This window comes from Hetaerina americana, unplaced genomic scaffold, assembly GCF_022747635.1.
Source record: "Hetaerina americana unplaced genomic scaffold, ioHetAmer1.1.p SCAF_5, whole genome shotgun sequence".
Classification (NCBI taxonomy): Eukaryota; Metazoa; Arthropoda; class Insecta; order Odonata; family Calopterygidae; genus Hetaerina; species Hetaerina americana.
The window spans coordinates 88402352-88474440 of record NW_027287095.1 but is presented as its reverse complement, the minus strand read 5'-3'; the positions used below and the strand labels follow the sequence as shown (position 1 = coordinate 88474440).

The following is a 72089-nucleotide window of genomic DNA, read 5'->3' as shown; positions in this document are numbered from 1 at the left end:
AAATATTACGTAGTAATCCTTATTCTACATATGAGAGGTTATTAGGAATATATTTTCCGAAAATCAATAGGCAGCCATAGAAATTGGCCTCGCAGGGTTAACCTGGGTAACATTTTACGCCAGACGCGATGCTTACGGAGTCCAAAACCCTGACCTTTCATTACATTCCTGAGCGATGCAACGCCATTAATGCATCCAACGAGACTTCAAGAAATCCAATGAAAAACTAACTCAAGCTTAAAGATTATATTTTCGCATTGATAAGTAAACCTTTACAAGCATTCCTATAAAATACTCCGGAGGAAACTCGTTTCATTTTTCTGCCGGAACGAAGAAGTTTTTCTTTCAGCCAAACCGGTTTCCAACAGCGCGTGACGGTCGGCTTCCTATCGATGGAATCCCCACGAATAGATTCGCGAAGCACGGGAGGGATTCATTTCTTCGCACTAAACGAACAGAGTGTCCTGCGATAAACAAGATACATTGCGAAACAGTGCTCACATACTTTTGTAGACAAGCACTGGCTCTGAAAGCACGTGGGAGAGGCTTGTCTAAGATCGCTAACGCGCATTCACATCAAATTCACGCACACCAACTTATATTTAATAAGGGTTGGAGCCCATTAAGCCTTCAGGGAACGTATTTCTAAGCGGCGAAGGACGCCCGTACGCCTCTGGAGTGTCAATTTTATAAGACTGGTGCCGACTCGCCATCAGAGGATATCAGGGGAGAGGAGAGTAGCCGAGGATGAGGGCAATGTACTTATTCAAAGGAGATTGCACCTGAAAAATTATTGCGAAGTCATTGACGCCGACGACACAACATCCTTACCCAGCCCAGAGCGCAGTGTGAAGGCACTCGACGGTGGATTAAAAGATAAATCACAAACGGCTCATGACATCAGAATGAATTAATTCTCCAATCACATTTACAATTGGTTCTTTGAATGTGAAGGTGCACAATTGATTGCCCCCCCCCCCCCCAATACGCAATATAAAGGTACAAATCCTGGGAAGGCAGTATTTGTTCATTAGTTTGCAAGATCAAACGTATGGCCCATACCAGAAGTGTTAATTATTGAGAAGATTAGCATTACAAAAGATCCGAAATGTTTAGTCTGGCATTTGAAGATAAGGGTGAGTTGACCACTGATGTCTTTCAAGCCTACCCTTTATCCTATATATATATATATATATACACACACACACGTATATATGTCATTTAAGATTAAGTTCAGTTCTTTTCGAGTGTAAACGTTGGCCAAAGACAATACTTTCGACGAGTATAATGTTTGTTTATAACCCACTTCCTTACACTCAGGCCTTCAATTGTCACGAGGCGAAATCAGACTAACAGGGCTATTACAGTAAAACACGATGATAGTCCCACCTGCCACTTATAGAGAGAGTGAGCTAAAACAATTCTATCAAATACGCAATTTGACCTTAGAGATCGCTTTTGACCTCAAAAGGAATAATTGGGATTCCTCGCCATATCGGAAAATTGTACCACCCTGATAAAAAACATCACACCACATATTACCGGGCTCCCCATATCAGACGTTATTATAAATAACTATGCATTGCACAATCAGCGCAAACGGAGGAAAGTTTAGCACAAGTCCCACAACTTTTCATGGTAATTACGTTCGGTTCGAGACTCCCTACAAGCGACGCTTACCGCACAAGTGGCGGAATGATAATTAATATTCCTAATAGAAAGACTAAACTATTTAACGAGGCGGAACGGATGCAATGAACATGCGCGAACAATTGGTTAGGACCTTTAGTAACATGTGTAGGCGTACTGATAGGTGCCAGATTACGCGGTAATTGCGATTCCGTGACATCCGGTAGACCAAAACTCTTTTCAGTCGGAACCGTTTCCTTGTTTAAAGGAAGCAACAGCACGGTAAAGAAAACATCAGCTGGCAGCTCTTTAAGAGTTTTAATTGATGGTTACTGAATCAATTACGACACTTATTCATGCAGCAGCCTTAAATCATACTTTATACGTGAGGTAATACCACATAGTAAATATAATATTATTGGCAGACGTCTAAACAAAGGCCTCAGCCAAATAGAGCAGCCTCCATGGCTAAACTGGCTTTAAGTAATGAGTGCGATACGCTATTTGAGATGTTTTGCCGCTTCAATGAGCGAGCGATCTCCATGTAGAAGTAAAACAATTTGTGTTTTTTCAGACGTTATGGGGCAGTGAAGGAGCGTTTTAGTCCAGTGGGTAGAGTGATGGGCAACTGACCGGAGGAGGGCCCTGAGTGGATTCCAGTGGGTAGAGTGATGGGCAACTGACCGGAGGAGGGCCCTGAGTGGATTCTGGGTGACACCTATGAGAACCCTCTTGCTTCACCCAAGACGAGGATTTTTGTGGGTACCAGACGTCCTTGGAAAACCGTAAACAACATCAAAACAGGACCTCCTAACCTAATGTGTGAATTACACACCCGCCGTATAGGGTTCAGTATTAAGCTATGGGAGCTTGAATTAAATTTGGTTTTGAATCAAATTTAAATGATTGTGTTTTAATAAATTTTTGGAGAAAAAGTATTTCACCCGAAAACAAACTATACAGGGAACCAACATAACAGACGCAAAATCGGTCAAATACTTGGATTTAACGACAACAAAGAATATATCCTAGGGATCACACATTCGACAAATTTGAGGAATAGCAAATAAAACACTAACATTCATATGAAGGTTACTGGGGAATTATAATGAGAGGGTCAAGGATCTTTGCTATTTCACGTTAGGTAGGTCCCATCTATAGTTAGCTACGAGTATATGTAATCCTCACGAGGTAGGCTAAGTTACATAACTAGATCTAGTGAAACAAAGAGCAGCTGGGTTCGTGAAAAGTTGCTATGAACAAGGTAGCAGTGTCACGACACTATCACTGAGAAGAATTGGAGGCAATAGTTGACCGTAGGTTTGAATACAGGATCAGATCACCAACGTAAGATCAGGGAGATAGGTAGTAGAATGGATGATTAAAAATGGCTTTTTTTTCCTCGTAACCATCAGAGATCAAAATAGACATGACAGCAATATCGTCGCAGATAATGAGAATTGGCACTGTATATATTTTGTCGATATCCTGCATATTATTTTTAATCTAATAGACCCTCCTTCACAACAGTTCTACTGCATGATTTGAATACACCTCCCTTGTTATTGAATATTGTGGCATGTAAAGCTCCTTCTTTGGGGTGATTAAATTTGTCCAAGTGTACGATCATACTAATATTTGAGAAGAGGTGTCATTATTGAGATTGTGTGTGCATGGCTGGTGAACCAACGCCCCCCCCGCCACACACACTTGCGGTGGCTTGCGGGGTATTAGGTAGATGTACGAGGGTTGTCCCAGAAGTACCCGACCCAACGGAGAAACCACAAACATTTTGGAAAAGTGTGTTCATTTTTCAACATAATCTCCTTTCAGCTCTATACACTTTTCCCAGCGACGTTCGATAAGTCCGATACCCTTTTTTTAATAAGAACTGTCTCACTCCTCTAAATAGCCATTGACTGCCGACATCACCTCTTCACGGTTGGAAATCCTTTGACCACCGAGCCATTGTTTTAAGTTTGCGAACAGAAAATAATCCGAGGGGGCTAAATCTGGCGAATAGGGTGCATGAGGTAGCATTCAAACTTTCATTCATGAATTTTGGCCTTAGCAATAATGGATTTGTGAGCTGGTGGATTGTCTTGATGAAACAACACTTTCTTCTGAGCCAAATGCGGCCGCTTTTGCTTGATTTCTCAGTTCAAACGCTGTAATAAGTTCGCGTAATACTCGCAGTTGATATATTTTCCTTTTCCAAGATTGTCAATGAAAATTGCTCCAAGCGCATTCCAAAAAACCGACGCCATGACCTCGCCTGCAGATGAAAGTCTTCGCCTTCTTTGGAGCCAGTTCTCCCTTTAGAATCCATTATTTTGACTGTTCTTTTGTCTCGGATGTGAAGTAATGGACCCATGTCTCGTCCATGGATATGAAACGGCGCAAAAATTCTGCTTTGTTGCCCTGAAACTTTGCTGGACACTCAATTGAAACATTTTGACGACACTGGTTTTGCTCGAGTGGGAGCAAACGCGGCACCCATCCACCACACAGCTTTCAACGAATATGAAAATCATCCCATTTCATGTCCAAATTTTCAGTTCATATGCAATGTACCGCACTTTTTGAAATGCCTACTAAGTCTGCTAGGTCGCGCACTTTCAGTCGACGATCATCCAGTTTCACTTTGTGGATTTTCCCCACCGTTTCTGGAGTCGTCAGCTCATTTGGTCGTCCAATTCGATGCTTGTCTTCACAGCTCGTACTACCCTTTTTTGAACCCCTCCACCCAATATTTTAATGAGGTGAACGAAGGAGCATACTCATTCAGAGTAAAATGCAGTTCAGCTTTTAAATTAGTTTGGCTGAGGCCTTTCAAATAAAAGTATGGTATCACATGATGATGACCAATTTCCTCCATTTTCACAAATTCATCGAAAAAGTTCACTATTGATGGCTGCCAAACAAATACTAAACAACGTGGCGTCTTATAACTTGAAACATATGCTTTATAGATTGCATACTTTCTAATACAGTAATATTTTTCAAACAACTACCGCCATCTCTAGGTCAAGCCGGGTACTTATGAAACCACCCTCGTAAGCCCTACCCTCGCCGATAAAAAAAAGCCTTCGTTTGGATTACTTTGATGGGGTGGGGTGTAAGAAAGTGGCGGAGATGTAAAAAGATCGGTTCGGTGTCGAGAGCCGAGAGTCCACGACATCGTCCGCAGCACTGGGATGTGGGTGGCGACCGAAAGCAACCGCATCCTCCCTCGAAAATGGTGCCTTGCATACACAAACATGTAGTGGTGCCACTCCTCTCGGCGAGAGAAGGGTGGACGGCTGACATCAGTCAACCTTCGGATTGAAACATTGATGATGCTGAGATAAGCAAAGTCACGCACCACACTCGCTGTAGGTTAGGGCGCTTTGGTTGAGAATAACCAGCTAGCCGAGGAGCAGTTGCAGCCATGACGGAGAGGAATGGGGAACACCTAAAGGGAGGATTACTCCAACTTGAACGTGATGCTTGAGGGTGAGGAGGAACAACGAGTCCAAACTTGGTGTCGATACATTGCATTTCATTTTTCAAGGCTTACCTATCAGAGCTCAAAGCACAGGTTCAGTGCATCCCTATGATGCACTCTGTTTTTCAAGGTTTATTTAGAAAGAGGGATTTGAGCGTCGCTTCAGAATACACCCTGTATTTTTTTTTTGGTTTTCAAGGCTAATTTATGAGTGCTTGAATCTCTGGTTCAGAATGTTGCCGCAGAATGTTTTTATTCACGAGGTTTATAAGAGGCTCATTGAGAGGCCGGGTGAATACTGGCGCCAGTATAATACCACCATTGAGTTGCATATTGTTGTGACAGCCGTCAGCCTTGAATCCTCGAGTCAACACTATTTCTCAAAGCAGATTAGATTCATCAAAGTACTCCTGGAGGGCTTGCTGAAATTAACTTGATTAAAGGACGGCGTGGTCAAATGATTAACGTGGTCGCTTCATCATATAAAAAGCAACGGTTAGTTCATTTGATAAGAGTCAAGTTTGAATTGTAGTCCTTGATAAATGCAAAGGTGAATGTTCCGTAATCTCAGCACTATCATACTGACCGAGTTTGGTACGAGTTTTTTTTACGCCAAATGACGTCACGGTGGCAGACAATACTGACTGACGAGGTGAACCGGATGCCAAGATGCTCAGACCAGAGATCATGCTCTCTCTCTCTCTCCCTCGGAGATGACATAACTTTACGTAATTCTGCCTTGCCATAGTACTAACATCAACTCCGTTTACCGATATTTCCGATCATGCATGTACGTACATAATAAAGAGGAAATTTTTCTGTTTTTATTTTTGGTAACAATATCCTTACAGGGAAACCAAAATAGAGAATTTTTGGTTTCCTTCCACTTATAATGAAATTTCATATCAGAAAATACACAATTTCCTAAGAGAGTAATATAAAAGAATGAAATGAAAGTTTAAATATTTCCCATCGTTCGGGGCTAGCACACTTAAAAGCTCATGCACACGTTCACCGTATGACTTGAAGGTTAGAAGTTGATATACGTGTTCCGGGCTACATTTCAGCGGAAATATGAAGCGAGGACAACGCATTGATACTCCCATCAGATATATTATAATTTAAGAAGACGTAGGCGTTCATCATACGAGACGTACGTTGCTATTTCATGGACAAAGAAAAAAATAGCAAATTTAAATATCAGCTGACGAAGAACGGGAATAACACGCCAAGTATAAGAAAAGAAAAAGACGAAGAAGTTAAAGACGCAGCCCACGTGTTAAGCGCTGCCTACCGGTATGGCAGTGGTGCACAGCAAAGTTAATGGCTCTTTCGGATTTCCACAGTAATCGAAGGATGCAGGAATACTACCACAGCCTTAAACTATTAGAACCCAAAAGGTTTCGGCAACACGCACTAGTCTTGCTTTTCCTGAAATGTCACATTACGGTGATGCGCAACGCATAAAAAAGCGTGGAATTCCTCGCAGGGCAATGGTTCAATAGAAAAATTTTCACTTAAAAAGGTAAAAAAATATTCAAAAAGATTTCCAGAATAGTTAATTAAATTGATTTTGTATTGAATAAGTCGTATCTCTTGCTACAAAATATGGGCACCTCTCTTTGTCATCAAAGCGAAAGACTTGAGAAAAGGAAATTTTGAAAGACCCTAATTTATTACTTTGTGGTTGGTTACTTATTAACCGAGGAATTAGAAAATATACATTTTTAATAATTTCTCAAGACGCAACGTCACGAGGTTGAGCCTTGGATACCATTGAATAGCAAGCACCGATTTTTGGCGTTGAGTCTTGTAGCGAGTGACAAAAGCTAAAGTACATCCCAAGTAAAATCTGTCAACGAGAAATATCAGTTGTTAATTATCTAATCGAAGCATCAAAAGTATTTTAAAAAGAAAAAAATGCAAAAACCTGAATAAACATCATAGACAATATCGCGTCGTAGTTTGTCACGCATTCATATTTGGGCCGCTTGATATAAATTATGCTAACGCTCAATAAGAGCCAGCAACATGCGAAAGTATTCAGGAAACCTTAAGTTTTTCAAATGCAAATAAAACTCAATCGCGATATGAAAATTGAGTTGTGAAAAATACACGAAATACCCGAACTAAAATGCCGGAAGGATGAAGTTCCATGCCAACTTCATAAAACCCGGAATCGTTCCTTAGTCCCAATGCAAACATCCTCCCTAAAATCGGTAATCTTAGAAGAATCTCTAGATTTTACTGAGTCGTACATTCCACTATACTCATTTAAGTGGATATTTTGAAGAGTCTATAGGTATTCCTCCGTTATGAAGAGTATTATTATTGGTCATGAAATAGTTCAGTACAATTTTAAGGCAGTGAAATTGGTCCCCGAGGGATGCTTCGACGTCGGCATCTACAGAAGCGCAAGTCCATATGACTTGCAACAGTTGCAACAGTCTCATGTTTTCTTCCATTGGGAAGAGCTCTGGTTAAGCGAAGGGAAATTTTAAATTATATGGCGGAACAAATTAACAGTCCCACACTTTAAACGAGTATTTTAACCCAGTGCCGCCGGTCAATACGTAATCTCATCATGCGGCGTCATAGTCTTGGACTTACGTAGACCGAATGGGACTGTCAGCCAGCCGAGCGGCGATGGCGTTTGTGGAGAGGTGACGATGAGGGCGACGGAGGTTAGAACGAAGGCTGAACGGGAAAACAGCCCACAGGTCTATGACCGAATAGGCGCACCGCCTATAACCGAATCGGCCGAGCTGCGCCGAGAGGGTTTGAAGGGACGGTGGGAAGGGATCTAAGGGCGGCATTTATGGATATTAGATTGTCCCTTTGTAATAAATGGGCTGCAGGATGTTTCAGCTAAGCTTTATGACAAACCAAAACAGCATTTTGAAACATATACTAGGTTTAGCATCCACAACAATTACCGTTTAACGGCCGCAGTAAAGTATTACCTTCTGATTAAAAAACTCAATAAAGGTTGGTCCAGCTCTTCCTATGGTGAATCCAACTAATCCCCTCCAGCTGACGAGAGATAAAGCTGCATACCGATGAGTTTCCATACACTCCGGAAAACTTTCCAAATAAAATCGGCGGCCAAGTCACGGAAACGATCGACGAAAATATGTCATAGGAAGTGCAGTGAGTACCGTCAAAGTAATCCGAATACATAATTATTACATAGGTATCGTCGAGCATTAAAGGAAGAGCAAGAGGACTGTTTGAGGTGGGTTGTTATATTTCACGGGAGGTTAATGCGGAATCGGTGATGATCGGGCGAATACGTTTCTCATAATGGCGCGGAATGAGCTGCAGGTTCATGCGACAGAATTATATAGTCACTATGTCAAAAAAATTCCGACTAACTTTTCATGGAATGTGGTCGAATTCACTTTCACTACTTTTTTTCAATTTATAGGGAAAGCCGGGTATCTTGCGCCCCTCGCCAAAACACAACAAGAAACACACGCGTAAAAAAATCCTGACGTCCGGGAGAGGGATCCAGACTACTAACTTCTGGAAGGCCAGCCACTCCTTCCTTCCGGCCTTGACAGCGAGGGCGATATATGGCCACCAGTGGACTCAGAGAGTTGACATCAAGGGACGACCCCCGGAGGTGGAGGAGAGCGCCGTAGGGGAATGGAAGGAGGGGGGTTGCTTCGGGAGGGAGTCACGCACCTGATCGGCTCGGCCTTCCACTTCCAAGCGCGGACCCCGAGGTCAAGACTGCGGGTTCAATCGCCCGGGTGCGGCGGAACCGGACCGGGCGAGACGGAGGGGAGGTGGGCACCTCGGGGGAGAGGCGAGGAATATGGCGGAGGAGATGCGCGATTGGGGAGAGGAGAGGAAGCGGCGAAAAAAGAAGAGAGGGAAAGAAGGAAGCCTGGGCGTCCGTCCACGCCTCTTCCCGACCGAACAGTTGGCTCCCTCGATAGCTTGGAACCGGCCGCTTTTCGCGGAGATCGTCCCTCCGGAACCTACCCCCACCGTCCATCCATCGCGGAGCACCGGGTCGAGCAGGTGAGTCGATGGGCGGGAGGGAAAGTGAGGGTCATGCGAGGAGCGGAAATCGAACAATCCTCATTTAATAGCATAACTTTCCGAATTTCAACACTGGTCTCGGACATTTTTAATTTCTACGCATTTATTTTTAATGTTGACGAGCACCTTCCAACCGTCCGCCTTATCGTAGTTACATCCGGAGCACGTTTTTTTCTTTTTTCACCATATTCGTCAACAGGGTTCGAGAGTTCTCTGAAATATTAATGCGCAAAACAAATACGACGATGACAAATGGTTTCCTTGGCCGTGAACTTCCCAAATACACCTGTGTTATTTTCTGGGCATCGTATTTCCCTGAGAAACCGCACGCGAAACGAGGCACGTGCCTTGGCACATTACCCCGAATATGCAAATGTAACACGCCCGAGGTCTAATAAGGCTACGCTGGTAAGTTCCACCCTTGTCTATGATTGCACACTTCGGGTTGATTATTTTGCTGAATACCGAAAAGCTGGACTGATTATAGTTCTGCGAGTATTAAGATGTCCGCAATTAAGCCGCCATCGCTGTTGATAACACAACAGAGGATTCTTCTATTAAAATGTATTTTTGCTCTTTCCTACAAATTTGTTTCGCTAAATCTAACACGATAAGTATTTTATTCCATTTTTTTGCGTTAATCCGGTATAATTTTAATAGCTCATTGAAACTATTCGCCAAAAGAGATGCGAGCGAGAAATATGGCAAAGGGTTGGCTTCGGACGAGAAAAAGCGAATGTATTTCATAATAAATGAGAGATCTGGGAGGACTTATTCCTACAGCAGCCATTTATAACCTTAAGACAACTTAAATGGATTAACATTGCATTGCAGTTGCTATCTGGGAGGGGGTTGTGTAATGGCAGCTTATAAATGTGGTGCTTCATACAATCACCGCAGTACCCGCGGATTAGGATATCGACGAACGTGATAACCAACACAATTTCGAAGAGTTGGACGACTTAAATTTCTTATTGGTGTTTAACCCTATCACCTCCTCGATACCTGATGCCCCTCCTGATACAAGGACAGCAAACGAACTTCGCTGTTCATTTTCAATCGAGCAATTCTGTTTAGTATTTATCCGGTATTAAGGATTACCTAAGAGCGATACAGCTTGATGGAAAAATATTTACTTTTTTATTAAAGGAAAGATTCACAACTTCCAAACGAGAAGAAAATATGAAAAAGGAGAAATAAATACAATTTGCTCACGAAACAAAATTAATTATTCATTAATGATTGGGAAATGTTTCATGCGTATTCAAATCGTCGATGAAATCGCGTTTCAAGTTTTCTTTCGTTAACCTTAAGCTCAGATAGGGATCGCTCGTGGATGGAGGGAAATATGTTTGGAAATTAGTGTGAAGTAATTGACTCGCTTGGGGAGAGCAGTTTCGTGGTATTCGAGGCAGCAGGTTTGAAATTTCACGAGTTTGTGACTCCTCGCGGTCTTTATTTTCAGTTTCCCTTGTCTTCAATTCCCAAAATATCATAATCCTTGAGGTATACTCTCCACCAACCTTCCCAACGGCATGGAAACCCTCGATTACGATATCCTTACATATGTGTTGATCTTCGTACCATAAACACAGTAATCAACCTGAAGGTCGGTTTGGTACGTGATGGTAGAGTTCACCCAGCACTAAGCCGTATACGGCGGGTGAAATTCACACATCAGGGTAGGGGGGCCAGTGCCTTTCCCTGTGCCGGTTATGGTTTCCCAGGAAGACCTGGTGCCCGAAAAATCACTTTAGCTTAGGTGGAGCTGCTGGTGTCCAGAGACTTGCTCGGGAATCGAACCGATCCTCGCACGTATCGGGTAATTAAAATACGACCATCGTAGTTTTTTTATTTAAGTATAGCATACCTGATAAACTCTTTTCTCATTAATATTATTATTGGAGCAGAATTTCACCGAAGGCATCATTTTTAATTGTCAACCGAACCAACGAAACCACTCTCGAGGCAATTTTCCACTACTCACTTCTTTATTTTTTTTCCAGTCAACAGAGTTTTCCCAAGGCCCTTCCTTAAGAGTTATAACCATTCTTTCCGACCACTCTCAGATTTGCAGCTGCTAAATTACCGTGTATGAATCTTTCAACTGCTAATTTCATAGTCTTCCACAAGTTTCCACAAACTGCAGGATGTTTCCGACCCAAGCTTCAACTCTTCAATACAGTAGAAGAAAGTTTAACTAATTTAAATAAAGTTAAATCTAGAACTAAAATAGCAGCAGCGGATACAAGTATGTATATGCCACATACATGGCTTCTACTTTATACCGAAAGCGATTAATAATTAATCGCCGCAGGAAGAGACAAGGAGACATTGTGGCTCGGGCATTACGTCCGATGCGGAGGGGGGAGGTGGTGGTGATCAAAGAAGGCTATACCAAGCCATCGTTGGGGGGGGGAGAATTTGCAAGGGAATTAACAACAACACTGGATAATAATTTCCGAAAGTGCACGATCATCCGTTCTTTTGGCAGACAAACTTCACTTCATCGGCGAATTGATCGCAAATTTTAGGGGTTGGTTGGAAATAATTTATCTCCAACTGTTAGCTGACGCATACTCAACACAACATTAAACATTTGTCTTGCAAATTACAAGTAGTTTTTTGAATCCAACTATTTACCCCATATTATCCACATTAACCCCCGCTTAGAATTTTCCCTCTCATAAACGCCCACGTAAATTGAAAAATGCACAATTTCCAAATTCTCTCAGTTGTTTGCACTTAGTGAGTGCGTTCAGGGGCGGTTACATTCTTCCTGTCAAAATCGTACTCCAATGTCAGTCTCTTTAATCTTTTTCTCTTCGCCTCTCATGTTCAAATTCACGGGATGGAGGACTAATAATACATTTCCCCGCAGCTTCCGACCCTATCCCATTAGAAGTTACAGGGAGAAATGGAGTTAAGGGGGTAATTTCTTCCCTCATGTCTCTGAAACTTGTCGTGACTGTATTTTACATTTCATTTATTAGAATAAGTTAAACCTTAACCTTGTAAAAACGGGAGCAAAATTTCGCATTAAAATATTTCTTAGCAGAAAGTCAATTACGAAGTTCTATATATAACAATTTGAAAATGTATTAGAGGACATACAGTACATAGACTTACGATAAGACGATTTTTAGTTTATCCTATTTTCAATTTAAAGAAATTAAATTTTCCCAGATATTTTCAAATAACCTGTTTCAGGGCTGCAATTTGTGTCAACTTACGGGAACGTTAAATGGCCAGCTAAACAACGACCAGAATTTCATCGTCAGTACGACCACTCATTAGATCAGTCAACTAAGCTATTAGCGAAGGAAGGGGTTTCCGATTTTCGGCAAGTGATTGCCACTACGGCTCGAAAGTCCAAAGCAAAAAGACGATGACCGAATACTCGGTTGACTCAAGCAGATAATTTAGCAGAAGTAGCCGCGGGGCATTGAAACAATTTCAAGAATCGCGGAGGCAAGAATTACAAAGGTATGACCATTCGAAATATGAATGGCATCAAGGAAAATTTTGAAATGAGAGATAAAAAGGAGATGTTAAAGAAGAGGCAAGGACATCAAGATTCGTATCCAGTTCAGGTGTTATCAGACCTCCTATATTCCTTCTTCACGTTGACGACATCAATTCCGTGATTAATATTCAAATACGTTTATTTTTCAACGACCTAAAGGTTTAGTGAGATATCCACCGCTCTGAGAATAAAGTAGCTTAAGCAGATAACCTCAATACTATAAAAGGCTGGTGTGACCCTTGTCATTAGAATTAAGTTTGAAAAAGTGCTTATTGATGAATTTAAGGAAAACAAGTAATTCCCTCCCTAATTCCTTCCGCATCAGGAACAACGAAATAGAAAGCGTAGACTCGATTAGATACCTAGGCATTACCCTCACTCATGACTTATCCCAGGTGAAACAGATGAGTAGGCGGCGAATATGTAGGCAATCTAACAACAAATTAGGATTTATTAGAAAAGTAATGGCTAATGGGGATGAAAATGTTAAAGATAAATGTTATTTTTCGCTGCTTAGGTCTCATTTAGAATATATTGCCAATACATAGGAACCTCATGAAGTTGATTGATATCCGAATGGGATCACGCGCAGTGTAGAGGAGATGGATTTTTTAAACGTTGATTTGATACACGTAGTAGCGTACCAAGATTATTACATGATCTAAGCAAAAATTCCATGAGCGATGGTTAAAACCACTGCATAAATTGGAAAGATGTGTCTTTAGCAATGATACTGAAAATGTGTTATTAGCCTCATCGTACTACCGTAGGAGAGATTACGTCAATAAAATAAGGATTAAGGGTAAATGATATTGATTAAAGATGTCATTTTTCCCACGGACGATTAGGGATCAGAATAAAATCACCCCACCCCGCATGGGGTAAATTTATTTTGTATAAAAAATAGTCTGGTGTGTAATCACCCCCTGCCAAACACCCTAGCGGTGGCTTTCAGGCTAGTGTGTAAATGTAGATATAAATCTTGTGTTTCATTGCCCCTTTCTCCGAGGAACCACGAGTGTTCATCGCTGCCATCTGCCTTCAAATGCTTTTTTCTTAATTTGAAACTGTTGTACTTAAATTTAATGTTAGTTCATATTAGAAAACTAACACCATGCAATATTGTTTTGCGTTTGACCAACTCACGTTATTCTATCATTTAAGACTGTTTAATCAAGGTTTTCGCGTTGAGTTTCATCCCGGTTCTCCGAACGAGTGAGTCCTTGGTAGGGAAGACTGAGGAGGCAAACGGGACTCGATTTGACCTCGAGACAGGCGCTGGGTCAATCACCAATGAGAGCAAAGCAGTAAAAAAAAACTATTTCCAAATGCAATCACTTGGTTGGCCTCGGAAAATTTGAGCACTGTGACGAACGAGACACAGGTGAGACAATTGCCCGCACCACGACACGCCGTTTCGTGACACAGCGTGCTTCGGAAATTACAGTGCATATGATTTCTATACACTAATCACGATTGCAACATAGAGTAACTAGGTTTGAGAAAAGTCATCATTCACAACACAGCAGTGTCACGACAGTATTGGAAGAATTAGGATGCAAGCCAAGAGTTCAAATACAGGTACAATTTATTGTGTAAATTTGAGGCAGGTCACTTACCCGAGGAAGTTTAACAACATATTACAGGCCCCGACTTGCTATGGTAGATCAGATCAAGTACGTTAAATTAAGGAGATATATAGTAGAACAGATACATTTAAAAAGACATTTTTCATCATACCATTAGAGATCATAATATATATGCCAAAGGGCGCGAAGGAGATAATATTTATTTGTATTGTATATACGTATATTCATGTATATAAATATAAATATATATATATATATATATATATATATATTTAAATCCCTCCCATGCACTAAAACCTTGCCGTGTTGGAAGGGTTTGTGCGTTCCAATGACCACCAGAGCTGTGCTGGTGGGAGTAATAATGATTGCTCCAGGTAGGGTCACCCATGCCAGATAGGTCGAAGGTTAGGAGCCAGACGAAATGTAGTCCACGCAGCGTCTGTTCCTCAGTGAGGCGGCTGCAATGGCGTCCGACCCCAGTGGGGCGGCCAGTAAGTGATGGTGCCACGTTAAAAACACCATTGAGGAAGGCAACGGGATACCACCCAATTAATATGATTCCAAATGATTATCATTCCCAAGATTTAAATGATGAATAGAGAGAATGTGAGTCCTGGCAACTACGGGGCTCGGCCCAATCGGCCGTGTGTCGTGCCCGGCACCGGGGAGGCAAGGCTTACGCGGTCGTCATCCCACGAAACCCTTGCAAGGAAAACCGGCAGCAGCAGACAGATAGATAGAGGTCTTTATTTGGGCGAAATTGAGATAAAATGGTCCCAGCAGGACACAAGACGAAGAAGAACAAATTAGTTAGAATAGGAACGTGGAATGTTTGGACAATGATGAGGACAGGGAAATTGGAGAATGTTAAACGAGAAATCGGAAGGGGAAATTTAGATATTTTAGGTTTATGCGAGGTGAGATGGAAGGATAGCGGAGATTACTGGAGTGACCAGTATAGAAAAATATACAGCGGCGGGGACGAGAGCCAGCGAGGGGTTACCATAGTATTAAATGAAGAGGTAGGAAGAAGCTTAGTCAACGTAGAGCAGGTAACGGATAGATTATTACTAGTAGAAATAAAAGCAGAACCGACGAACTTGGTTATTATTCAGGTATACATGCCACCGAGCAACCACAAGGAAGAAGAGGTCGATAGGATATACGATCAGCTAGAGGACATAATCGCGTGTGTTCCTGCAGGGAAACATTTGATAGTGATGGGGGATTGGAATGCAACGGTAGGCGAAGGAAGAGATGGTGATGAGGTCGGGGACTGCGGTTTAGGCACGAGGAATGACCGCGGGGAGAAAGCAGTTGAGTTCTGCAGGAGACGGGGGTTAGTCATCACCAACACTTGGTTTAGACACCACAAAAGATGCAGGTATACATGGAAAATGCCAGGTGACTCAAAAAGGTATCCGTAGAGATTATATTCTGGTTAGGTACAGGTTTAGAAACAGTGTAATAAATTCGCACAGCTTCCCGGGAGCGGATGCGGACTCTGACGACAATTTAGATTTCATGAAATGTAGCGTCCGTTTCAAAAGGATAAGGCAAGGGCGGCGGGTTAGAAAATGGAATGTAGAAGCATTAAATGGATTTAAAAGGATGGAGTACCAACAGACTGTAGAAAAAATCATGGAGGCCGGTAAAAAGCTGAGTACTATCGCAGAAAAATGGGAATGTATCAGGAAAGGGATATCGAAAGCCGCAAGAATTCGCATTTTCGTCTAACGGGAAAAGGAAACCATGGATCACGGATGAGATGATTAAAAAGATGGATGAGAGAATAAAATGGAAGAATGTAAACACAGAGTTAGGCAAAATGAAGTACAAAGAGTCAATGGGGGGGGGGATAAATTGAGACGGGCAACAAACAAAGCAAAAGGAGCATGGTGGAAAACGCAGTGCAAGGAAATGGAAAGTTTGCAGAAGAAGGGTGAAATTGGTGCGCTATACAGCAAGGTTAAATCACTATCGGAAAGTAAGAAGGGAAAATCTGTACTAACAGTTAGATATGAGTCGGGTAAGATAATAGTTGACACAGAAAAGATCCAAGAGAGATGGAAGGGATACATAGATGAACTGCATGGTAAAGAACTCAGGCCAACAAGGATAGACATAGAAAAGGAGCATCGCGTAGAGGAACATAGCTTAGGTCCAGGCATATTCGACGATGAGATAGAAAGGGCATTAAGAGAAATAAAATCAAATAAGGCCGTGGGGGTAGACAACATTCCTGCGGAACTACTAAAAGGTGATAGGAATAGTGTATATGGATTAATACGTAGACGGCGATGAAACGTGGTCACTGAAGCAGTATGATAGAAGTAGATTGGAGGCTTTTGAAATGTGGGTATGGAGAAGAATGGAGAAGGTGAAATGGACCGAAAAGAAAACAAATGAGGAAGTACTAGGTATGGTGGGCGGGGAGAGGGGTTTGTTGGGTTAAATCCTAAGGAGATAGTAAAATAGATGAAGTACGTATTGATTGACAGTGGGATGTTAAGAGCTAAAATTGAGGGGTGAATGTTCGGCAGCTCAGAGATGAAGAGGGACTTGATGTACAGGATATCCAGCATGCTCTATCTGATTTGGTATACCAATCTTTTCAACATTGTCCCTGCATGATTATAATATATTTGTTAGTGAATGTTCTGAGTGCATGTAAATGCCTTCTTTTACGTGAATAACAAAGTTCCAGCGCATGATCGAACTGTTATTTGGGCAGAAGTGTAATGTTTGTGTTTGTACATGCATGGCTGGTGACCTAACATCCCCCACCACAAACCCCTGCTGCGGCTTGCGGGGTATTACACAGATGTACATACAATGACCCTAAATAATTGAATTCGCTTGGTTAATTACAAACATTTTCCAAGACCTATTTACAAAGTTATATAATTCTACGCTAGTTATTCCAATGAAGTAACAGCCGAATCGGCAACATTTGCGATTTAAGAGGCCAATGCGAAAATTCTCTCATAACCGATTCACGACTTTCAATTTCACAGAAGTTTTGGAACGGCCGCTTAAAACTGGAACTCCATACGCCTGATCCCTCAACATGATTGATGAAGTCTATAGGAATTGTTTCGGCTGAAGAAGGAAAAAATTATTGCTGGAAATAAAATGAATGTCCGACGCCTCAGGCCCTCCGGCAGTAACAACTGCAAAACCGGTTCCTGCTGTCGATGCTCATTCAGATAGTTTTGGTTATTCGTACTGGGAATTGTCTCGCACAATTATAGCTTCACGCTCCAGTGGAGACACCACTCAAGGAAATGCCTGAGATTTAACCAATGTAAAAATAAATAAGATTAGTCATTAATTTTTATGACTCTTGGTTAGAACCGAATGTGCAATTATCGTCCTGTGTGCCTACATTCCCAATTAAATTGAAAGTTGCTTAAAAAATTTTTACTTTCCTTGTGCAATGATAACCAAAAACTAAATTCAGTCGTTAGTTTTTCTATTTACGGTTAACTATGTTATTCGTCTAACACATAACCAGGGGACCAGAAAATTTAAATATTAATCATCAAGAGAAATCACCAGTGAGATCGTATTATCATTATCAGAAAAATATACGAGAAATATAAGGTATTAGAGCTAATGTAGCGAATGCTTACCTGAAGACGGAGGCAAACAGGAAGCCATTTTAAGATGTCAGTATAGACCAAAGTAACGCTGAAAATGGTAGGTAACTTCTACAAATATTCAAACGTCAAAGGTAGCAGAAACGGATACCTTCGAAAATGTAAATAAAAGCAATAGTACTTAGCATAAAAATGCTTATATATGAAACTGAATGGACCAATAAAGGTTAACAATAACGTAGGTTAGACTATGGAAAAACCCCACAGCTAAGGCACACGTACCAACATTCGAGAGATGAGAAGGGGTGCGCGTCCCAAGCGAAGGACGAGGTTTTTTCATTCTAGGAACAGGTTAGGGGGAAGAGGAACTTTTATTTATTACGAACCAAGAGACTAGATTAGCTGTGCGAACGTGTTAGACATTAAATAAAAAATATCTCGAGCCTCTTAAACATCTTTAAAACAAAATCACCAAAGAAGTCGATTTGGAGGGTGACCAGAACCGCTTTTCTAACGGGTGAAGGGCATTCACCCCAATCTGGCCAATGATTCCAAAATGAATAGTCCACCCTCATGGCAAAGGGACCTTGTCATCTTATCTGAGGGGGAAAAGCTCAAAACGTTTGCTATTGGAAAACAATCGGAGAGAGCGTTAAATAATAAACATGAATTTTGCACAGGAAATTCCACTAGAATTATAAAAGAAATTGCTACGAAAAGAAGAAGAAAGAAAAGAGTGACGGGTATTCTGGATGATGGGAGCCTCTTTGAGTAAACTCACAGACAGGTAGACAAGGCGAAAAATTTTTAGAGAATTTTAAAAAGGGACAGGATATCTAAGTTTACTTGAAACATCGCGTAAATACCAATTTATATTTGTGTATATATATATATATATATATATATATATATATATGGAAACATGGAAATATATATATATATATATATTGTATATAATATTGTTCTATATAATTTATATATATATATATAAATTGTATATAATATTTTTCTATATATATATATATATATATATATATATATATATATATATTATATACAGGTATATATATATATATACACACACACATACACCTACACACAAACAAACACACACACGTGTGATTTGTTGTCAAAACCCTTCCCGCATAACCGCATTAGAATGCCATTTAATAATATCGTGCTCTTTATAGTATTGCTTGCTCGTCTCCCTCTGTGGAGGGACCCTTCTTGCACGTTATTGGATAATTTTTTACACCATCTTAAGATGCAATGACTTGTCAGTTGATAGCATACATATTTGCATGCGTGTAAGTTGAAAGGGTAGTTGCATTAGTGCTACCGCCACTGTGGGAATAGGTTTGCATGGATGTGTTGATTTTGCATGTGGTTTTTTCTCTTTTACGAGTGGTGACTTAACACCCCCCGCCACACGCCCTTGCAACAGCTTGCGGGGTATTAAGTAAATGCATATGTACACACACACACTACGAGTATTAGCACAAATTAACCATGAATTACGTTAATCATAAATAACCTGCCGACGGCTGAAGGCCAAAAGCGTAGACTAAGATGCAGAAGAAAACGTAAGAAAATAGAAGTTCACAAATGAACGAGCTCGCATGAACACAGTAATATTTCTAAAGATGTGGTCCATAGACCGAACGTTCAATGTCTGACAGCGTTTTTAAAAAATGTTTCTTCCGAGCAGCTAACTAAGTTCAATATTTTGTCTACACGACTGCGAACCTAATCGAAGGGTTAAAAACACGCTCCAAACCAACCTAACAAAACTGCATAAAGTGGTTACAGAAGCAACATCCACAAGAGGACTTAATTCTTTCAAAAGTACGACCTTGCTCTGCATTGACTCTTCGCCGCGGCTCGGGGGAACCAGATTTGCCGCCAACCAAACAGGTTTTTAGAAATCAAGTACGGCTAGACAATCAAGTCGGTGGAACAAAAACATATATATGTACAACTGAGGCAGAAAAAATGTGGGCGTATGGAATTAATGCAAGCGGGCGATGCGACAGCTGTTCGACCAGCTAGAGGTTTTGATTCAATACGCGTCACTTCATTAGCCACCGTGACACCAGAGTTGGTGACAGCATGCGTCACGTCGCCTGCAGTCAGCCTAAAGGATGCTAGGGTCAATAGCCACAGCATTTTCATTCTCCCGTTAAAGTCTCCATTTTCCTCAGCGATAATAACTATTTCCTCAAACAATAACGGTAATAAATTGGATTCAAAACGGGAAAAGCAGTAGTTTCGTTAGGTAACAGTAAAAAAAGTACGAATTCAAGTGAATCCATAACGCTATACAAAATAGAAGAGCCTTCCCCTCAGAATATTACCATCCAGTTAACAACGAAAATCCTCCGAAGAAGTTTCCACCTACGACGATTAAATGATGATTTTAATACTTGCTGACGAGTCTCTTGAAAATATTTCTTAAAGGACAGACTAAATCGATGAGGATGCAGATAAAAAATATGCTTAGTTTAGTTTAATAAATGAGAGTAGAGCTCACCTAATACTATTCCCAATGGCGAGTTAAATTTACGTATCAGGTTGGATGGACCGATTCCTTACCCTATGCCAGCCATCTAGTCGGTTTCCTTGGAAGATCGCAGAGCTCGAGTGAAGCTGAGGTTACTCAAGAGTGGACCGGATTTGAATTCGGACCCTCCAGTGCAATGTACTGCGAAGCCCATTCAAGGACGAGCGAACCACACCCTCGTATACTCCCGCTTAAAAACATATCTGACAAGAGTGCGCATCCTCGACTTCCCCAAACGTCGGCAGACAAATTATTGAGAAATATATGTACATAATGACAACTAATTTAATTCAATGAATTTTCTCTCCTCCACAATTATTTAAGATTCATTTCTCAATCCTACTGGCTGCAAATGAACCGGAACCATAAAAAAAGAATATTTATAATAAGCACAAGAATTGGGTATCAAAGGAGTCAATGTGAATGGCGAAGAGATAAACATACTCCAGTTCGCAGATCACATCGCCGCAGTTGCAGAAACGCGAGAGGAGCTACATACTAAAGCAAGTGGAATGAATCCTTCCTGTTCCTGGGCAGCAGTATATCTACGGATGGAAGAAGTTCGAGCGATATGAAGCGTATCCTCCATCTCTCTTGATTCTTTAGTAGTCCGATTAATTATTTTCCTTAGCTATCTTTGATTATTAGCTTGGGAGTTTCTCTTCTCACTTGCACTTGATATTCACCTTCATGTGCAGGGCGCTAATTTCACCACTGCGTCTTCCATCACGCTTCTTATCTCCTCGTTTGTTTCTTGTCTCAGTTTATTAACTTCAACTCTTTATACTTCCTTCTACAAGGAAGTACCCGGCTCCCTTTCCTCATCCGTGATTTTCCGAGAGAAAATCATTCTCTCGGAACTCACTCTCTCTCATGGCTCCGTAAACACAAGCGACGAAATTTTACTGAGACAATATTGTATTAAAGAAATTATTATTTGTAATTGTATCACATTTCTCTTCACACATCAGAATTCCGGAATATTTCAGCTCCTCAACCCTCACACTTAAAGAGTTAAGGGCTTCTTTCATTCGTTAATAAATGAATGAAAGATTAATTCATCAGCAGAATATGGAATATAAATTGGACAGACAAAGTGAGGAAGGCGGAAGCATATAAAGGAGTAGAAGAGGGAAGGACTACATGGAGAGCACTGGATGGTCTGAAAAGTGATGATAGGCTCGGGTAAATAACAACAGAGATCAAACCGGAATCTGGGTTTAAAAAGCGATTAAATGGCTCATATCATATTTATGCTTGGAAGTAAGCACTACGCACCGCGTAAACTCACGGAAGCCTCTTCTTAGCACGCCTGCTCTCACACGCACTTGCGTCCCTTAACGCACAATCACCTTTCGCTCATTTCATGAGTCGAATCAACGGAAACATCCGATCAGCTGGAGGACAACCTTCATCCCCCTGGACCCTCTCAGTGCCGCCCACAAATTGCATGAAATGATGATGATGCGACCGAGCCATGAAGCGTAACCTCCAAGCCCCAGTACTGACGAGCATAATGAAATATTAGCACACCATGCGGACGACATGAGCGGTAGTATGTCCGACTAGTTCAAACGTTGCCGCTCACATTTATTTAAAAAATATCCGAATTCCATTCATTTTCAGAATTTCGACGAGTAAAACAGTTACCAAGTTTTCATTATTTACAATGAGCCTCGTGAAAACAATCGTATCAACTATACGCAGAGAGGTCAACATTTTAAAGTTCCCGACTCGTTATTCCGCTGGCAATAACACACCCAGCCGATATCATGATGGCATCGAAAAACTGGCTTCGCCCTATTTCCACGCATTGAACATTAGCCCATTAACCTATCGTATCTATATTATGCCTGACATAACAACCTTTCCCTTTCTCGTTTTTTTTTGTGAACAGGATGGCGTCAAGATATGGCATCGCTGGATATATTATCCTTACCGTGTTGCTTCTGTTTCTCAACGCGCCCGGAGAAGCATTTATTCCGCGAATGTTGGAAAAGGGAATCAACTATTATTTCCCACACCCGAGGTACGCGGAAGGAATCCCATATGACACCAAGAAGTTCAGAGAGGAATACGATTTCATTATCGTCGGTGGCGGTACAGCCGGCTGCGTCCTAGCCAACAGGCTAACGGAAATTCCCGGTTGGCAGGTAATTACCAGTCTTTATTACTATTTATTGATTTTATTATCGATAATCAAATATAATTCCACCTGTAAACCACTGAAATTATTTTTTTCAAATCCTGAATCAACTATATTTTTATCTTATTTGACATACATGCGAAAACAAGTTTAAAATTTGAGTGAAACACCACAAGACCCGTTTTGGCATTCAGATCAGCCAAAAATAAATCCTTTGGCGATCGACCTATTGTGGAAGCAAAGCAGAGTGTTTTAAAAGTGAGAAAAATGGCAATCAAATACGCAGCATATAAGATAATACCAAATTATGTGAATTAATGATGCTAGTTATTCGTATAACATGGGAGGCGATTAAGCCTTAAGGTTGCTGCACTAGATATAATAATGCTTCATTTTTTTCTCTAAAAAAAGAGAACTTGGGTATTATTACGAAAGCACACGACGGGCCCATCCTGATTTAATCCATGCCCCTAATTTTTTAAGTAAATATTGAAATAAACTAGAACGAATTCTGAGAAGCAAATTTGCACTTTTCCACTGATTTATTTGTAACTTACACAGCTTTTCAGTTCATCGAACCATCATCTTCAGGCACAAGACTCAAGAGTCTTGTATCTGAAGACGGTTCGTTGAACTGAAACGCTGTGTAAGTTACAAATAAATCTGTGGAAAAGTGCAAATTTGTTTCTCAGAATGACGAACTTCCACTACATCTCGCCTGAAACTGTTGAATATATTATAACACATTCCTTCAATCAACATTTTATTTTTAAATGTCAACAATTTCAATTTTTACATTTTCACAGCACATTTTATCATTAATTAACATTGACCATACTTGATTTAGCCACCAATTCTTTTGGCCAAAGAGTTGATGTGATTCACGGAATAATACAGAGTAAAATATTATCAAGTATTCTTGACAAAACATGAATTCCTACGACCACTTGTAAACCCTCTGTTAACATGATGCTTAAAACAGGTTCAATGAACCATGCACTCATGTCTGAGAGACTTTCAATCGTAAAAGTACAACCCATCACGGAGATAACGATAATACCAAACGAACACGTATTTTTGAGAAAGGTCATGCCCAACTAAATCTTCCCCAGGTCCTTCTCCTCGAGTCCGGTGGCGATGAGCTCTTCCTCGCCGACATCCCCATCTTCGTGAGCTACTTCCAACTCTCGCATATCAACTGGGGTTTCCGAACCGAATACCAGAGGGGCATGTGCGGCGCCAACGAGGACGGCCGGTGCAACTGGCCCCGAGGGAAAGTCCTCGGCGGCAGCAGTGCCATCAACTACATGATCTACACCCGCGGGCACCCCGATGACTACGACCGCTGGGAGGAGCAGGGTAACCGTGGCTGGGGCTTCCGCGACGTGCTGAAGTACTTCAAGAAGTCCGAAAACGCTCACATCTCGGGCATCTCGAGGAACAGAAACGGCAAGCAGTCCCCGTTCCATTCCTCTGGAGGCTACATGGACGTGGAAAACATTCCATACAGGACTCCGCTCGCGGATGCCTACGTGAAAGCCGCGGAGGAGATCGGAATAAAATACAACCCCGACTACAATGGAGCCTACATGGACGGGATGAGCTACTTACAAGTCACCACGAGGAACGGATCGAGAGTCAGCTCTTCGAAGGGTTTCCTGAGACCGATCAGAGGCAGGTCCAATCTCCACGTCGCTAAGCATAGTCACGTGACGAAGATAAACATAGATCCCAAGACGAAAGAGGCAACCGGCGTGGAATTCCTCAGAGACGGCAAACGCTATCACGTCAGGGCCAGTAAAGAAGTAATTCTTTCGGCCGGGGCCCTGAACTCACCGCAGATCCTCATGCTGTCTGGAATAGGGCCGCAATATCATTTGAAAGAGAAGGGAATAGCGGTGATCATGGACGCACCGGGGGTGGGAGACAACCTAATGGACCATTTGAGCTTCTCCGGGTTGATCCACCTTATCGATCGCCCCTACACGCTGCTCCAGGACAGAACCATTAACCTGGAGGCCATCTCGTCGTATTGGAACCACCACACCGGACCATTAACGGTTCCGGGCGGCGTTGAGAATATTGCGTACATAACTACTAACATCTCCGACTGCAGCCTAGCTGACGTGGAGCTTCTGATAGCATCCTCAAGCTTGGCATCGGACAACGGATTGGCCACTCGAAGAGGAGTGGGAATCTCGAAAGATTTCTACAACGAATACTTTCGACCAATCCACGGTCGCGACGCGTGGACGATTCTACCAGTAGTCCTGAGACCGCGTTCCAGGGGAAGAATCCTGCTACGAAACGCAGATCCCAAAGCTTGGCCGCTAATGATAGCGAATTATTTCGACGACCCGAGGGACCTGGATGTGTTAGTGGCCTCGGTGAAGCATGCCAAGAAGCTGGGAAGCACCCATACCATGAAGAAGCTAGGGTCCAAGATATACGACCGTCCCATACCGGGATGTAGCCAACACGCGTTCGGCTCCGACAAATACTGGCGTTGCGGTGTGCGCCGGTTGACATTTCCGCTGCATCACCAGTGCGGAACTGCGAAAATGGGACCGGTCGGAGACAAAATGGCAGTGGTCGACGATTCCTTGCGAGTTCACGGAATCAAAAGACTCAGGGTGGTGGACGCCTCTATCATCCCCACCATAGTCGCGGCACATCTCTATGCACCCGTCCTCATGATAGCAGAGAAGGCGTCCGATATGATTAAGACCACGTGGAGATCATATTAGAGCAGAAAATGTATGAAATCCTCAGGGTACAACTGAATGTAAATATTTGCTTTAATTTTTTGTTTTCCGAATAACAATTTTTTAAGGGCTCACAATGAAATCACTTCACGTGAGTAAGCATAAGTTAATTTATAAGTTCACTGGATCTTAGTAACGCGTCAACATATTGTGATGTGAAAAAAAATTAGTTCTTGCACTCCACAATCGTCATCTGCACCGGAACTCTTTAAGGGATGAGCTGGGTTTAAGTATGGCAAGAGAACTGCCAACGTGACCGAGATGTCACGCTTCATTCCAGGACATGAAAAGAAATTTGAATGAAAAAAAATGAACTGATGTGGTAGTGCAGATAAACACGTTTCAAATTAAAAAGTTGAGAAAATCAAAAGTGTTATTGCATCAAAACGACCATTGAACCGATTTGGAGTAGAAGACACTGGGATCCACAGGAAAAAATTATTGCCCCAAATGCGTAATACAAGAACCCAAGAAAATAGAAACGGCTAAACCCTGTAGCGTAATTCTTAACACGCAAGATCTCGTGTCGATCGGAAAGAGATCGGAAGAGAGATCGATCGGAAAACTAATACTGTACGGTAAACTACACACTCGTATTTTCTTAAATTTTCCTTAATTTCAAAATTACCAAAAATTTAAGATTACTTTCTATTTTTTTAAGCCGCATAGTGAGCCAATGCAACATCCTTACCATCGCACCAATGCAATGGCAAGATACTACTGATATTTTCAATTATGTGACAGTTATCAACAGGTGCATATAAGGTAAGTGTATTCTAAGAAATGTAACTGAAAAATTATTAATACGTATTCTGTCAAAGTTTCACAATTCCCTTTGGCTGTCGTAATAATCTTTCCTACGATGGGGCTTGTAACATATTTTCAGCATCATCCCTAAAGAGACATCTTTCCAATTTATGAAGGATATTTATAAATCTGTGATTTGACCTTCGCTCCGTGAGTGATTCTCACCCTAGATCTTCTAATAATTTTAATACGCTACTCAGTTTATCATAAGAACGTTTTATAAATCTAGCTCCTCTACGCTGCACGTAATCTAATTCGACTATCAATCCAACTTCATGAGTATCCCATATATTTGCGGTATATTCTAAATGAGGCCTAGCTAGCGAAAGATGACATTGCTTTTTAAACTTTTCGTCGCATTTCCCCAATACGATCCCATATAAGAAATTCTAATTTGTTGTTACCTTGTTGACATATTCCCCGTATACTCATTTGCTTCACCTGGGAGAGGTCGTGAGTAACGGTAACCCTTAAGTATTTAATGGAGTCTATACTTTCTATTTCGGTTTTCCTAATGAAGAAGGCGCTAGGGATGATATTTCTCTTTTTTCCAAAAATTCATCACTTCGTACTTTTTTTTAAGTTTTATTCTAGTGGCCAAGCCTCGCGCCAACGTTGTACATATAGTATTTATGTCATCTGCTAAAACTACTTTATCCTCAGGACTATGAATATCTCTGTAAACCACTGCGTCGTCGGCAAATATACTTATATTACTATTACCTACGTAGTTAATGTCGTTAACGTAAACAAGGAATAGAAGAGGTCCGATAGCTTTTTCCTGGGGAACACCTGAAGCGACTTCCACTGCATTAGAGCTAAAAGGGCATTCTCGGAGCATTTCCCGGGAAGGAATTCATTAGGTCATAATATTAGGTTTTGGATAGCGGTAGTTTTTTTGGAAAATGTTGATGCAACAGTTATTCTAAACAGGGTATAGAGTAAATGTATCGTCACAAAATTTTCATTGGGAATGAACAACATAGCCTTCCAAGAGCTTGAACAAAATGAAAGCATTTGTAGCCTTGTCCGATGGATCGACTGCGGGAGAATGGTTTGGGTCCGCATTGAAGGGATTAATAGTGGATTGGGGAATTTTCGCGGGTATATTGGAATGGATTTGATTGATCCGCAGTCTGTCCTTTCACCCTGTTGGGAGGCCCTCAATCGCTCGGGAGTTGATTGCATGAATGAGACGCCGCAGAATGGAGCACGTGGGACACAAGAACACACGACGAGAGTTGGCAAGGCTCAACTGTTACGAAGGCCTTCTCCTGGGGAAACAAGTATTAAGTTAAGTTAAATTTATTACCACTAATCACAGCAGGTATATGCAGCTTTCGGAATGCACATAATTACGGCAATCGTATCACGCGCTATTCCCACAGCCTTCAAACATTCTACCGACCTCTTGACTCCTTCTACAACTCTCTTGACCATAAACGTTCTCTCCAGTATCGACGACAAAATAACCACACCCTTCACCAACCACAGCAACAGTATATTCGCAATCTGTCGGCAATTTATGCACACAGCAAATGCGTACCAAAACCGGCAAAAAATCGATTAATGTCAAAAACTCTGTCATGTATACGCCCAATAAAGTATAAAGTACATTTATTCAGTACAGGGAATTGAAACGGGCTCAGTGAGAAATTGGAAAACGAACTGCAATCACTCAGATTGGAAACACAATGCGGACACAGCCGGAACACACCTGTTTTTTAAATATTATACGTGAAGAGATAGAGAGACGTTTTATTCCACACCAACTACAACGGGATGATAGGGAGCCACGGTGCCACAACAGAGAAGGCAGAGGGACGTCAAGGAGACAATGCGAGATTCACTTAAATTTAAAAAAATGTAAATAAATAATGACGAAACCCTAACGAAGACGACATGAGCGAACTTGAAGAAAGTCGAGCAAAAACGAACACGATTATGCCCAACGCATTACGTACATATGAAGCGAATATTCATGGAATAACCCAAAAAAAATGTTAGTCTTACGTCAGGGAAATGAAAGGGAAGCGTCTCTAAGTACCTTCTTTGAAGGTGGACAAAGACAAAATTGTTAAAGACGGCATAAACAAGATCGTTATTCTAAATAAATTCTTTCAGAACGTACACGCCAAAAATTCTGGTGAACAAAACGATGCCTCCCACACGTATAATGTGCTCGCGACCGACATATTATTTTCCCAAGGAGGCATAGAAAAGCAGCTTCGAAATATGAAACCAAATGAAGCCTCAGGTCCGGAAGAAATAATCACTAAAATCGCTATAAACAGAGGGAACCTGCGTAAAACAGTGCATCTCGTTCAAAAACAATTTTTTACAAATAATTAGAATTAGGTTCAATACCTCACGACTCAGGCGAGCTAATTTCCCTAGGAAGACGGAGATGGAGAGGATCGCAATTCTCTCAGATCGATTTCTTTACCGTCGATATCCTGCAAAATCTAAGACCATACTAATGCTAGCAATATAATGTCAGTCTTTCTCGACTGTAGGAACATACTCTGCCGTAACCAGCACCGGTTTAGGCAAAGCAGATTTAGGTAAAGTAGGTATAGATAATCCTATCGGTTTAGGTAAAGCAGATCATGCGAGGCACAACTGGTTCTTTGTATTCATGATCTCCTGAAATTGGGAAAAGGGAATACCTCAGTGGATTCTGTATTTTCAGATTTCAAAAAACCCTTTGACAAGGTCCCTCACGAGAAATTCAAACAAGATATGATGGTATTTATGAGAAATCTACTCACAGGCTTACGGACCAAGAAGACAACAAGCAGACGTCGACGGGTTGAGTTAATGAGAGGCAAACGCAACCTCAGGAGTGTTGGAAAGAATTGCTTAAGGGTCCCAACTCTTCGTCTTATTATTATATATATAATTGTAATATATTTATAATATATATTATTATATATTATAATTAACGACCTGATATCCCACGCTAGCAGCATTCTTAGATCATTTACAGACGACACTGTGAGTCACAGAGAAATAAGGACACGGTCCTATAAGGAGCTAATCACTAACGATACATACCATCAAATACCGCAGCCGTGTAAAGAGCTGTAGTGGGGGTTAGACTTAGCTATCAGAAAATTTAAAGCACTGAAGATTTGGAGTATAAGAAAAGAGGTCCGGACTTAAATTATAAAATAGATGGCAGCAACACAAATATAAAATACAAACATGAGACTTTTTTCTGCTTGATATCCGTACTCTTCTACATTCCCACTACTTCGTATTTTGTCTTTTATATGTGTTCTATCTCTTTTCCCTAATCCTATATCCATATGAATATATGTTAATATTACTATCGGCAATCTACCCGTTAGGGCATGTATTGGATGGAAACAGCCTATAAAATCGTAAAACAACACAATCACTTGCCTCTTCTAACAAAAAAAACCAGCCTGACATCCGACATTACAGTCAGTTCCTCTTCAACTCCGTGTATTTCCTTCCTCACTTCATTTCATCCAACATGCCTATTCTATTTATTTATTCACATTCCTCGCTAGACTGACCTCCTCCCCTCTTATCAACATCCAATCGCCAATCATAATGCTCTATATCCATCTTTCCTTCCTCCTTTCAATTTCTCCGAAGAATGACCTCTCCTTCCCCACCTCCCTAGCACTTCCTCGTTTCTTTTCTTTTCTTTCCACTTCACCTTCCCATCCTTCTCCACACCAATATTTCAAAGGCCTCCAATTTCCGTCTTTCCGCGCCGTACAAAACCACGCTCCATTTTTAAGTTTTAACGAGCCTTTTCTTAACATCCTTACTCAACGTCCCAGCCGTGAATTCTCTCCTCCTTGTGAAAGCTTCTTTATCAAAGTTAATTCTTCTCCTTATGTCCCTACTACTCTGCCCATTTACGAAAACCAACCCAACCGCAGCAATCACGCAAAGTTATGGAAAAATCAAAGAGGGATTTTACAGATCCATCGAGATTTAATCAAATAAGAAACAGGCGTGCCTCGTTGAATTAAGGGAACGAGGGATTCATTTGGTGACCGCGTTAATAATATTTCTAATAGCTTTTAATAGCAAACCTAAACATAGACAAATTTTAAATTTTCAGAATATCTTAATCTACTTATCTTAGCAGTCCAGGACAACGAAATCAAGGTATTTCATCATTCACAGGAAATATATTCGAATTCATCAGAGAACAATCTCAAAACTTAAAGATTGGTTCTCGAAACCTACTTGTACAGCGAAAGAGCTCAAAAACAATCACAATCTCGGCACAAGACACCCTTTAAAGTCGTGTTAAATATTGTGTTATGGCATATCATTACTGACACGATATATTCAATACGCACGGGTGAAATTGCCTCGCTATGCGTAAATTATTACATTCCGCTACACAACAATACAATAATAATAAATTTCTTCATGCACTCCCAAATGTGAATATATTCATAAATGTTTGCTACTCCGTCGATATGTGTGAACATTTGAGAGTAGAGCAGTTGAAGCAGGATTGAGTGTGTAAACATATATATTCGGATATCCAGGATACTACAACATTTTATTTTCAAAACTGATGCGAAACAACGATACTATGATGGACGTACCATGAAACAACGATATGAACAATCTTCCATGACGCGGACCTTTAATAAGAAAGAGACTTCGAATTTCGCTCTCTGTGATGAGGATGACCTGCCATCTTACGCTGAACGGCAGAATCACCAGCAGCGGTGAGACTAGTAACACCACCACGTAGCGAGAGCACGAATTAACAGGAGGCAGCACGAGCAAGGGGAGATGCCGTGACATACAAACATATTCCCATCGATTTGAAACGCATGTGCGTCTGTACGCAAAAGGGGGAGGAAAGTAAGAGGTGGTAACGGAGGGTGACTCACCGCCCGCGTAAATTATCATGCAAATGAGCGGAGGGGAACTAAAGGGGGAAGTTTAACCGGTTCACACTGGCGTTTGGGGGAAGAAAGGTTTGAAAGAAAGAGCTTCCACAAGGGTGCCCCGGTAACTCACCTTAAAGACTCGCTTTATCAGGTTTTTATCAGTCATACGAAACCACAAACCTAATTCAATTCAAGAGATTGTTGAAAGTATGTTAACACACTTTCAGCAATCTATTACTTTGCTGTTAGCAATAAAGAAACTGTTATATGTGACCACTCTTAGTCGAACTTACTCGTACATACGAGAGATGTGAGCAAAATAAACAGGTTTACGATGGATTGTTATCTGAGAGATCCAAAGTTTAACTAAATTTCACAAACAAACGAACGTAAATGAATATTAAAATTCTACTAAATCTTAATAATTGATATATCTTTTTAAATATAAATAAATATACATATTTATACCATCCTTTGGGACAACTGTGTTATACAATTGTTTTTCTTATGTGTACATCAAACAGAATTTCTTAAATGAAGGTGCTTGTTTACTTCCACATTCCGCCCCAAACAGCCGTTAAGAAAACGTATTTTGTCCTTTGGTGGACGGGGAAGACATTACAAGAATTTAGATAAGATGCCATTTGCAATTAAATGAGAAATTTTGTCCTGTAATAACCCGGACCTTTCAGACAGTTAATTTAAATCACTTAGGACTACTTACAGGCCTGTATATAGGCATCTGTCTCGAAATTTTGGTTATTGAAACATGTTGACACCATTAAACAAAGTTACAACTCAGAAGTACTCGGGTATTATACGAGTACTCGTAATACAGGAGAATATTCAAATTCTCCCGTATAGCCCAAAATGTACGATTTAATCCGAAATTTTCGCACGCCACAATTAAAATTAAACTCACGAAGGGAAGAAAGGAGCGAATTTGATGTAAAATTCCACGGCACTAGTGCTGGAAAATAATTCGGGGTCTTAGCCAATCAAAGATAGCGTTCTGCGATTCAATCAAAGCCTTTCACTACCTCGGCGTCGTCCAAATACAAGCACAGCGGACTCACGGCATCACCAACCCCCCAGATGACCTGCTGTCTACAACAGGTGTGAGATCGTGACAGGTCTCTTTGGACTGCCGAGGCATCCTGAATCTATTTCCGAATTGTTTAGGCATGGGAGCAATAGGACGGGGATTTCGTCTGATATTATCGCTGCTCATGAGAGAGGGCCATACGTGGTAATGACAGAAGAGTAATAGCAATGGCATTCTTTGTGAGTGGGTTCGATCAACTGACATTTATGACTGAAAGGTCTTCTTCTGTACATTTTTTTAACCTTGCGACACACATGGAGCCTATAAATCTTCGATTCTGTTAAAGGATAATTGTATTTCCTTGAAATTAATTTCGAAAAGTTTCATCCCAGGGTTGGGTGTGGAATTCATCAGATCCGATAGACTTGCGGATGATCAAGGTTTGGTAAGTCAGTCAGCAATGAGATTGCAGGGACCGGTGTGGTAGTAATGGAAAGAGAATGAATGAAAAGAAAACAAAGGAAATAAGGTTCTCAAGAAGAAAAAATAAAAAGAGGCAGTTAAAGCATTTAAGTTGGGAAGGATAATTTATAGCAGGTAGAGTTGTTTTACTGCGTAGGAAGTGTTTCAAACGATGGTGGAAAAAGTAATAAGGATTTTAAGACAATAATTCCGCTCAGTAAACGCACGAAGAGACGGGAATTGATGAGATGGGTGCGAGTATAACGTAAAGATGTGAAGAAAAGATGTTGAAAAGTTTGATATGAATCATAGTTCAAAACGACTTGGAAACTTGGTCGTTGAAGCAAGCAAGAGGATTATCCGAGGTTAGAGACTTTCGAGATATAGATAAGGAGAAGGATGGAAAAAAGTAAATGAACGGAAAGGAGAACGAAGCGGTTCTAGGTTTGGGAGGGGAGGAATTTTGGGAGAAATTCAAAGACGGCAGGGAAAGTGGGAGCAGGGAATAAGGAATGGCGATGTGATGTTGGAGAACATGATAAAGGGAGAATTGGGGTAGATGGGTTGGAGCGGCGATGTAGAAGGAGAATTGGAATGTTGGACGGAATGAAAGGAGACAGGATGCACATATGAGGTCTGTACATTAAGTAATGAGAATGATTTTTTAAATAATTTTTTCAATTCAATAGAATTACAATTTTATATTGTCACCCTCTAAATAACTTCCTTCTGAAGCCACACGGCGCTGGAGACAGTTCTTCCACTCATCATAACAGTGCTGGAACTCCGATACTGGAATAGCCCTCAGCTGGTCGTTTACAGCCGTTTGAATGTTTTCGACTGTCCCAAAATGGGTACCTTAGAGGTGATTTTTCAAATTCGGGAAGAGAAAAAAGTCACAAGGACTCAAGTCAGGCGAATGAGGAGGCTGAGGAGACACAGGAATGTTTTCACTGGCCAAAAACTATGTACTGGTCCTTTTGGTCTCGCGGGAGGTTTCTTGGAACATTGCACTCTTTCTTGGAACCATTTTTGCGCAATTTTTCTCATCCCCAATTCATTGGTCAAAATCTGACGAACGGTTAAAAAGAGACGTTTCAGGCGTGATATGGTGAAATATCACAATTAATTAAAAATTGTCAATATTTTCCACAGAATAAAATTTATTATTGCGACTGGTTTCAATGTTTATACATCATCGCCATTGAAACCGGTAGCATTAATAAATTATATTTAGTGGAAAATATTGACAATTTTTAATTAATAATAACTGATGAGCGGTGGTGTGAGTCAAATTCAACTCTTCCTCGATCATTCTGACTGTCAACCGACGCAAGATCCCGGATTCTGTTGACATTTTCATCGGTTCTTGAAGATGAACGCCTTCCGCTTCGTGGCTCATCTTCGATCGACTCTCTTCCTTCTGAAAATGCCTTAAACCACCGAAAAAACTGGGCTCTTGACAAAACACTATCTCCGTAGGCCTAGTGAAGTTTAGCAATAGTTTCCATTGCACTCTGCCCAAGTCTGAAACAAAACCTGAGAGCACACCGTTGATCGAAATTGATGCCACTCATTTACTAAGCACAATAGGCAAAACTGTTTCACAAAAAAATCGCTACGGCCAACCAAAAGACTCGAGCCAGTTCAAACCACATATTCCCCTGACGCCGCTCCAAGCCTAGCGCCTCCATTGTTGCCAGATCGAACGCTACCTTGCCAGTCTCATTACTTAATTTACAGACCTCGTATGTATGTATGTGGACTCCTAGAATGATTCATTGTGAATGAAGTGTTGCGGTGTTCAATGTCATTTTAGGTGGAATTGGGAGTGAACCAGTGCTTGGGTGGTGGGACCATCAAAACCCTGTCATGACCGATCGTAAAAATATATGTTATTAAAAGGTAATCTACCGGTTAAGGTAGATTTTTGGATGGACATAGCTCCTAAAGAAATAATGTGTGACCCCTAGCAAAACACAATATCCCACCCAACATCAGTTCCCTCTTCAGTTCTGAGTACTTTCTTCCTCCCTTCATCCCGTCCAACATTCCTATCCTTTTCCTGCCCCTTCCTCCTTTGCCTAGCATCCTCCTCTCTATCACAGTCTTCAACATCCCACTGCCGGTCAATACCCCCTTCATCCACTTTTCCTGCCTCCATAGGATTTCTCCCAACAAACCCCTCTCTTCGCCCACCACACCAAGTACTTCCTCATTTGTTTTCTCTGTCCATTTCACCTTCTCCATTCTTCTCCACACCCATATTTCAAAAGCCTCCAGTCTACGTCTATCCTCCTGCTTCAATGACCACGTTTCCGCGCCGTACATAGCTACGCTCCATATCAAAGTTTTTACGAGTCTTTTCTTAACATCCTTACTCAAAGTCCCTGTCATCAACTCCCTCCTTCTTGAGAAAGCCTCTTTGCCTAGCGCAATTCTTCTCCTTACGTCCCTACTACTTTGACCGTGTTGGTCCAAAACACTACCGAGATACGTAAACTGTTCCACCTGCTCTAGTTCTTGCCCTCCTATTAAAAAAAACATGTATAAAATAATAAATTAACCATCTGAACGGGTAAGGCTTCATTTGCAATCTGGTCAATTATGGCCATATGTTATACACTTTTTCCTCGAGCGCCAGCGCGCGAATTCCCTTGGCACGGATTCTACGGCATCTGTTTCCGTTTCACTTATGGTCGGGATCCTTGGCGCGACAGATCCATCAGTCGCTTTCAACTGTGATGACTCCTGAAAACGTTAGCCGCTCACTTCCACACGACGACGTCCATTCCGAAGCGGATCTTCGTCATCTTACTTGGTGTCTGCCCAGCTCGAGGTTGAAAAAACTGATTGAAATGCGCGACCACCAGTATTCACGTATATAATGTTTGAAACAGGAATATTCACTACGCCTAATTGAACCAACACAGTAATCAACCGGAGGGTTGCTTGACAGGTGTGGGAAAAGCTCCCCTAATACCAAGCCCGACGTCGCGTGAAAGTCACACATTAACAGGACAGTGCGGGGAGGGCAATTCTTTTCCCAGTACCACCTGAGTTTTTCCAGAAATAACACCTGGTAGACCCGAAAAATCAACACGACTAGGGTGAAACTGGGGATACCCAGGGCTCTACCCACTGGACTCCCGTGCCACTACTCATAATTCTCGATTTTTAATCCGCAACATATATCGGTTGGTCCATCGCCGAGCGCTTGGCATCGATTATTCCGTTAATCAATTCCCTTTTTGATTATAACGGTTCGAATAACGAACAAATCTTAAAACGGAAAGTGATGTCCGCTCAGGGGAACTTCAAGGGAAATGTTTGGAATCGCTCGGCCCCGAGAGCCGAAGCCGTGAGCCGGGGAGTCCCCTTTGAGGCACCCCTTTAAAAACTCAACTCACTCTAAGACACCACCAGAAAATGTCGACCACTTTTTGCAGTTTAAAACGGTGCTCATTAAAATATATAGAACATTCAACAATAAACTAGAATATAGATATTAAATTAGCTGGTACAATCTTGAGCAAACAGTAATTCCAGCGGCAATAATTTTCATGAGGACACTAAGAAATATGCAGGGGTTGTATGTATTGTACCATGGGGATTTGAAAATGTAAGATGCCTAAAAGAAGTTGAAACTCAAGAATGCATTCGAAATAAAAATAAAACTTTAAAAGGAATTTTTATCTTTTATCGATAAGTGAAACATTAAAAATAAACTACCGTGATGCGAAAGGCTAGCCGAGCTTGTACTCGAGTCAGGAACCGGAGGATGCTGTCCGATAAACCAAGTCAGTATGTGAATTGAGAGACTCTAGCTTAGTATCAGGTGCCTCCGTGCACTCACGGATCTATCAATTCCAAGAAAATGAAAACGTGTAAGGCTAAGACGACCACCAAGGACATGAAGAAGTAAGACAATGATACAAGCACAACACAATATAGAAAATCCGGGCATTTTGGAAAGGCAAATTTAAAGGAGAATTTTTTGGAAGAACAAATGAAGGTGAAGGTAAACATGGATAATGAAGAGAAATGCATAATTAAATGATAAACTAAAAGTGACAACTACGAAGGTTGTCAAGAAAGTAACTTCCGTTTTCGTGCAACTTGAGAAGTAAAAGAGGGTGCCGAATGGTCGCTGTATTGACTCACACGGTATGTCAGCACGCCTCGAACTGCAGTTGTTGAAAGATTGCACCACTAGTCGCTTTTTTACGATAGCGAGCAATGAATTTATATTTTCCTATTTATTTTAGGCTGCATGATATTTTTGCATTTTTAAACATGGTCTACCACTGTCTCATTGTCAGCGAAACACAACAAAGGACGACAAATGAGCTCTTCATTCCGCCCAGGAGACGTTCTTAGGAAGTTGAACAAAATTCTTGAGTTTTCAAAAATACGCAGAAGGAAATTGCTAAAACATTTGGAATTTAGAGAAAACTTTTCAATCATAGATACGCAATCTATCATAGAATCTTAGCATCTGCGTCGACTTCCATCCCGATCACCTATTGATAATTATTTATTCGGAAAACCCAAAAGGAATACAGAAGTCGTAACTTCAAAGGTCACACGTACTGAAACCGATAATAATATTAAGGGGAAAATCTGCACCCATATCTGCTCAAATTTCGCGACCACCCTCCCTTTCGTCGGCAGGCAAAGTGCTCCAATAACTGCGCACGGCCACGCGCAATGTTCTGGCGCACTCAAGCGAGGGAGGCGCCGGAGGTTCTCAAGAGGGTGGGGGTGGGAGGTAGGAAGGTGAGCAGAAAGGAAAGGAGCGAAAAGTTTCATCAGGACACGAAATATCGGATTGGCAGTCCCTTTCTCCGATACGTCGATTAACGGGTGCCGAATAGATGGGGCGCGATATGAAATGAGGGAGAATCTCATCGAAAGAAGAAGCACTCACGGGCAGGCGTGCCCCACCCAAGGGATGACCTTTCGCCTTTGGCAGGCGAGGTCAACCACCACACCCTACGCACGCCACCACCGGCGATGGAGTTCCCTCATTCTCGCCAAAAACACGACAGCGCTCCGACCGAGGCGAGAAAGAAGATGGATTGGTGAGGCGGGGCGGGGATATCTGTGGGGGGGCGGGGGGGTAGGTGCGGAGGGCGAGTCGGGGGTGGGAGGACGATGGGCTGCTGATTGGGGCGGCTTCAAAGGGCGAGAAAAGCCGGCGGGTGGGGTGACGCTGATGAAGGCCTTAAAGGAGCCTAAACATATACGAGGGTCATCCGGAAAGTAGTACCCGTTCGTGAAATAAAGACACAAAAGTAAATATTAACAAACATAAAAAATTTTATTTGAAAGAGGATACTTTAAACTACTTCTCAACATAATCTCCAAGCAAATTAAGGCATTTGTCATAACGTGTGACAAGTTTCTGTATTCCTGCTGCATAGTCCTTCGCCGCCAGCTCATTGAGATACGCGAGGGACCCATCTTGCACAAATTTTTGCATAATGCAGATGGTGTTTAACAATTTCATGAACAATTGTTCGAGAAACATTGGGAAAATGCTCACAGATGTCATCAATTGTGACGCGCCGATCGTTCCTCACGAATTCGTCAACTGAGCTCACCAGTTGGTCTGTAATGACAGACGGTCTCTCCGAACGCTCATCGTCGTGTGTGTTCCCCCTCCCCATGTTGAAGTTGCGACACCACCGCCGAACAGACGACTCGTCCATTACATTGTCTCCATACACCTCCTTTAATTGGCGATGAATATCACATGGGCGAACGTTTCTTGCATTGAGGAATTTAATCACTGCCCTCACTTCACAACTGGCGGCGTTCTCAATTTTTTTAAACATTGTAAACAATCACAGAAACAACACAGGCAATGCTAGCGTCACGCAACTTGGCTCAGAGAAGGCAGACAAGCCACTGAAGCTATCTGACCTCGTCCAGCGGCTACTCGCGTCGTCAGCACTTCATGCGGCACGAACGGGTACTACTTTCCGGATGACCCTCGTACGTGAGTAAGTGTATGTTTGTGAATTGATATTATTATTATTAGGTAATCTACCGGTTAAGGCAGGTTTTTGGATGGACATAATTACTAATTTAATAATTTGTGACCCCTAGCAAAGCACAACATCCTACTCTACTTCAGGTCCCTTTTCAGCTCTGAGAACTTCCGTCCTCCCTTCATCCCGTCCAACATCCCTATCCTGTTCCTGCCCCTTCCTCCTTTGCCTAGCTCCCCTCTATTACAGTCTTCAACGTCCTACTGCCGACCTATACGCCCTTCATCCATTTTCCTGCATACTTAGAATTTCTTCCAACAAACCCCTCTCTTCGCCCACCATACCTAGTACTTCCTCATTTGTTTTCCTTTTGGTCCATTTCACCCTCTCCATCCTTCTATGATGATCTCCATCTTTTCAACGATGATACCCCCCCAAAGTCATACATAAAAGCTGCAACTTTGACCATGGTAGGCTAACTACAGGCATATATTTGTCCGGTTTAATTCCGAAGTTGACAGCCTGCCCCGTATTTTAGAAATGACGGGGAGCGTCGCATGATTTGGACCACTTTTCCCTTGAGAGATGCATGACGAACATTTAATCAGCAAAAAAAGGTATGAAAAGTGAAGATGAAGGGATGAATATGAGTGAACGGAAAAATCGAGACGAGAGAAGAATTCATTCGGAGGATGGGGAAAATGTGGAATCGGCGAGAGATTAAATCACCGCTTCGGAGACGAATGGTCGCATTCATGTTGTGGCCGTTAAGGCACACCAAATGAACGGGATAAAGCTCGTGTGAATCGTATAAAAAGAACTAGAGCGAGATAGAAAAAAAAACTGCGTGATAATAAAAGATTAGAAAGAGGGAAACACGAAAAACGAAAGGAATGAAATGGACATCTCTGCAGCAAGCCAATTCTCGGGTTGGTATTAGCTGCCGAGGATCGTAAACCATTCGTCATTTGGCTGTCAATATCGCATACCCAAGCCATACACAGCTTGCTCTACGACTCCTTCAATGGATTATTACATAACTGAAAGTGTGTAAATTTATAGTCCCCAGACCAATAGTAATTATCTGATTAAATGCTAGCATTCCATTCTGCCCAAGTGGCATGGGCTCACAAAAAGGCAAGATTCGTGCATGAGTACTCACGGAAGGTCCGAGGGATAGAAAGGATATCTACCAAAAAAACATCGGCCCGCAATCCGCCTGAATTGAAGTGTGGCACATGCGATCGTGAGAATGCGGCCCATGAAGGAAGAAAGTGGAGAGGACATCCACAAGAGAAGGACGATACTGCTGGTATTCGCGTCTACTGATGCGTGGAAGCGAATTCCGAGGCGGAACAATCAGCCCGTGAAACTGCCTCTACCGCATTCTCTCTAGCATTGCATCCCCATTGTCTGACGTGCTGACATATACGAACATGTGGGAAGGGTGCTCGGGTCATTTCGACGACGACGCGAGTTAAATCATTTGATTTACAACATGTGCATTCTGGGATAGGTGCCCTCTTATTGTCTCAATTGGCTCCCATCCGACACATGCACTGAATGTTCATTTTTCTGTGAACTCAAAAGAATTATTCTCGTAAGTAGTGAAACAGAAGATAAAATTAGGACGATAAATATGCACTCTTATCTCTTTTCATTCATACGAATAGTGGTGGTTGCTCTCCACGCTGCGTTTAGAGAAAAATATATTAAAAATCATAAAAATATTGTTTTATTCTGTTGAAACTATATCCGGGAGGGAGACCCCGATATATACTCGCAAAAATCGACGGAATATACTTCTTTCATTGACAAAATTCATATTAATAAGCCTTCATTTCCAGAGATAAATGAATCAATTCTTATAAAACGTGATTTCAGACATTTCACTAATAAACGTTATGCTTCACGGAGATTTATATGCATACTAAGATCATGTATGCAGAAGGTACGCTGGGATATTGCTCTACCTGTTACTCCATACACATAATCCGAATGTCTAACGCGCACGTAGTTTTCACCTAAAACGTTATCTAAATAAACGCATAATATTTTGATTTGGAATCGAAACGTTTGGTGCCCAGATATTACTCTAAGCCATTCGTTTTAACTTGACCTGTTAACACACAACATACACGAATATTTTAACCCTTTTATTCATTTAATTTAGGTACACACCGTGGATAATTGCGAGCAATAGGACGCCCTTACGCCGAGAACGTTCTTACGGATCTTGGAATCATCTAATTACAGCGTTCGCACGAAGGACGTCCGTTCTTGGATCAGTTATCTTTTAAAGCGATCGAAGGAATAAAAAAGTTGTGAAGATATTCAAGCCATAAGTGACTTCTGTGATAAAGACCGAGCTCGGATAGCGAATGCATTAAAACTATGAAGTCCTAGGTTCAAGGCACATAAGTTCATCCGAAGAGTGCTTGTATTTCAACTCGTAACGTTAAACCCAAACATGCCTAGCAATCAGGTTGCTCTGAAAAGGGATTATATTACCATCAGCCCTCAATTCGAAGATTCATTCGCAGAAAGAAGATCTCCATTCTTCCCTATCCTATGCTACATTAATCCCCTTATGTCCTGGCCGTCAGCCCTTATGGGATGGGAGCTATTTCTTTCTCCCTTCATTAGGCCGATGTATTCGCCCCTCGGCCTGCCTCGCGGGACCTTCCTATCTATTTTACCTCCTATCGCACTCATTAAAAATTTATTGCGTCTCAAGAAGGGGCCATCTGGTTCTTCTATCCTTTAAAGTCCTCCTTTGGTGATTTTCTCCCCAATCTTCTATATACTTTTTCATTTTTTACTTACAATCTCAATTTAGCTTTCACCATTCGCCTCCAGCACCGAGTTTCGAATATTTCCCATTTTCCTCTCACCTACTTTTCCTATGGGACATGTCTTATCGGATAAATTTTTACTGCATCCTGAGGTGCAATTGCTTGTTAGTTGATAGTGTATTTGTTTGCATGCGTGTAGATTGAAAGGGTTTTTGCATGAATATATACTACACCTTGAGTATAGATTTGCATGGATGTGTTGATTATGCTTGCATGTGGTTTTGTTCTCTTTTACGAGTGGTGACCAAACACCCCCCGCCGTACGCCCTTGCGATTTTATGTAAATTTAGATGTCTTTGATCCTTGGGATTTCACGCTCCACAAGTGTTCCCACAAACTTCTTTCATGTGTGCACTCGTATGCACTTTGAGCATTGAATTGCCTTTTTATCAAACACGCCTCCTTGGCTTTAACCACTCCGTATTTGATAAGCGTCGATAGGAACGGGCAGAGTGAAAAGAGTCCCACTTTAAGGTGTTTCAGGAAACTTACCCCCTTTTACCAATTCCTTCAATACTCTTATTTAATCCATATCGTACTACTCTCGTACTTTACTCTCATACTCTCGCCTCTATCACCTGCGCACATTTCCCCATGACTGCTAAAACAAATGCTAAAAATATATCGGATATCAAATAAATTATCGAAACGAGGAATGGATCCCGAGCCCGTTAACTGTTTACCGGGTGAGCCCTCAACGTCACTGGAGTGGCGGGGTCTGCGCGAAACATCCCCGCAGCCCCAGAGAGCGAGTCGCCGCCACTCCAATCCACCACCTTTAGGAATCGATCACCGCTCCAATTCCATGTTACAGCGGGCCAAACACCCACCGAAACTCACACTTCTTGGTAAACGCTCCATGAATGCAATGCGGTGTCTTCTTTAAAAGTCAAAGCCTCCATTCTTATCTAACCACGGTTTAAACAACTTATAACTCAGTCAGTTTGCGGAGCAATTGCCAAAAAACCTCTTCTCTCTTTCCTTCAAATGGTCAAGGGACTTATCCTTGTCATAGCTACCTTCGCGACCAGAATCCACCGCCACCCCCTCACCCCTCCGCATCCCGGTTCCAAAGGTGAGGGTACTATAAGGGTGTTTGCAGATGGGAGAGGGTTGGGGGTGATCGGGGAGGAGAGGGGGGTGGGTGCGGGGTTCAGGATATTGGAGTTTCGAAGAGGGGACGGGCGGGAGGGGAAAAAAGGAGTCCTTTTAATGGTTCTCCGGGATTGAAAGGGTCGAGGGAGTGAGCGGAGAAGGGAAGAGGGGCTTTCTCTTCGTTTGTATTCGGAGAGTGAGAGAGGGAAGATCGAATTCAAAACCTTCCTTCTCTTTTTCAGAAAGGTTTCCATTTCCATTCCTCCTCCCCCCCCCCCCCGACTACAAAGGAGAGGAGGAAAACTCGATGAAGCGGAAACGATGTCTCGCAAGGTGAGCCTCCTTCCTCCCGTCATTTCTTAATTTACGTGAGGCGATGGCGATCGCCACGATAATACGAGCGTCGCTGCCGTCAAATTACACACCCCGACGCATTTCTGCCCTCAACTATCCTCCAATCGTACATCCTCCCAGCCTCCTCTCCCAGGGGCCGACTGCCCTCGTGAGTGGCCTTCGCCCTGCCCCACCCTCGGGCTAACTCCTCCTCCACCCGCGCCCCTCCACTCCCCCACGCCTTCTTCCCCCCTCAAGTTCCACCTAATGATGCCTTCCCCCTCCCCACTCATCCCCTGTTCTCATCGCCACCTCCGATTCCACCCCTTAAAATTGCACGCCTCGAAACAAGTTTCTCCATAGATTGGCACTTATAGAATCAAAGACTGCCTTCTCAGCCAAACCGCGGGTTATTCCGACACGGAAGGTAATTTTGGAGAAATATACACACACACACACACACACACACACACACACACACACATATATATATATATATATATATATATATATATATATATATATATATATATATATATATATATATATATATATCAATGAGAAATAACGTTCAATTTGATTTTGTAAAGGCATCTATTGGGATTTTAGTCGTTTTTTACGATCTCATAACCTTCCAAGCAACCTTGGCAAATTCAATCACGGTACCTTCCGAACTGTTTAGTTATTTTATGTGTTAAGTTATGTATGATAAATTAGCCTTAAAATTGATGAAAATACCTACGGGTGTAACTCGAGACTGCATAATTTCGAAAAATTAAGTAGGGACGGATTTTACCAGATCTTCATGCTACTAAATGTGTATCCAAATAAGAGTCAAAATAAACCCAAAAAATCGACGAAGCAATTCACTGGACATTAAAATAAATACCGAAAAAATTAACGATGAACTTAAAATTCAGACAGATGCCATAATATTAATCAAAACCGAAATAATTGCCTAAAGCTTCCAGAATCACCAGAAAACACCGTTCAAATATACCACCACCAATTTTCTTATACACACGAGTAGCATTACTTCTGTATTAGAGACCGATTCGGCCGGAAGATTTCCTCAGATTCACTTTAGTTCCCATTCCAAACAAGGGAAAGACAAAAAGAGGAACAAAAGGTTTAATTTCGCACGTAGCTAAAGACGTTCTCAGGAAGAGGATGGAGAGCAGGACAAATGATTAATAAGGGGGAGAGGCACTCATGATGCCATAGTAGAAATGAGGTAAATTGCATTCCTGAGGGGCTTGTATTCTACATACATTCGTAGAATACAAGCAAGATATATTTGCCTGTTTTGTAGATTTCCAGGAGGCGTTTAGTAGAGCGAATTGAGTAGAATTAATGAATGTGTTACGGAAAATAGGAATAGACAGGAGGAATATGAGACCTATCCGCAGCCAGTACATGTCTCAGACTGCTGAGGTGCGAGTGGGGGAAGGAGAGTCCGGATGGGCAGTGTTGGAAAGAGGAGTAAGATGGGGTTTCCCATTATCATCTGTGCTGTAACGTATATGAGGACATGGACTTAGGAGGATTGATGGAGTATGGCGTAAGGATGATTAGAAACGGCTCGTCAAAACTTTGATATGCACGGCGCGAAAACATGGTCATTGAAGCAGGTAGATAGGAGTAATATTGGAGGTTTTGAGACGTGGGCGTGGAGAAGGATGAAAAGGTGAAGTGGACAGAAAGGAAAACAAACGAGGAAGTGCTAGGTGTGGTGGGGGATGAGAGGGAATCGTTGGGAGAAATCCAAAAAGAGGCAGAGAATATGGATGTATAGTGTTTTTATTAGCTATGGCAAGTTGAAGACTGTGATAGAGGGGAGAACTTTAGGCAAACGATGAAGGGGCAGAAGTAGGATAGGCGTGTTGGATGGAATGAAGGGAGGAAGGAAGCATGCGGCATTGAAGATAGACTTATATGCAGTGCTTGATTGTGGTGTTGTGTGTTGTTACGACAGGGAAGGAAATGTATCGTTGCATTATCTGTGCCTCTCAAAAGCCTACCTTAACCGCTAGAATATGGATATCAACAGCAGTAGCGTCCAAAGAACACGGTCCACAAGGTAAGTGATTGGAAGGCGACACACGTCGAATTTTGATGCACTGACCTATCCATTCAATATGTTAATAATAGAACTTCCAACTTCTTGCCACTTTCATAGAAAACGAAATTTTATACCTACGGGTACCCTTGACGTTTGTCATGCGCAGAAGAAGGAATTCTAAGATATTTACAATCGACTCAAGCCAATACTTCCAACTTCTAATCACAGTAATTAGATATCCATTATTAAAATAGAAAGAAAGACTCGTACTTTTCCACAGATTTTATTATACGGTACAACGCGTTTCACCGACTTGCGGCATCGTACCTGATGATGCCGCAAGTCGGTGAAACGCGTTGTACCGTATAATAAAATCTGTGGAAAAGTACGAGTCTTTCTTTCTATTTTAATAATGGATATTAATTACTTCCAAGAAGTGAAGCCTGAAACAATAGAATATAACAGTAATTAGAGTTCTGTATACTCGGCCCAGCTTCCATATCCCGGTCCGCGCGGGTACCATTGTCCCCCGCGCGCAAGATTGGCATATTTCATGCCATGACATGCCGAACGAGAAATAATAAAATGAACACACAGCCAAGAAAAAACAGGCGCGTGCATGACCCGCGTGCATTTCGTGAATCCGGTTTTCACTCCCTAAAGGACTCCTTGGATGGCTTGACTCGTTACGTCTGTGATGGCAAAATTAATATACTATATTTTGCTGTATATATTTTACACTGACGCTTGAGTAGTAGTAGTAGTATTTAGGGGAGGCGACCGACAGCTGAGGTCATTTGAGCCATAGGGGATGGATAGGAAAGGATGAAGGGTGGACAGAAACCCGGCGTCGGCATTAGACTACTCTTAACGAAAGGCGCCAAGGGGTCCGTAGCTTACCGTCCCATCCGACGGACGGCGTGCTCACTCAAAGTGCCCTCCACAAAGTACCTCAAGTAGGGATCGAGATACCACTTAAAAATATAGTATTCAACACCGTCCGGATGTGAACCCGGGCCCTCAGGGTGGGAAGCCAGTACAATAGCCACCGAACCATTTATATCCCCATACTGACGCTTGACTCACGTCTCTTGATTGTAACGACGCAGTACAATCTGTCACGCACGGGAGCACTGATGCCGGATCTTTTCAGACAAAAATATCACTTTGTTCATTTCGTCATGCAAATCTAATGGACCAAGCTCAAAGCTATTTAAATTCGGTTGTTCAGAAAAATTCAGAAAAAGAATTTAGGGAATTGACTTTGGAAAAAGGACTAAGGAAAAAATTCCGAAAACTCAAGCGACGAGCGAGGCCACTGATCACACCATTCGAGGCATTCGACACAACGTTCACATAATCGCTACCAACTTATGGAAAGGCATCCTCCAAAGTAATCCCCCTAATAATTAATAATGGCAGAATGATTAGTTTAGATAGTCGGAAGAAATTCGAATGCGGAAATAAAGAGTGTGCGGCATTATGGGAGGCAGCGGAATGTGGCAGAGGGGAGGGTGTTTGGTTGGGCGAGGTACGGAGAAGAAAATATTAAGCATGTTGAAAGGAATGAAGGAAGGTGGGAAGTACGCGTTTTTGAAGAATAGTTCATCGTAATAATGCACGTTATACAAGGCGATCAATACGAACGCACGCACGAATCTTCGAAGCTGTCCTCTTTGCAATGACACGGAAGCATCCAATCAAAATCAAACTCCGTTAAAAATAAACAAATCAAGCACGACCTTGCCCCCAAGGTTTGCCCTACACCGAAGCGCCATCCCCTCTCTCCCCTCCCTCCCTCCCTCCACCCTCGAACGGCGCACGAAGGGCTGGGTTCCCGGAAAACGACCCAGCACCCAATCATTCACGACCAAATCATAGCTTGTTGAAAAGCCATTATCCGTATAAAAAGAGGGCACCACAAAACCTTTTTTAGAATGGGCGGTGAATTTTTCCGCACCAATGTTATTACGCTCTAGGCTATATGCCCGTACTTAGCCCCACATCGATATCCACCATTTGAGTGTTGACATAAGGATTGCTACATCACAATTAACGCTCATTAAAACTGGCAGATAAGTTAGGCCGAAAGATAGTCTAAGAGCAGAGACAATGTGCAAAGCACACCACCTTAAGTGAGATTCAAGAGCAACCCACGGTTAGAATAATTCTATACTTGTATCGTATACGTTGACCCAGTGAGTGGTTGTGCGGCTGAAGGTGTTACGACGCCATCTTATATTACGTTTACATTGGTAGAATATTCGGTAAATCGCAAAATGCTCGCAATGTGAAAGTCATATGAAGATCAAGCTCTTCGACCGCAATATCTGAGGCGCTTAAAATTCGCTTTCTCATTACCCAGACGTTTGCGAGGAAGAACAAACCTTTGACTTGAATTTTGTGAGATGGGATCTACATCATCACAATATCCTGCAAACCGCGGCGAGGGTGTAAGGCAGGGTACGTTATGACACCAATCATATATGCAGAGTTATTATTTCATACATACACTTGATTGTATGTTAACTAATATACAAAACCATTCGTTCACATGCATTCCAATACAGCACGGAATGATTGTCGTTTTTTACCAATTTATTAAAATTTATCGTATCAGTTTGGGCGCATCGGTACGATTTTGTACGTTTGCGTATAGCACGGGGAAAGCCGGAGTACTTGAATCTGTGTCCGCGACGGTGTTTAGCTCCCTTACCTTATTATCACGGTGGTCGAATCTACTATATTGTCTGTTTTTAAGTTTCCCCTTCCATCCCTCGTCACTCTCTCTGTTGGGGGGGGGGGGGCTCCCGCTACCTGCAGCGTTGGGTCACATTCCCTGCCTGTGTCCTTGAGGGAGGAGATCATTGTATGTTGCATGTCCATGTGGTAGTCTTATTTCGCCTTCTTACTTTTCAAATTCTAGCTTGCACGTTATAGGATAAATTTCTTACTGCATCCTAAGGTGCAATTATTTGTTGGATGGTAGCATATGTATTTGCATGCGTGTAAAATGAAAGGATTTTTGCATGAATGTATGCGTCACTGTGGGCATAGGTTTGCATGCATGTTTTGGTTTTGAATGTGGTTCTGTTCCCTTATACGGGTGGTGCCCTAACACCCCCCGCCACACGCCCTTGCGGCGGCTTACGGGGCATTATATACATGTAGATGTACCAATATAATTCGGTACCATAATAATTCCCTCTTTGGTGTCGCAAGAAAACTCAGGTGTCGTATGCCGTTCTGAAAATTTGTCTGGCCTCCTCTCTTCGTTAATCGAAATAGGATCGCAGCCTAACTCCATCAGACCCCTGTGACGGTTAGTCTCTTCTCGTAGCAACTTTTGACCAACTTATCCAATTCTTTGATTAACGTTTTCTCCCATGGATCTCGGACGCATGCCGCGTCTTCTAAATGTCTCCAAACTACATCGAAGTAAACACCACTTTCTTATTTTTTCATTACATTTTCCAAGAACCCGTCATATCAAACCTAGCTTCTTAAAGGTTGACCCGCATATTCTGAAAAGTTTGTTGTCAGTGTAACACCCAAGTAACAGAGACTTCCTGCAATACTTCATTCGATCCAATCGGCTTCTTAATTTACGCCTTGTTCAAATTTTCTTTTCTGCCGACATATTACGTGGTTACGCGTTGTCAGAAGCAAATTCGAAATTCCTACGTCCTTCTATATCGTACAAGTCAGACTACGTATTATCATGTCTTCCTGCCAAGAGGGACTCCCCCCCCCCCCTAGCCTCTAAAATAACTCTCACTGTCTTCTCATCATAATTATCAAGCGCATTTTCTCTAAATTGTACATAATTCCGTAATGAGATTATAAAAAGAAACTTAACATTTCCACCATAAAGATTAAGTATTTCATGACCATGGTTTCGAATCTGCGCATCATCATCAGGTGATGCAGACGAAACCATGGCCGTGAAATATTAACTATTTATGTGGAAGTGCAAAGTTTCTTTTTTTTTACCCTCATCATTAAGGAATTCCACAAAGTTAAACCTGAAACTGTTATGTTTAATAATTCCGTAAACATTGTTTTTTTCCGAATTATCCCAAATAGTAATTCAAAATACAGTCTTACCTAAGAGCACACCTCTAGTTCACTTTTCCATTATTTTCCTAAATCATATTAACGAAGCTACGCACCTTTCCTCAGAGTCGACTACACACATTTATAAATACTATGAGGAGTTGACCAAGCCTCCTGAGCTGAGATATTTGTGTGCACAGGGTGAGACAGAGTTCCTCTCAAAAGATATCTTTTCGGGGGCCTAATTATGTCATTACATTCGGGCGCAACTCTGTTCGAGTCTCATGGGAAACAATCCGACCACCCTCTCGGAAGCAGTCCCTTTATCTCGCCCGCATGGCCCCGCAGTTGTTTCCCTTAGGGGGGCACTCCGGAGAGCGTTGTTCATAGAGAGAGGAAAGGGCGGTAACCGGGGTCGAAACATATAAATTACCGAGAACACGTGGCACGGAGGCGTGCTTTTGGCATTTCGATTTTCAGGAGAAAGAAGGACAGGGTTCGTATCTAAAAAGACTGATTTTCCACACGGATATCGAATTGCATTCTAGCATTCAGAGGGTGAATTTACATTTAGGTAAAAATATTAATCGATATTTCGTCAAGATGAAAGTATTTCATCTCTCACTAAAATGGCTAATATGACTATCGGGAAATAATAGAGAAGAGGAATAAGTAATAAGACTCCTTTGATGCTAGAAATAAGTTCTCATTCTTTCACAGTCAAGACATTTGATCATAACAAAAAAGGATTTAGGCAACATACAAAAATGTATGATTCGAATTCGTAATTTCTTTCGCAAAAATTTAATTTCGAGCTGTAATAATATTCGTGACATATTATCGTAACATATAATTACATTTGTAACGTATTATACTAAAATTACATATTTAAAATCTGATTCCCCAACATCCACGAAGATGAGCGCCGGACGCTGTATCGAGCAGTCCAAAGGAAAAAGAATCCCGAACCGTTCACGCCTTATTCCATGGTGATTTCTCGGTATCCAAAGATATTATCTCGACGGATTTCAAACACACGCTCCCAAGAATTTAATTTCTTGGTTCAATGAAACTCCCCTGACTTTTTCGGGTAGTCCATAATTCCCCAACTTTTGGCAACAACTGCCGATAAATCCGTTTGGCCATGCAGTTTAATCCTGATCAACTCCGCATCAATTTTCTATCCATAAATTTCCATCGGGGAGCTATATTGGAAATTGAATGTACTATTGAGCCCCCACGCGTACGGCATAGTTTTCCAACGGATTTCCGCGAAACGGAGTGAAGTTTCGGTGGGGCAAGGGGGGGAGGGTGCCTCGAGATGCGGACGTGCACGAAGGGGAGGGGGGAGAAAGAGAGAGACAAGAGGCGGTGGGGGTGGAGAGGGATGATCCGTGGGGGAGGTTTTGCCAAAGCGAGCGCTTATTCGCTGCTCCAACGTGTATGAGGGAGTGAGTGCGGATGGGGTCGGAGGATCGAAGGAGAGCACACACAATAGAGCATCCACGAAGGGGGTGGATTGGAGGGGGCAAGGAAAGGAGGGATGAGGGTGGGAGGGGCGGCGATGGGGGGGGGGATTCAGTAAGGGTTGAGAGGGGGGAATGCGTAAGCGTGTGGGGGGGGTGGAATAAAAGGGCACGGGGCGGCATATGAAAGGGGGTGAGGGTGGGTGGAAGGTGGGAGGGGTGCGTGGGCACTGAGGGTGAGTCGGTGTGCCCAGTGTGGATAAAGAGACGAAGACGGGGGGAAGGGGGGTGGAGAGCGGGGGCGGCGAGCGAGCGGGGGCCGGGGGAGGGGTGGAGAGGGGCTTGGGCATTTTTTCCTCGAGGGTGGGCGGGTGGGGTTGAGTTTTCTAATGGGAAAATCGATGGGGCGGGCGAGTCACAAACACACAGGCCACGCTGCTCACGCATCCGGACGGAGACGAGTGGCTGGCTGTGTCGACGGGGGAGGGGGGAAGGGGACCACCCCATGCTCGTCTAAGTTCGAGAGGGGGTTTGTGTGTTTCGGAGGGTGGAAGCAGAGACAAGGTTTCTGCGCCCTCCTTCTCCTGCCCTCCGCCAAGACCTCCGCCGAGGGTAACATTCTCCTAGCCCGCCCTCCACCACTCCCATTCGGGGAGGAGGGGGGTCGGAAGGTCGACGTGGGGAGGGGTCGTGAATAAGACGAGCCGTGGACGCCGAGGAAAGGTGAAAGGGAGGGAGGGTGGATGAATGAGGGTGGTAAAGGGCAACGATTCACCGTTCTGGCTCCTCCGAAAAACCTTACCACGGTGAGTGAAATATTACCGAGGTGAAGACCCCGTTCGCATAAGAGATTCCTGCCACGGATTCCTTATTCCGGGGGTACTCGATAATATTCGGCAATTTGCAACCGTCCGCTTCCCGAGGGTGAGACTGTGAATTGCATTCTCTTCAATTTCGCAGGACCTCTTCCTCCTTTTGGTGGACCCTGGTGACATAGTCACAACTGCGGGCCTAAAAACTCTAGGGAGACAAACCCCAACCGACGTGGGTCGACCCTCATTCCACTGCTTCCACAAACACTTGCAGGCAATAATATTAAGAAAGTTATTTTGGCTGACTTGTGATTAAATCTTGAATTTATAGCGTCCAAATTCTTTAAAAACCGTTACTTTGGGACGCCTGTTTTTGACGCAGATGTCTAATATTTATCAGCTGGTTGTGATTTAAAAATGCATGCAATTCGAGGCGCACGCATTTCCTCCATTCATTCATTCATTCGTCCCCCTTCACTCTCCGATGAGATGCCAACCAATGCTCAGACACCAAACCACGCAAAAGTTAGCCGACGACTGATTCCATCCCATTTTATCTGATTAAATCCTTAATTAAACGAAAACTCGAATTCAATCGCACTGTGCAGCTAAACAAAAGACGGGTTGCAGTCATGCATAATCAATTCGTAATTTTTTCACGTTAGCCTAAAAATAATACAATATGAATTATAATAAAAGTACAAATAACATAAACTTGGAAATCACTCAAAATTGCAATTTTGATTATTAAACGATATACTGCACAATATCCATCCGGTATAAATTGGGAGAGTAACACTTTTTCGAATTCAAATATTAATCAGTTCATGGATATTCTATTAATCAAAGATTTAATCGTTTATACAATTTCATCTCGTCGCTTTCACTTATTGTTTTTCAAAACATTAAGACAACAAATTCAAAAATTTAATAGAAAAAAATTGACTAAAATTCCTTAACGATGCAAATTTTTGGGTATTAGGGAAGGAGTATTCTCACACGCCCAGGACCCGACCTGCTTATTACCTTGTCACAAATGAAACTCTAGGAGTCGAAAAATTTCGCTGAGGCGACCGCAGACGGTGACAGACTTCGCGCGAAGCAGGCGAGTCCATCGCCAGAGAAACGACTCTCTTTTATCCCAATCTAACGACAGAGGACCTATTAATTAATTATCTTCTCTGCAATTCCGACTCACATACCCTCATTGCATAATGCAATTATACTAGTACGTTAAGTCACATGACAAAAAAGTAGATAGTAGAGGTAGTGCGATAAAAAAACAGAGAGGAATGTAATTTGTGCCAATACCTACCCCGATTTGAGTCTATATTCACTGGTTAGGCCAGGCGTCAACTAAGTCAGACAGAATGACCGGAGGGACTTCGTTCGATTCCCCGGCATTAAGGGCATCTACGTGGATTTTTCACGAATCCCGATATTTTTTTGTAGAATTGATCTCTAATGATCTCATTTCTGGAATCTTCGCATTTCCTCCATTTAAAGTGAAATTCTTAAGAACGCAACACTATGGTATTTCACACTGTGATCACTGATAGTGGAAAACGTGAATTTCACCTTGTTTTCTTACTCTTTGGATTATTCTGCTTTTGAAAGAGGTAACAGCGAAACCACTAGGAAATCAAAATTCATTCGATGGATTCAGTTCACACGGAAATCTTTCAGAATTGTTTCCATATTTTGCTCAAGGGCAATCAGGAATAGTGGACTGCAACTTCATGATACGAAGACATCGTTTGGTCGGTTGAAACATCGGTTGAAAAATGATAGGTCACTCGAGTTATCAACATGTTGATGTAAAATTCATTTTCCAATTGAAAGTTTACTTGAACAAAAAAGTATTACGACGAATATTATTCCTATATTTTGTCGGAATCAAATATTAGATTCGAGGTTTTATTCACACGAGCAGTGCGTAGCGAGTAGCACCGTGAATGATGTTTGCGCCATATTTCTTCGCCATGAGAAAACTTGGGCAGGCGAGGGTAGAGTTACATAAATTAAAAGAGTTCACTTTGCACCGGGCGTGCCTCGTAATACTGCAAACAATAATTCACATTCACGGCGAGCTTCAATGCATCGAAGAAAGAATCGCCATTCGAGGCCCATGATTTCCTGATGTGGCATTGCTTCTCGACTTTTCGAATAACGAAAACTTCCTGGCATCCGTGCCATAATTGCGGTTAGTATCCTCTCATCACTCATGATAACGAAGCAACAACATTCTATATTTACCGCTGTGGATATCTAAAGTGACATACCCATGCATAATATATGGAATTTAGTTACATAAAACCTAGCGGGGCAAAGCGGGCGTTTTTCTGGCCATACTACTCGAGCGAATGGGCGCCTGGTGCGGACTTAAGCGTGTGTGAATTCTGGATGGCAGGCGGACCACTACACTCAGTGTGAAGCATTTCATTGAAATAGAAACGCGAAAAAGACCGTATATAGAACACGAGGCGGATTGATTTCTGTGTGTGGATGACGCTCGGAGGTGGAGAGCGAGGAGGCACTCCATCGCCAAACAGGCGGTTTCCCGGATCTCCACGCTCGATAGACATCGAGTGAGCTGTCAGCGTATCGTCGACGTAATTCCCGGCGAACGCTGATAAGCTCCTCCAGCCTCGTTGAAGGCGCGAACTTAGACAAAAGCATCTCTACACAGCGCATAAACCGTAAGCTTCCATGGCAAAAGCCCAAGATATTCCAGAAACTAAGGATTTCCACGAATGATTCGTGAATCGGCGATAGGATGACAAATATTTATGAAAATAAAAAGTCCACACTGCCTTCCTTTATACGATGGAAAGTGAGCAGTAGAAATGTGATTTACTATTCTACAACTCTCATTCCAATCAAAGCGTAAGCTTGATATTCATCATCGCTGGTATTCCATGTGAAAGGTATGCGACGGTTTTCTCGAACTCAATTACGGCAATATTCAAAGTGAATTCAAACTTTCGAGACGGATGTTAGAACGTGAAAGAACGTACTGCTCTCAACGCTGAGAGCCGATCAAACGATCGAAGATAGAACGATTATATAGTGTGGACTATTCTGATTATTCTGAGCAAGTACCATCTCTCCGGCGAGAACAGCAGTGGAAACTGTGAGAAAAACCCCTACCCCAGCAGAAATTACTTATCCCGGAATATTCTATAATAAACGAAAAGCATGGTTCACAAACTTGAATTTCGGCCGCGCTGCAGTAAACTTCGTCAACGGAGAGAGCGTGATAAATGCACTTCCACGGACAGTAGTGGGTTCTGAAGGTACAGTGAGTTCCGGCCATGCCCATTTCTCACCGTATGCTGAGCGAATCACGTCTCGTGTGCGATAAAAAAAACAGAGAGGAGTGTAATTTATGCCAATACATACCCCGATTTGAGTCTATATTCACTAGTTAGGCCAAGCGTCAACTAAGTCAGACAGAATGAACAGAGGGACCGCGTTCGATTCCCGGGAAAGTCACTCTGGGCACCCTCAACTCCGCCCAAACTGTGTGATTTTTCGGGTACCAGATCTTCCTGAGAAACCATGGCAGGGAAAGGAACTAGCCCCCCTTATTACCCTGATGTGTGAATTTCACACGCCGTATAGGGCTTAGAACTACATACCATCCCCCACCAAACCGACCTCCGGGTTGATTACTGAGTATATGTTTTTTTTAGATATGTGAGTACATGGTTTTTTAGATATATCTTTGAATTTAGATGTGTGTACGTGTGTATAAACTCATATAATCATTAATATTATTAATAATTACCGGATAAGGTAAGTTTTTAGAAGGACAGAGCCTATTAAACGGCGCAAAAATGAATTCCCTAGCCTCTACTCATACGTGTAAGTCACTCTTCATTTCCGCATACTACTTGCTTCATTCCGTCCAACATGCAAACCCCTTCTTTGGTTGCCTAACGGTCTCTCCTCTATCACAAACTTCAACATCTCGTTGCCAAATAAAATCCTCTGAATCCACCTTTTTACGGCAAATATACGGATGTTACCAATTATCAGGACAATCAGTAGCCTCCAATGGACTACCGCGAAGTGGTAAATCTTTTCTTTATCACCTCGAATATTCATCTTAGTGAACAATAAAAAATTGCATTTCCTGCATATTGTCCGTCGTGATTCCTGAAAAGCGTCCTCGATTCAGATGAAAGTCTATTGCAATAAAATATGAGCTGGTGCCTTAATACTAAAAACGTTAATTCTTATATTTACCGGGCTACAAAAGGAGCGCTTCGTTCTACATTTCGGTAGCAATCACTTACCACGAAGGTTAACCACACGGCGCAGCATCCAGTCATTCCGGACGTGAGCTGATTTCCATTATCAATACATGTTCGCAAAGAAACGACCCTCAGGCCCACCTTGGCTCGCTCAAGTGCAGTAGTATGGATGTTGGTCGGGGCTCTTCCACGCGAAGCAAGGGCAACAGGGCCCCGGGTTCGACACCCAATGACCCATTCCTTAAAAAGAAGAGCGCCGATGGGGACCGACTGCCGATTGGCTCCTGCCTTCCTTCCCTCCCCCCACCGGTCATATTGATCTCCCCGGGCCCCCGCCGCTCCGTGGATTGGACATCCCCTCGGAGCGGGGCGACCTGACGCGGCGTGGCGACTTATGCCCGCTATTCTTGAGGCAGGGCAGGGGTCGGTGAGGGACGTGGCGAGGGTGGCAATGGGGCGCTAACTTGGTTAGGGCAGAGGTGTCGAGAGGGGACCCTCCCCTTCCCTCCCGACCGACCGGAGAAATGGGAAGGAAGGGCCAACCGTGGCAGCCGCACCACCACCCAACCCACCCCGTCGTCCCTAACGACACTTCGGATGGATGTGCACAAATATCTTTTCATTGTGACCATCAGAAATGAACAACGGCATTCATTTCTTGCCCTGAAAGGTACGGTTTCGGCGCTGGGGCGATCTCTGCGCACAGGGTAACACATCCGTCGCCAACGACATTTAATGGTCTGCATTGAAGATGCCAAAAAACGTTTTTATCCATGATTTTCAAGAAGGAGAACTAAATATTACAAACGGCTGAACTGGGGGAATCAAACCAAAGACCTTCGGACTGGACAGACTGCAGCCTTACTAGATTGATATCAAATGTCAAAATCAGTTTTTTTTTAAACAGAACAAGTACATCATTTCAAATTCTGAGATGAAAATAAAATAAGGTGACACGTAGAGAGAGTATTTTTCAAATAAATTGAGCGATACGCTGTAGAAGGACATTTTACTCGTATTGATGCAGCGACTTTCCAACTTTCCAAAAACATCCCTCACTTCGAGTGCACGGCATTAATGTCTCCAAACCACCGAACTTGTTTTCGCAGATAAATAAAATTGTTCCGGGCCTCCTGGAGGGCTGAATTTGTAACGGAGCTGAGAATAACAGAGAAAGTTGCGACTTTCCTCGTAATTGACCATTAAGGGTATTTAAAAACTTCAAGGAAGAAGGACGTTCACGACGAACCGATTTATTTCTCTTTTTTAAATGACTAACGCACAATCGAAGGGTTCATTCGAATGGTATAAAGACGAAGATAATCAACTAATCGAAATTTTTTTTAAATCCTGCTTCTGCATAACTAAACGAGTCGAAAAATCGAACAAATGAATAATATAAGAAATGAACACCACTACGCGAATTTACAACCACTTTTACTCGAATGGTGCATTTAAGCATTAACTGGCGTGGATATTAGGATTTGCACTTCATTTTACAACAAAACAACAAGGTAAAGTGGATTAAAACTCGAACTTTGGAGGCTTCAGAATGCACAATTATAATGAGGATGAAAAAGAAACTTGACACTTCCACAATAAAGATTTAATATTTCACGACCATGGTTTCTAAACTGCGCATCATCAGGTAACATACATCAACGTTGAAGCACATTACCTGATGATGATGCACAGCATCAAAACCATGGTCGTGAAATATTAAATCTTTATTGTGGAAGTGCCAAGTTTCTTTTTTTACCCTCATCATGAGAGAATTACAAAAAGTTAAACCTGAAACTGTTATGTTTAGCAGATTATAATTATTAGCATTTTTTTAATGCTGGGGACACACAATGTGGATGATTGGAAGATAAAATTTTGGCTGACATCATCCAACGAAACCAAGATTCAAATCCATTAAAACAGTAACTATTTAAGGCAACATTACTCTTGATTCGTTAAGAATTTTGCGAAAGAGATCGTTTTTAATATATATATTTTTTTAATTTTTTATACCTACCGGATGATAGATTTAGGATCCAAAATTTTCCGTTCATTTTCGTTTTTTTTTTTTTAAATCTCCTCAATTTAATCATTCCATTCCTTCCGTCAGTTTTCTCCCAATTTCATTCACTTTCTCGCTTTTGCAAGGTTAATAAGCACCACCAAAGGAAAATCCTCAAAAATTTGAATTTTTAACATCATTGAAACACTTTGCCCTAACTCACAAGGCTGCGATCTTTTCGTCCCACCTTTCTCTCGTTGCATAACAACTCCTTAGTCTGTGGCACAGGGACTTAATTTAACCGCAGACGAAGGTGATCGGCTGATAATTGCATGAATTTGAACATTGCCCATTCGGCTGATGAAATCGCGAGTTTTCGTAAACACTACGAAGCTATTAACACTCGTTAATGTGAGAAATAAAACAACGGAGTTAAACTTAAGAGTCATAGGAAAATAAAAATAAATAAAAGAAGGAGAGCATGGTCCGGGAGCCCTACATTATTACCTGCCTGTGAGAAATTCTTATTCGGGAAATTAAAACACTCGATACTATTAAAGCCTCGCGACATAATCAGCCAAAAATAAAGCAAAATTAGACCATTAAAAATTTTTAATCCTATCGTGGACGTTATCTCCAGACGAAACTTTTTTTATCGAGTTTCTGCCATGCAAAATAAGGCAAACAGCTGAAGCCCATGAATCGTCGTCAACATGACCATAAAAAACGCAGCACGCGATTAGCCAATTAGATGAGGAGTTTCCTGACCAATGAATCCCCCGTATCTACACACACGCGTTAGTCGACAAACTCAGGTGAATAAAACCCTAATCGTTTCCAACGATCTCATGCGAGCAATATGAATCGACTCTAGAAATCGATCTTTTCGCTTCATATAACCTAGACGATTACATTGGAATCGATATATTTGCTATTGAACACCCATCTCCACTTAGGACACCCCTCCTCCCGTTGACCCCTTCTAACTTTTAAGTAATCATCCAAACACATAAGTAGAACAAGTGCAACGCAGGAGGAAAAATATCCGCTTGATTCTGATATTGATATTACGACGAACAAAGGAATATTATTTTTTCCTATACAATGATGTCTGTGACTTCATTTTTTAAGCAAGTCACTATTAGTCGGTTTAAGTTACCGACGACACCGTTTATCAAACACTGAAATCCACAATTGTCACCGATGTATGGCATTAAGTATGACGTCATGATCGCTCTCGCACGCCCAAGAGAGTCCTGTTCCTTTCAATCAGCGTGAAGTGCGCCACTTTTCACCGAAAGAGGAGGAAAGGCAGGAAGAGAGAAAGGTAAGCAGGTGCACGCTCAAACAAACTCAGGACGCCCTCCGTCAAAAACGGCGCCTTTACGTCCACACACAATATCGACCAACTCCTAACGCCTCGGTGGAACTTTTTTTACCGAGACTACTGAAAGAATAAACACGCTTTTTTAAATACAGTCGCTCAACCGCAATTTTCCTTGAAAGCACCACATTCACTCCACGTTTTTTTTTTCAGGCAATTTGACAAATGTCAGCGACGATAATAGCAACCGAGAGAAAACCGATCCGAGCATGCACTTTAAGGACGATTTTCGTCTCCAAAAAAATTATTGATCGGAATTTTTAAAAATAAAGGGCTACGGTTAAAATTGAGAACTAGGTTGTAGACTGCGTATCACAGAACTAATATTCCACGTAAAAGTTTTGGTACAATCAGGATCCGACCATTTCCCGTTCGTATCGATACATAGGCGCAAAAAGGCGAAACACCACGCGCCCACCACACGAGCGGAAGAAGGTATGTACGGGCGAACACATGACGCACGTCACGAGTTGTTAACATGCTTCGGCCAACTGTTTATTTAGGAAAAATATTAAATAAGGAAAAAATATATTGAAACAAGGTCCTAACAACAAGGTTGCAGATCTTAATCTGTTCTGGTTGAATTCGATAACTGGGCAAATTGTGCGAAAAACAAAAATTCAAAAGTTTTCAGCTCCTCCCTCAGACGAATGAGCACGATACAGAAACGAGGCTTTTAATGATGACCCGCTCTGATGAGTTAGAAATCAATTCGAGGGACTATCTTCCCGAAATCAACAGCCTTGTCTGTTCACGGATGCGCTTTGAAACGACTGAGGCAGACAAGGCGGAAGGAAGTAAAATAAAATGAAATTAATGCAATCTCGTGCTAAGGGTGATTTCTTTAATGAAATCACACGTGCACAACAGTGTGCAGTTCCTTTTTCCTGTTCCGGAATAGGTTTCTCGTGCAGTTCTAGCGCCCATGAAACCACAGATCCTGCTTGATAGTTGGGGGGTAGAGGGGGTATAGGGTTTGGGGATTAGAAGCAGAAATCACCCTCTTTAAGAGCCGGATCCCTCCGGCGGGGGGCAGAATAAATAACTCATTCGCACTCCACCACCTCACGAATGCATTGGATACTCGAAAACAACAGATTTCAACACAGGATAAAAAAAACAGAAATCCTATTGATAAATACGACGCTGGAAAGCAAAATACCAAGAAAATACCGATGAAAACTTATAGAAAACCAACTATGTGCAAGTTGCCAATTACAGCGTAAAAAGGTTCACGAAGTGCACGGCAGATGAACAAGTGGAGAGGGTGAATCTACTCGAATTGGACATGTAAAATGTTTTTATCGAGAGGATTTATGGAGACGTTGCCAATACATATCACTATCAGAAGGGCAAAAGTGGAACGAACAGTAACATTTTAGTGTTACTTGGATATTTTACGCGGAACAATTTAAACGCATAGAGTACTCTTAGCGCAACAGGTTGGAAGATTCATTGTACACGGAATGAACAAGAAAGTTCATTACCTAAAATCGTTATATGAAATTAACACCAAGCAAAACATAAGGGGCTGGTAATATGAAACCCATTATAATCCTCTGGGCCGAATACCTTTTCTATTTCCAGGCGTCAATTACCGCACTATTCGATACTTTAATTACACGGCTATAAATGCCCACATTCATGGCACTTCTTCTGCTCAGAATTCACTGATATTGTCAAGTAGAGCCAACTAAACTCCCTTGGTGTCTCCTTAATTCCCAGATACTGGGGTGTTACTATCAAAGACGCAGTTCTTCCCAGGACTACATTTCATGCACCACAATGTCGTTGCTGTGATACACACTCGTTTTCTTAATCACACCATCATATAAAAATTAACATTGAAAATGATATTCAATGTCACTCATTTTCGACTAAAGATATGCTATATATTTTAGACTAAAGACTGGCTATGCTAACGTAGGGGAATTTTGGAACAGAGATATGATACACCCATCTTGGACTGGAGGATCCTTTAATGAGGTTCCATCATAAAATCATTTTTCGTTCTTTGAGATTTACAGAGACGAATATATAATTTTACGTGCAGGGTAAAATGGGAGCGGTCGTGGGGGCTTTAAGAGGATTACTGCGTAGGACACGCTCACAAGAAGTAGAGTATTGATAACAGGTATGCTTAAAGCCAGGTTCCTATAGTCAATAAAAAGAAACTTAGAATCCTCCAATAACGCTATCTCTGTCAGTCGGTGACCATCAACGGGGAGAGGCAAGGGCTTGAGAGCGAGAAGACGTCAGTACCGTAGCACTGATCGATGTCAAAGTGAAAGATGAAGTTGGGGGGGGGGGCAGGGGGAGGTGAGGTGTAGCAATGTGGGGGAGGGAGGGATGGGAGTGGGGGTGCATTGTTAGAAATGGCCGTTGGTGTATTTCGAGCTTTGGCTGGTTTAAAATCTTTCACCAATTGGATAATTGTTCCGTTTATGATGCTTGGTTCGTCGTTCATGATGCTTTCTTCTCGCATGTGTATTTGTACGCTTTCGGTGACGTCGAGTTTGAAGCCACCTGTCTCCTTCATTAACGTTAAATCTTTGAGTGGGAGGGCGTGGTCGGTTTCATACACGAGTATGTGTTTTACAACCGCCGATTTGTCAAAAGGACCGTCTTTAGTTGGGTGCTCTTTGAAACTGATGATAGGGTTTCGTCTAGTTTGTCCTACATACAGGGTTCGTCCGGAAAATAAGTGTACTGATTTTTTCCCGCCGCTCCAGGCGCGCCCAGCACCGCTCTGACGGGCTGCGATTGGAGGGGGGTATGTTGGCAAGCGACGCTGAAAAAGGCAGTCGGCTCTGAGCTGTGGTGTAGTGAGGAGCTCTGTTAACGCGAACCTCCACGCTCGACCCACGTCACGGAACGCGATGCCGAAGTTTTTGGAGCAGCGTTATTTCATCAAATTTGCGGTAAAGCTTGGGAAATCGTCTACCGAAACTGTCGGTATGATTAACCAGGCTTACGGGGAGTCAGCCATGTCCAGAAACATGATCTTTCGGTGGCACAAGATGTTCGTGGAGGGTAGAGAAGAGGTCCACGACGAGCCACGGCCTGGACGCCCATGAACGACACTCACCGACGAAAATGTGCGAAAAGTTCGCGATGTACTGAACTCTGATCGTCGTCTTAGTGTTGGGATGATAGCAGAGCAGTGTAATGTGCCAAAAACAATAGTGCACGAGATTATTAGGCACCAATTACAGAGGCGAAAAATTTGTGCAAAGTTGGTGCCGAAAGTGCTCAGTGATGATCAAAGACTCAATCGTTTGGAAATCGCGACACAACTTGCGGATCACGGCAAAAATGATCCACATTTTTTAGAGAACGTTGTTTCGGGTGACGAGACGTGGATCTTTGAGTACGACCCGGAGTCGAAGAGACAAAGTGCGGAGTGGCACACCCCATCATCACCCCGTCAAAAGAAAGCTCGCATGAGCAAATCTCGGATCAAGGCGATGCTCATTGTCTTTTTTGACAAAAGGGGAGTCGTCCACTACGAATTTGTACCTGAACGACAAACTGTAAATGCTGCATTTTACGTCCAAGTGCTCGACAGGCTTCGAAAACGAGTCGCCCGCGTCCGGCCAGCGATCAAAAACATCTGGCGGCTGCATCACGACAATGCGCCGTCTCACACCGCGCTTGTCGTGTCGGACTTCTTGGCCAAGCAAGGCGTGGCAACGCTGCCGCACCCGCCCTACAGCCCGGACTTGGCACCACCGGACTTCCTTCTGTTCCCGAAGATAAAGAGGAGTTTGAAAGGAACGCGATACGGGACTTTGGACGCCGTCAAAGAGGCCGTGACGACGTGTCTTCGAGAGGTTCCCGATGATGCCTTCGCGGGAGCGTTCCAGGAATGGGAACGCCGCTGGAACAAGTGTATCGACTCAAAAGGGTCCTATTTTGAGGAATATTAGCTTAAGATATGTAAAAGTGTAATAAATTTTTTTCCTGAGCTCAGTACACTTATTTTCCGGACGAACCCTGTACGTGCGTTGGCAAGAGGTTCATTTAATCTGGTAAATTCCTGATTTTTGTAACAAGGGATTTTGGTATTTTGAGTTCCATAAGAGATTCTTAAGTGTGTTCGGGCTTACATGCGTGGTGTTTGTATTCTCTTGTTTGAACACATTGTGCAGTCCCTTGGTAAGGGTGGGGTAGTAGAGTATGAATGGTAGGCATGCTTAAGTGAAGATGTAAAGAAATGATTCGAATTGACGTTTACATTGAGTAGAGTGGTACGTAGAAGTGAAAACTGGTCTTCGAGGGAAGATGACGAGCGTACACAGAAGGTTTCTTTTTTTAGATGCGTGTGTGTGGAGAAAAATGGGTATTTAGGGGAGGCGAACGACAGCTGAGGTCATTCTCGCCATTAGGGATGGATGGGAAAGGATGAAGGGTGGAGAGAAACCCGGCATTAGCCGACTCTTTATGAAAGGCGCCAAGGGGTCTGCAGCTTAGCGTCGCATCCGACGGGCGGCGTACTCACACAAAGTGCCCTCAATAAAGCACCTCGGGTAGGGATCAATATACCTCTGAAAAATATTCAACACCGCCGGGATTTGAACCCGGTCCCTCAGGAAGCAAGTACGATAGCCACTGAAATATCTCGATCCCCAGAATAACAGAGAAAATAAAAAGGTTAAGGAGAGCAGCCCAACGACGAAAAAATGAATACAATATGGAGAATAAAAGAGGGATCTTCTGAGGGAAATCCGGAAAAGTAAGAAGAAGTGGATGGAGGAACTACAGCGAAGTGAACGTTGAAGGCAGCGATAGAAGGGAGAAAGTTACGTCAGTGCTAGGGCAGTACTAGGGCGAGGAAAAGAATACGCTTCTTAGGCAACATGAAAGCAAATGAAAGTGACGAAAACTTAATAAAGAAATGATGTAGGTCAAAGAAGAAGACACTCTCCCGATATGTAGGAGATAGCGGGTGTCAGGGGAAAATCTCAAACTAGACTTTAATAAATAGCATGCCTTGAATGAATGCAATGGTCATACTTAAGCTGATCCTCTGTTTTGGGTCGTGGATTGGCAAAATTGACGGCAGCATTAAAGGCTGTGGACGGGCCGAAACAGAATTTGGAGTTAGCGAAAAATATTGGCAGGAGGCTTTTGATTTCAACTACAACAAAACTAGAGCCAAGAAAACAAACACTTTCTACTTGTGCTACGCTCTTTATCACATGGTTTTCAGTGGAATATACGCACGTGTTGCTGAGGTGTCATTAACAACAGCGACCATTGTCAGGCACATTTCGCGAGGAGTAATCATCTCACAAAAGGGAAGGCCTCCACCTCAAACTCAAACTCTATTGTTATCTCCTTCAAAGCAAGAGTGGGACCGGAAACGGAAGTGGCGTGCTAAGCTGCGTCAGAATGCATGATTGCACTCACTAACCGATCTCATTAACGGGAGCTCAAGGGAATAAGGCAGGGAGCACGAGCAAGGATTATCCACTCCCTGCAGCTACCAACAACGTTATATCCTCGGAACATCTTCCGTGAACACAGGACAAATATTTACAGATCAATATCGGATGAATAAACACACACACAAGAGCAATCAAATACGAGTGCATATATCGATGTAAGAGTAATCAACATCACTTAAACCATTAAAGCTTACTATGTTCCAAAAACACACTTTCATGTCGTTAATTTAATTCTAGGTATCTGTTGCTTAGCACACCAAACACCATGCATATAAGTTTAACTTTAATGCAAGCACGAAATAAAACGTAAAATTTTTCGGCAGAGAAAATAATGCGGTGAATAAATGGTGATTATGTACAGAAAATAGGAAAGAAATATCTTATTCACTTCATGGCAACATTTTCCGAAGATAGTCAATTTACTAGTCTCGTGAACACAGTTTTAAATGTGATATTAAGGATTTCGAACCACGCATTATCCGAACAGTTGACATTATGATCGTTTGAATGTATTCATCTCCATCAAAATGTCCCACACGAGTAAGTTACGAGGACCCGTGAGCAGCGAACTCGAAACGAAAGTTCCAAATCACATCCGATGTATTCCCTGAAACAATAACACACAATTCAAACACTCATAGGTGAGTGGGCTTGTATCAGTGGATATACCAGAGTTTCAAGAGGTGGAGAGATTAAGCATGAAAACACTTCAGTGGTTATCGATAAACGGTTAACGACTCAGTTATCATCTCCCGGTTAGCTCTCGGGTCTTTCCATGAGAGGAACTCCGGGATCTGCCCACTCGATTCAATGTAATTTCCGCAAGAAAGAGGGAAAATGAGGGAACCCCTGATGCCGGAGCCCCTTAATGACTCCCCATGCATATTCAAACCACGTGAGAGGGCGGATTAAAAAGGGAACGATTTTTTAGAGGGGAGAGAGGAAAAATGTATGCATTGGTAGGCAGATGTAAGGATTATGTGGAACAAACATACGCACACGCACACATAAATGCGTGTCTGTGTATAAATATTCGTATGCATGTACCATTCCGTGGATACAGATACACATAATGAAAACGGATAGGAACACATTAAAGACATACAAAGGAATGGCGGGGAAGGCGGAATCGAGCAGATCACAAGCGTAAAAAAGTTTCCTTGACTGAGACTTGAACCACGGATCTTTTCTTTATTATATATATATAGTATATATATATTATATATATATATATATATATATATATATATATATATATATGTGTGTGTGTGTGTGTGTGTGTGTGTGTGTGTGTGTGTGTGTGTGTGTGTGTGTGCGTGCGTGCGTGCGTGCGTGTGTGTGTGTGTGTGTGTGTGTGTGTGTGTGTGTGTGTGTGTGTGTGTGTGTGTGTGTGTGTGTGTGTGTGTGTGTGTGTGCGTGTGTGTGTGTGTGTGTGTGTGTGTGTGTATACATACGTATACAGGGTCGCGATAGTCCAGGGGGTAAAGCGTTGGTCTACAAACCGGAGGGTCCGGGTTCGATTCCCGGGTAAGCCTCTCTGGGCACCTGCAACTCCACCCAAGCTATGTGATTTTTCGGGTACCAGATCTTCCTGGGAAACAATAACCGGCACAGGGCAAGGAACAGCCCCCCGTACCCTGATGTGTGATTTTATACGCCGTCGGGCTTAGTACTGGGTGAACTCTACTATCACCTACCAAACCGACCTTCGGGTTGACCACTGTGCCTATGGTTTTTTTTATATATACGCACACACTAATATACGCAATGGCAAACGCCTCAAGAAAAATAAGCACCAGCGATCACTCAACAACGAACGGAATGCCCATTCATCGCCAAAAACAATGGCCGTCTCTAACAGGTTGAAGGGAGAGGGAGGAGCGGGAATGGGGTCGCGAGGGCAAACAATGAGCGGAATGGGTGGGAGGGCGGGGGGCGAGGGAGGAGCGAGAGGAGAAGATGGAGGCCTCCACCGAAATACATAAAGACGGTGAACGAAAAGGAGGAGTGGAGAGAGGTACAAGGGCCCGCGGCGCAGCGGGGAGGGGTCTCTCGATTAATTAAGAGGCCCGAAGGAGGGGGGATGGCGGAGGGGACGGCTCCGCGACGCCGTGGAGATCCAATGACGACGCACCCCCTCTCCCCCAATCCGTCACTCTTCATCTCTCTCCGAAGCACCGCATCCGTTCGCAGATTGGACTCACTGTGTGCTTAAGGACGCTCCTTCCCCCACCACCTTATCAAGGGCAAAGCTCAAGTACTTCTGAAGTAACCATTACGATATATCGACAAAATATCGATATTTTTCACAGCTAACAAATCCCTATCCCAAATATCGATGGTCATGTAGAAAAAATTACCGATACTTTAGGCAGCGTTGACATTTCTCCATCCACACGGTCATACGGTCCATTATACTAAAATTAAACAGTATCGGTCGATGTTCCAACACTTGTTCGACGTTTCGTACGACTGGGAATGATTTTTTACGACCCATAGGCAGACGAATCTTCTCGAAGACTCCGACGCAAAAGCCTCGTAGCTATACGGCGAGAGAGAACGCGTAAGTGCGATATTTCCATCATTCCCTACGGTAACGAACGTCGGTTGCCCGGTTTCTGTGTAAAATATTTAAATGCGCACATTGGACCCTGACAGCATGGAAGATGGTGATTTCTTAAGTTTGCGGCGAATAAATTTGTGTATTTCTGTGCTTCATAATATCGGTAACAGTTTGCCATTCTGCCAAAACGTTCTATCAGGTGGGGAGAATTTCAGGTACCAAAATGCACAAACATAGTCATTTAATTCCACCGCTACTTCTTCCCTTCGCTCACACTATTCAAAACCACAGCTTTTCTCCTTTTCTTTCTGCACTTACATTTCAAATACAAAAGAAGACATAAGCGTAACACATACAAGAAACATAGAGCATACAAAAAGACAGAAAAACTCCCTTCCGCCGAGGAAGGAGGCAGCGCCACTAATAACCCTCGCTAACGCGTGAGTTCCTCTTTTCTTCCCGCGTTGTGCTTTTTTATTTCCTTGAGTCTGTCACGCCCGTTCCATAGCTCTATTCAATATCGCTTTGCAAACCGTCATGCACATACCATAATGATATATATGGAACAATTTTCATTTCGCGTATTACGATTGAAAGTTTAAATCCTTATTAAGCTGGTTCTCGCTTAATTTTTCTCAAGTATTAATTTGTCTTCTCTAAGGCTCGGATATATTTCTAAAACGCGATCTTCTTCTAAAATGATACGTACACAATTAATTAAATTCAAGTTTTGGCATTTGAACGCGTTATCAAGGGCAAATGTTGAGGCATAATTCTTGAGTATGAAATTCGGTACCATGTCGTACTGACATGTTGCCATTTTTCCAAAGTAAAAATTTCACTGATTCAAAAAATAATGCAAAAAATTTCCGAATCATACCATGAATAATACAACGGCGCCCGGAAAACATTTTTAAAATGAAGACTTGACATTTAACACGAGAAATTAAATTGGTAACACTCCTTAAGGTTTATTTATAGAGAAGCAACACGTAAAATTCACACACGGCATGAGACTCTAATGCACCTAAAATAGTAATTAATCGAATTAACTTTTAAAGACTCGGGAATATTGATAGGAATGCGAATGAGAAACAAGTTTAAAGTAAAATTTGTCGTCTCCGGGGTAACTTCATCGGATTTACATAACTTATTGAAATGAAATTAATGACTTTGCAATTCCAATAAAGTGTGTGGAATTACGAAGTCAATAATTTCATTTAAGTTCAAAGTAAGCAGCGTTAATTCTGCGGAGTGTTTGAGAATCATTTACTGTTGGACGGTGGAGTCAACATCAACGAATTGTCCGAGGGGATTATTACATACTGCGAGAAAAGCAACACTAGATAGGAATAACTACATTAGGGAATCAATCATGTCAGGTCGGTTTGAGGAGGACGAAAAAACTGTTGTCGGGAAAGGTTTCATAGCAAGATCTTTGAAAGCTCATTTAACAAACGAAAGCATATATACGGTCGGATCAGCCGCAGCAACAGACATTTATGCGGGTTGACAAGAGAGGTACGAGAAATGTTTTTCGCCTCTTCAGTTGCAAGAAGTGGGATACCACTATTATTCCTGGCTATGATAAAAGACGAATCAACAGGGATACCACGTAGATCTGATTCTATTAACTCATAAAACGCGAATGATCTAAAATAAGGAACTAACACAGATATTTCCAGCTGAATCGTGCTTTCAAAACCGCGTCCACACAGATTGAGCTTAAAGAATAGATATGAAATTATCAAGTTAGAAGGACGAAAAATACCCTACGATAGCAAGGCACCATCGTGATCAATTCAATTCTAGAAGTTTGCTATGGCGTAGGGGCGTAAAAGATGGAGCCAGATCCCATAATCATAGTAGGACTTTATTCAGGCAAAGCACACTTGATGATGCCAGCTTAACAAAACCAAATAAATGAACCCAAAGGTTGGTTTGAGAGGCAAGGGTAGAGTTCACCTTATTCGTACGAAAGCCTAGGGTGTGAAATTCACTTGCGTATAACCTGTGCAGGGTGGCATGCGGTCCCATATTCCCTGTGTGCCGCCGGCAGCCACGAAAGAAAGATCTGATAGTCCCGAGCAATCAATCACACAGCTTGAGTGAAGCTGAGGATGCGCAAAGGCAGCACCCAGCATTAAACCTGAGCCTTCTGGCCATCATTCGAAAACTATACACACTAGGATGCCACGCCCTCAAACACCATTGAGAACTTAAAACGTGATTCATTATTCTCCAATCCCATCGCAATAAAAATTATTATTAAATAAAATGTTGCCATTATTTAAAATTAAATTTGTTTTTGGTATTTTGTAATGTTTTAGCTGTTTAACTTCCGTGGAGACCTTCTACGGAAATTAAAGTGACGTAGGTTTTGACGCCTAAATATACCTTTCTCTCGCAAAAAAATCTTTTGGCTTCAAAAACACTTATTTACGAGGTATTAACCTTGTATTATTATTCTTATATTTACTCACTATCAACACCCTATATATTTCATTTGCAATTATTTGGGTCATCTTCCAAAATAAAAGCCAATTCATATTCTTTCGGTGAGAAAACCTTGAAGACAGAGACAATGCCAAGAGGTCAGTTTCTTATACTGAGAAACACAATGACTTCTTTCGTCTTCTTTTAATAAAATGAGATGGCTTGGGGAGGAATAAGTCCCTCGGACAATAAAAGCAGGGGAGTTCAACCGAAGGAGAGGGTCGAGAGAAGACTCCCTGGCTCAAAGGGAGACGCCCTTAAAGCAATGAAAACAAGTATAGAATGATACAAGAACAACATTTTGGCATGCGAGTCAAAGGCGTCCGGCGTGACGTGGTGAACAACATTTCATAATTAAGAACACGCTTCGTACTGTCCACTTATTTATTCATCATAATATACAACAAATAGGATCAGGTTAAAGACACATGTTACCTTTCGCCGGCGAGGCCTCATTTAGAATACAGGGTGCGTTCCCAAAGTAATGCAATAAAATTTCCCGCGCCGCTCCTATTGGTCGGAGTTCGACCAAACCACTTGGAGTAGGTGGGGGGAAGCTAAGCTTCGCGGTCTCAGTGCTTTCCATGCCGTGGAAGCGGCAGGGCGTCTGTTATTGTAAACCTGCGGGTAAATGGGATCCTCAAGAAGTTGGATTAATTTGCCGAAATGGATCGCGTGCAGCGTGGTGGAGCTAGATTTGTGAAACGCCGAAGTAACAAACTTAGTAGTATTTCCAAAATATTAAAGCAGCTAGGCTGGGAATAATTCACGGAGCGAAGGTTAAATTAAAGATTAAGTCTCTTGCATAAATAGGAAGGATGTCTCTTTAGCAGTGATGTTGAAAATGTATTATTACCCCAATCGTACTACGGTAGGAGAGATCAAGTCCATTAAATTAGAGAGATTCAGTGTAGAACAGGTAGATAGGGGATGTCATTTTTTCCACTAACGAGAGGGGATCAGTATAATATTGGCCGACCGCGGTAGGGTCATGTTCGTGTTAAAATTAGTCCGTTGTGAAATAACCCCCTGCCACACATCCTAGCAGTGGCTTCAAGGGTGTTCAAAATACAAATAATACAACCGCGCTCAAGCGCAATCGTCGGATAACTTCTCGAGTAAGAAGCTTTCCGCTCGTTAATACATCAATTTATTTTTTATTGATTTGCGCCAATTCTTTACGGTTTACAAATATTTTTTTCCGAACGACTTTGTTTCATTACTATCCACTGAAAAATATATAAGCTGCGCATCGCCAAACCATGGCACAAAACCTCAACCCAGCGTTGTGCTTTTAAAAAGGGAATAATATCGCGCACTTCCACCATACCGACAGCGAGTGCGAAGCCGTCCCTGGGGAATGTGTTCCACGCGCCGCTATCCTCTTCGCCGGTCCGAACCGCATAATGCACCGCCGGGCGGGGTAATGGAGTTATCCGAGGGCACATAAAAACGTGGGGCTCTCTCTCTCTCTCCCTCCGCCCGCCGTGCACGTCGTAAAACCCTTCAAACTTTAAGCGGGCCGCACGCCTCGCGCAAGGAGGGTCCTTCCCTTCTCGGGGCAGCGCGTCGATATTTCGTGCACGGCCGCGTTATAAAAGAGCCTTGCCCACGATCTCCATTCGTTCCGCCGCCGCAACCCCCCCCCTTTCCCTCCCCAGCCCCTTCCCTCTCGCCCCCACCAGTCAGCCGCGCCCCTCGGACATCCCGCGAAAGGCCGCACGCACACGCCCTGGTGCTAAAAGAATCTCGCCCCTCCTCCCCCAAATCGCATTAAAGGGGACATCCATGGGCGGCATAATGAACTAAAGATGCGATGAAAGAGGGTAGACTGAAAACTAATGCACACATGCCTGTAGACCACAAACAAAATGACCTTCGGAAGCACTCCTGGTGGCATGTGGAAGTAACACTCCCCCTCAACACGCATGCGCAGGTTTGAGGCCGTTTCATTCATCCAGTGCATTTTGAGAAGAGGAAGTAATGAGACGTATTCTAGTGCTATGTCAACGCGAGTTTAAACAGCGTGCTGTTATAGAATTTTTAACTGCTGAAAAAGTGACTCCTACTAAGATTCATGGTCATTTAAAGGCTTTTAATGGTGACGATGCTGTTGATAGATCTACTTGAAATCGATGGGTAATAAAATTTCGCGGTTGGAAACCTGGAAAAGCCGTAATTGTTGATGAAACACGCAGCGGACGTCCGATGACTGGCACAGACGATAAAAATTGCAAACTCGTTGAATATTTGATTCAAAATGACCGGCGAATCACTCAAAAGGGCATCGCAAACCATATTGGAATATCCAAAGAACGTGTCGGCTTCATTATTGAACAATTGAGATAGCGTAACATGTGTGCACGATGGGTACCACGCCGTCTCACAGACGAGAACAAACAAAACCCTCCTTATTCCCCCGATCTTGCGCCTTGAGATTTTTATTTTTTCCTCAACTCAAGAGACACTAAAGGGTAATCATTACACCTCGGACGATGAGGTGAAGGCAAAAATTCGATAACAGCAGTCACTGTTAAACTCGTGTTGACATAGCATTACAACACGTCTCCTTACTTCCGCTTCTCAAAATACACTGGATGAATGAAACGGCCTCAAACCTGCGCATGCGTGTTGAGGGGGAATGTTACTTCCACACGCCACAATGAGTGCTTCTGAAGATAACTTCGTTTG

The 72089-nt window shown here is 42.5% G+C and overlaps 1 protein-coding gene across 1 annotated transcript; it reads left to right on the top strand.

Moving 5' to 3' along the window:
• Window positions 1-22341: 22341 nt before the first annotated feature.
• On the top strand, window positions 22342-25336 carry LOC139694143 (glucose dehydrogenase [FAD, quinone]-like). The gene is made up of 2 exons (XM_071592573.1): window positions 22342-22596; window positions 23702-25336. The coding sequence occupies exons 1-2, from the start codon at window positions 22342-22344 to the stop codon at window positions 25334-25336; spliced, it is 1890 nt and encodes a 629-aa protein (XP_071448674.1).
• The last annotated feature ends 46753 nt before the right edge of the window (window positions 25337-72089 follow it).

Coding starts and splice junctions, on each gene's coding strand:
- LOC139694143 (XM_071592573.1), top strand. CDS start 22,342: ATGGCGTCAAGATATGGCATCGCTGGATATATTATCCTTACCGTGTTG. Junction 22,597..23,701: donor CGGAAATTCCCGGTTGGCAG/GTAATTACCAGT, acceptor AATCTTCCCCAG/GTCCTTCTCCTCGAGTCCGG.